This window comes from Saccostrea echinata, unplaced genomic scaffold (assembly GCF_033153115.1).
Source record: "Saccostrea echinata isolate AGI-Se365-2 ecotype Australia unplaced genomic scaffold, CSIRO_AGI_Sech_v1 ptg000016l, whole genome shotgun sequence".
Classification (NCBI taxonomy): domain Eukaryota; kingdom Metazoa; phylum Mollusca; class Bivalvia; order Ostreida; family Ostreidae; genus Saccostrea; species Saccostrea echinata.
Window position 1 is genome coordinate 19,111,978 of NW_026889765.1, and position 72,089 is coordinate 19,184,066.

Genomic DNA, 72,089 nt, shown 5'->3' on the forward strand with positions numbered 1-72,089 from the left:
AACAAAACAAAAAACAAAAAACAAAAAAAACTTTCGGTACCATTTTTATTTCATACATTGCTACATTAGCTTTATTTGACTGTACTCCAACAAGGGGCGGGGGGGGGGGGGACAAGCCTTTCAATGAACATTTCCAACAGTAAAAAATAATGTGTGTAAAAGGTCAGCCCCTCTGATGCTACATGTCTGAAGGTCGTGTATATTTATTAAATTTTCTTTGTACTCAATGTTCCATTATGTCATTATTTGTTAAGCATGCATTATTCGTCAGAATATAAAATTACAAGATACACAGTATACGTGAAGGGTAACTTTCGACCCCGCACTCAGAGTAATTTCGACCGAAGCTCTAATGTACAGAAAAAAAACTATTGTCGAAATTATAACTTGCGTCATCTCTAAGAAAAAAAAATCATAGATTGATTCAAGCATACTGACAAAAAGTGGGGGTTTAAACTCGAAAATCCTTTTTGATTGGGGGGGGGGGGTTACAACTTTTTTCGGAACAAAATTTTCTTTATACATTTTCATATTAAAAAAATGGCACCGTATATGATTTACATGTACAAAGGTTAGTCAGTAGCATGGACAAAAAAAAGGCCATTCTTTTATGTTTATTTTTTTTTAACTCTCCCTCGCCCTCTTTTTCGTAAGACAGAATCTTTGACTTCATGCTTCAAAATGAGACATTTTTCATTTTCCTTTTACATGTATATTTCCCTTTTCGAAACCCCTTTACTCGTTTAAATGTCAATTGAAATGTATTGTAGCTTCACGGTAGCGACTACGACAAGAAGTAATTCTGAGGTATCCTGCGGGGATTTTATCTTTTGGAATTGCAATAACATTGAAGAATTTAATAATGCAAATGTGAATACAATGAACGATCCCCATTTTTGGTTACGTTCGTTCGTAAGATGTCGGTATTTCTCTAATGTGCCATGACGGCCTAAAACGAGTTTAACAGGCTATTAATTATTACCAGTAAATTTTCACAAGACTTTTTTGTCTTCCATAATATCATTATTTGAAGAACATGCAGAAAAGTTATAAACTTTTCATTTTATTCAACTATGATATTTTAATTATTGGATTGCAAATAACAGTTGCCAGAATTACTAATGATTTTTGGTTAAAATAAACAAAAAATGTAGGATTCTAAACTTTAACCAGTAAGATTTGCCAGCCATTTTATTTAGCAAAATGTAGGAGATTTTTGTTTCTTTACAGTTTATCTTGCATGACTTAAGTGAAAATAAAGCAGAGTTGGCGTTTGCCAGTGGATTTCCGTATTGATTTCATAATTTTGCATTTATTTGAAAGACAAAAATAGTGTGTGGTCGCCCGCGTGGTGCAGTGGTAGAGCGTCTGCTCTAGAGTCGCGATGTGAGGAGTGAATCCTTACGTCGCGGGTTCGAATCCCACTGTGGGACGTGGAGACCGATATTTCGGATGAGAACTTATAAACCGAGGTCCCGTGTCGCAGTAGATGCTGGGACGGAAAAGACCCCTTACTGCTCAATGGCCATGAGTGCCGAGTATAGCTCAAAATCTGCTGCTCTCCACCGACAAGTGGTAGCGTCTCCATATTATTAAAAAAAAATTGGAGAGGGACGTTAAACAACAAAACAAACAAACAAATAATAGTCTGTGTGATTAACATAATTCACATGTTGTGTCTGTGACTTTTCTTAACAGACATCAATCATCTGCTTCAATACCTGCGTTTCAATTTTTTTTTTTCACCAAAACAAAATGAAAATTGTTTAAGTATCAAGATGAACACGTTAATAATGAAATTTTACACACTTTAAATGTGTCCTCATATTATAAAAAAAATGTGGAATGAATTTTCTAACTGCCCTTTATCTTCAATAATATGGCAGACAAATCTTACTGGTCTACGTATTACCTTCTCAGTTCGTAATTTTTCTACAGTTTACATGACAAGGGAATTTAATAATCTGAAATATATGGTCAAATCTTCTTTTTTTTCAAATCAGATTTTATATACAAACAAATAACGCATATTAAATAGCCTTTTCGTAAGAGAAAATTGGCTATCTGGTCCCTCTAATTTGTGTGATATGGACGAGACTCCCATATTTACATTTTTCTAAGAAAAAAAAAAACAGTTTACAAAACCTTAAACTTACCTTATTTAATCATACCTTAGTTGTTATCCTCATTAAAAGATTTCTTTTGTCAAATTTGAAAAACTTGTAGTCCACTTTCTTTTTGCAAAGTGTGAAAAAAGTTTCATGTTTTCTTTTTCCTAATATGTGTATTTCAGGCAATGCGATTGGAGGAAATCATCCATGAATAATTGTACATGTACAAGTCATCTCTAAAAATATATATCATAGTATAATAATTGCATTTAAAATGTTGTTTGAAAAATAAGATTGAATAGATTTTAACATTATCTCACCCACGTGACTCTCGAAAGTCGCACACAGTGGAATTGATCCATGCGTCGCAAATACGAATCAGACTGGAATCTCGCTATTGGATTTGGACATTATATACATATAAATCCGGGTACGTGTAAACACACATGAAAAAGACCCCTTTCTGCTCAAGGACCATAATCTGTTTCCATTTACACTGAACTATATTTCACAGCATGGTACAGTACATATGGAATATATCTTTATGAAAGTAATGAAAATTTTGTTTTAGACTAATTAGCTTTATCATTATGAATAATACGCATTTGGACTGCAAATTACTGCAATACGACAAAGAGTTAATATAAGGTGCTTTTTTTGTCCAAGGAGAAAAGATGCCATGGTTCAATTTTGTTATGTTCATCGATTATAAGATCGTAAATTAAAAATACTTTATGATTGTGTAAACAGATTATAAACATGTACATGTACGTATATTTTAAAATAAAAAAAAGTAAAGAATTTTAAAAATGGTTTTAAAAAACCAATCATATAAAAATTGGCATTAAAAAAATAGTGACACTGATATTATAAAGCATGTTTGTTTAGATAACATAAAAAAAATCATAAATGTGTTACAGAAAAAAATTCCCATGGCACAATTAATAGGAAATATGTTGCTAAATAGGTTATTCTTGTCAAAACAAACAGATAGTTGTCATTATGATAACAATGAGAATGATTTCATTTTCATTGTATGAAAAATATGTTATTATAAACCTTTGAACGCTAGGAATAAATTGAGTATAATATCATCGTATAAATTATTTATTTTTAACAGTACAGTAGTAGGTTTGTCCAAATTTAAAGTAAAAAAAATTCATTGAAGTAATTTAAGTCATAATATCTGTATATCACATACCTGTTATACAGAATGCAAATTAAAGAATGTATAAACACATCATTACAATGGCTTTAATGGTGAATACAAATGTTCTATTTCAAGACAATGTGTCCAGAATTTGGGGCATTTTTGTGGTGAACACAAATGACCCATTTAAAAACATTGTGTCATGAAATTGGGACATTTTTGTTATTGTTTACGCTTGTATGCGTTTTCAGTCACTGAATTGCTATAAATGATTTTTTTAAATACAGTTTGGGGGGAGGGTCCTGTGCATCCGTGAAATATCCGTTTAGTTACGTACAACTGATACCATAGATTAAATCTTGTTTACCAATAAAAGTATACAACCTTATAATTAGAAGGAAACATAGAAGGAAAAAGTACCAAAGAGGGAGACAAATATTGAGAAAGTTTATTTGAATAACATCAGCAGAACCATTCATGTTGAAGGCATCTCACAAAATAGGATTGGTCTGTAAGAAAATGAAACCCGACCCCTTTTAAAAAACCCACTTATTTTAAAATATTTGAATTTTTGTAAAATATTTCGATGATACCAAGGTCTTATCATCTGTTATTGAATTTCAAATGATTTGCAATGAAAAAAAAAGGAATTTTCTAAATGTTAAAATCCATTTAGAACAATTAAAAGCTCATTTATTACTTCTAACATTTGAAATAAGGAATTCATTAATTCGCTGAAAAAAAATTGGAGCAGGTAAATCTTTATTGTACATAAAAGCTAAGTATAATTGCCATTACGTATTCCTTCAAAAATAAACATGTAGTTTTAGATGGAATGAACACTCATGTCTAGTTTGTAACGTTCACATTATATTTCTCTAGGATAGTTCTACAAAATTATATACACCTGTTATGTACAACTCATATATTTAACAAAACGTGTACATATCGTCTCATATTATTTATAATAAAGTAGTTTTAATTTATTTTATTTTTTCATTCAGGTAAATCCTTAGTTAGAGAACTTAACAGGAAATGTAGAAATAGTTGTTATTTCTGTTACATGTGCAACGGATTTTAAGTATGATTTGATGATTTTTCATGTGTAAGATTTGTCTTCACTTTGATTGTGAAATATGTACTAATGCATGCGGATTGCCTTGCAAATTTTAAGTCCATAATCTAGTGTTAATTAAATTCAGTGAGAACTAACGACAGTTTTGTCTGTATGTATACATAACAATTATAAGCACGTCTGTGAAAATGCATTTTTAAATGAATCATTACTGCGTAAAAGGTGAAGATAACAAACATTTATCAATGCCATAAATCAAAAATAGAATACGAATATTTCAGAAGGGAAAGGCATACACTCTTGGAAACACGAGAGATGGAATCAGGTGCCTAGAAAGAAGAAGCGCTCTGTATAGATTAGATAAGAGGAATACTTTGTAGTAAAGTTCGTAGTTAGGACCAATTTCGGATTTTGATATTATGATTACCCTAACAGAAATGCTAGAATAAACTATAGTTAACTATAGTTTCAAAGTAAAACCTTTGGAACTTTGATTTACTATATTGAAAACTTTGGAACTTTGATTTACTATAGTGAAAACTTTGGAACTTTGATTTACTATGGTAAAAACTTTCGAACTTTGATTTACTATAGTGAAAACTTTGGAACTTTGATTTACTATAGTGAAAACTTTGGAACTTTGATTTGCTATAGTGAAAACTTTGGAACTTTGACTTACTATGGTAAAAAACTTTTAAACTTGGATTTGCTATGGTAAAAACTTTGAAACTTTGATATACTATAGTAAAAATACTGAAACTTGGATTGACTATAATAAAAAAAAAAATGATACTTGGATTTACATGTACTATAGTAAAACCCGTGGAATTATGTTTGAGATTCCTATTCATGACATTATATGATATTTCATGGTCAGAATTCATAAAAGCTTCAGAAAACTTTTTAAAAACCCCCGTCGCCCGCGTTGCGCAGTGGTTAGAGTGTTCGCTCTAGAACCGCGGAGAAGGAGATGATCCTTACGTCGCGGGTTCGAATCCCACTGTGAGATATGGAGACCGGTTTTGGTGCAAGAGTTGAATAAACTATTATGAAATTATCACTGGCATTTATTGTTTTTGGAATAATGTATATTCGTTTATTAAAGCTCTTAATATATACTATATTTAATTCAAGAATAAACATTTTTCTTTATTAGGGTCTTCCGTCTTCAGCGGAAGACCCTTCTATTATTCTTCGGTTTCTTTTTTACCTTTATTATTAGGGTCTTCCGTCTTCAGTGGAAGACCCTTCTATTATTCTTATGTTTCTTTTTCAAGCTTCTTCTTATTAGGGTCTTCCGTCTTCAGCGGGAGACCCTTCTATTATTCTTCGGTTTCTTTTTCACTTTTATTATTATTATTTTTATTCTTTTTTATTCTTACAAATTTTGTGCAGACGATTTCTCGGAGATGGCTTGTTCAATTTCATTCAAATTTTCATGGTAGATGCGTTGACATCTGAAGTTAATTCCGGCAATTCCGTTAAGGGATATTAACTTCCGGTCGGAAGTTATCGCCCTTTTATCAAAATTTAGAGGACCTCCTTGTCTGCGATGGAACTCAAAAACGGCTTAAGCTAGAGCGCTGAAATTTTCAATGATGATAGAGGACATGTTGCCATTTTGCACCTGGGTTTGGATATTTTCCGGAAGTGCCTAGTATGGAAGCTCGGTAGGGGTCGAAATTTAGGACACGAAACATTAGTGAATTTTTGAGACATTTTGTATCATATCTTTTAAAGTATAATTATTTTGTTAAAACATACTGAACAATATTTGTGCGGAATGACAAGATCTTTAATATGATATCAAGAAAAAAGGGCTGACTTGTCATGTTAGGGGCCGAGAGGGGCCAAAAGTATTAAATCAATAACTCTTTAACAATCAATATTTTGGTATACATTACTGAAGCAAAAATGTTTATCTTAACAATTTACAACTATTTATTATAATATTTATGTCATATGTTACATAATTAGGGGCCATAAGGGGCCAGAATGCCAAATCTTTGACGCTTTATATCTCAAAACTATGAAATATTTTGATAAGCAATATTGAACAAAAGATGTTCAAATTAATGTTCTAAACAATATGCAACCTTTCATTTTTTGCTAAACGTCCCCATTAAGGAGTTGAAGGATCGGCCCCTAAATACTTCTTTTGCAAATATCTCAGAAACGAAAAAGAATTTCTGCCTAATTGTTGAACAAAAAGTGTTCAAAATCATGAGAGCTTTAAAATGATGTGAAGAAAAAGGGGCTGGACCCTCAAAATAGGGGCTGAGAGGAGCCGAAAGTCTTTCATCAATTACTCTTTAACGATAAATATTTTGTAATGCATTACTGAAGCAAAAATGTTTATCTCAACACTTTACAACTATATATTATGATATTTACATCAAATGTTACATAATTAGGGGCCATAAGGGGCCAGAATGCCAAATCTTTGACGCTTTATATCTTAAAACTATGAAATATTTTGATAAGCAATATTGAACAAAAGATGTTCAAAATAAAGTTCTAAACAATATGCAACCTATCATTTTTTGCTAAACGTCCCCATTAAGGAGTTGAAGGGCTGGCCCCTAAATACTTCCTTTGCAAATATCTCAGAAACGAAGAAAAATTTCTGAGTAGTTGTTGAACAAAAAGTATTCAAAATCATGAGAGCGTTAAAGTGATATGAAGAAAAAGGGGCTGGCCCCTCAAAATAGGGGCTGAGAGGGGCCGAAAGTCTCTGAACAATAACTCTTTAACGATCAATATTTTCTATTGCATTACTGAAGCAAAAATGTTTATCTCAACAATTTACAACTATGTATTATGATATTCACATCATATGTTATATAATTAGGGGCCATAAGGGGCCAGAATGCTAAATCTTTGACGCCTTAAATCTCAAAAGTGGGAAATATTTTGATAAGCAATATTGAACAAAAGATGTTCAAAATAATGTTCTAAACAATATGCAACCTTTCATATTATGCTAAACGTCCCCATTAAGGAGTTGAAGGGCCGGCCCCTAAATACTTCCTTTGCAAATATCTCAGAAAGAAAGAGAAATTTCTGAGTAGTTGTTGAACAAAAAGTGTTAAAATCATGAGAGCGTTAAAGTGATATGAAGAAAAAGGGGCTGGCCCCTCAAAATGGGGGCTGAGAGGGGCCGAAAGTCTCTGAACAATAACTCTTTAACGATCAATATTTTCTATTGCATTACTGAAGCAAAAATGTTTATCTCAACAATTCACAACTTTATATTATGATATTAACATCATATTTATATAATTAGGGGCCATAAGGGGCCAGAATGCTAAATCTTTGAGGCTTTATATCTCAAAAGTGGGAAATATTTTGATAAGCAATATTGAACAAAAGTTATTCAAAATAATCTTCTAAACAATAAGCAACCTTTTGATTTTTGCTAAACGTCCCATTAGGGAGTTGAAGGGCCGGCCCCTAAATATGTCCTTCGGATATATCTCAGAAACGAAAAAGAATTTTTGAATAATTCTTGAACAAAAAGTGTTCAAAATCATGAGATCTTTAAGGTGATATCAAAGAAAAGGGTCTGACCCATTAAATAAGGGGCTGAGAGGGGCCGAAAGTATACACTCAATAACTCTTTAATGATCAATATTTTGTAATATATTACTGAAGCGAAATAGTTCATCTTCACACACTTTATCTAAATAACATGATGTTGATATCATATCTTACACAGTTAGGGGTCTTTAGGGGGCCAGATTGCATAATGTTTGGCGCAATATATCTCGAAAAGGAAGAATATTTTGATAAACAGTATTGAACAAAAGACGATCAAAATAATATTCTGAACAATATGCACTCTTTCAATTTTTGCTAGACGTCCCCATTTAGGACTTGAAGGACCGGCCTTTAATATTTCTTTTGCATATATCCCGAAAACAAAAATGAATTTCTGACTAGTTGTTGAACAAAAAGTGTTCAAAATCATGAAAGCTTTAAAATGATATCAAGAAAAAGGGACTGACCTCTCACATTACGGGCCAAGAAGGGGCGAAAGTCTTTAATTTATATTCCTTTAATGATCAATATTTTGTAAAACATTATTAAAGCAAAATTGTTCGTCTTAACAATTTATTTATATCATTATATTTGAACGAAAATCTCAGTCAAATTCTTATCTCATCAAAAATCGGACGGAAGACCCACTCGTTGCTCGCAACGAGATCTCATCTAGTTATTATTATTATTTTTATTCTTTTTTCTTCTTACAAAATTTGTGCAGACGATTTCTCGGAGATGGCTCGTTCGATTTTATTCAAATTTTCACGGTAGATGCGTTGACATCTGAAGTTAATTCCGGCAACTCTGTAAAGGGATATCTACTTCCGGTTGAAAGTTATCGCCATTTTATCAAAATTTAGAGGACCTCCTTGTCTGCCATGGAACTCAAAAACGGCTTAAGATAGAGCGTTGAAATTTTCAGTGATGATAGAGGACATGCTGTCATTTTGCACCTGGGTTTAGATATTTTCCGGAAGTGCCTAGTATGGAAGCTCGGTAGGGGTCGAAATTTAGGACACGAATTATAAGTGAATTTTTGAGACATTTTGTATCATATCTTTTAAAGTATAATTATTTTGTAATAACATACTGAACAATATTTGTGCAGAATGACAAGATCTTTAATATGATATCAAGAAAAAAGGGCTGACCTATCATATTAGGGGCCGAGAGGGGCCAAAAGTATTAAATCAATGACTCTTTAACGATCAATATTTTAGTATACATTACTGAAGCAAAAATGTTTATCTTAACAATTAACAACTATATATTATAATATTTATGTCATATGTTACATAATTAGGGGCCACAAGGGACCAGAATGCTAAATCTTTGACGGTTTATATCTCGAAAGTGAGAAATATTTTGATAAGCAACATTGAATAAAAGATGTTCAAAATAATGTTCTAAACAATATTTAACCTTTCAATTTTTGCTAAACTTCCCCATTAAGGAGTTGAAGGGCCGGCCCCTAAATATATCTTTTGCATATAGCTCGGAAACGAAAAAGAATTTTTGAAAAGTTGTTGAACAAAAAGTGTTCAAAATCATGAGTGCTTTAAAGTGATATGAAGAAAAAGGGGCTGGACCCTCAAAATAGGGGCTGAGAGGGGCCGAAAGTCTTTGAACAATAACTCTTTAACGATCAATATTTTGCAATGCATTACTGAAGCAAAAATGTTTATCTCAACAAATTACAACTATATATTATGATATTCACATCACATGTTACATAATTAGGGGCCATAAGGGGCCAGAATGCTAAATATTTGACGCTTTATATCTCAAAAGTGGGAAATATTTTGATAAGCAATATTGAACAAAAGATGTTCAAAATGATGTCCTAAACAATATGCAACCTTTCATTTTTTGTTAAACGTCCCCATTAAGGAGTTGAAGGGCCGGCCCCTAGATACTTCCTTTGCAAATATCTCAGAAACGAAAAAGAATTTCTGAGTAGTTGTTGAACAAAAAGTGTTCAAAATCATGAGAGGTTTAAAGTGATATGAAGAAAAAGGGGCTGGTCCCTCAAAATAGGGGCTGAGAGGGGCCGAAAGTCTTTGAACAATAACTCTTTAACGATCAATATTTTGTAATGCATTACTGAAGCAAAAATGTTCATCTCAACAATTCACAACTATATATTATGATATTCACATCATATTTACATAATTAGGGGCCATAAGGGGCCAGAATGCTAAATCTTTGACGCTTTATATTTAAAAAGTGGGAAATATTTTGATAAGCAATATTGAACAAAAGTTATTCAAAATAATGTTCTAAACAATATGCAACCTTTTGATTTTTTCTAAACGTCCCCATTAAGGAGTTGAAGGGCCGGCCCCTAAATGTATCCTTCGGATATATCTCGGAAACGAAAAAGAATTTTTGAATAATTCTTGAACAAAAAGTGTTCAAAATCATGAGAGCTTTAAGGTGATATCAAGGAAAAGGGTCTGACCCATTAAATAAGGGGCTGAGAGTATACAATCAATAACTCTTTAATGATCAATATTTTGTAATATATTACTGAAGCAAAATAGTACTTCTTCACACACTTTATCTAAATAACATGATGTTGATATCATATATTACGCAGTAAGGGGTCTTAAGGGGGCCAGATTGCGTAATCTATGGCGCAATATATCTCGAAAAGGAAGAATATTTTGATAAACAGTATTGAAGAAAAGACGATCAAAATAATATTCTGAACAATATGCACTCTTTCAATTTTTGGAAGACGTCCCAACTTAGGACTTGAAGGGCCGGCCTTTAATATTTCTTTTGCATATATCCCGAAAACAAAAAAAGAATTTCTGACTAGTTGTTGAACAAAAAGTGTTCAAAATCATGAGAGCTTTAAAATGATATCAAGAAAAAGGGGCTGACCTCTCACATTAGGGGCCAAGAAGGGGCGAAAGTCTTTAATCTATATTCCTTTAATGATCAATATTATGTAAAACATTATTAAAGCAAAATTGTTCGTCTTAACAATTTATTTATATCATTATATTTGAACGAAAATCTCAGTCAAATTCTTATCTCATCTCATCAAAAATCGGACGGAAGACCCACACATGTGAGTTAAGGCTAGGTATAGGCATTTCTATGCAAATGAGCTAATAAAAATGCATAAGAGATATATTTATAATCCAGAGAAAGTGTTGATTTATTTTCTTATGCATACTTAGTACCCATGATATTTTATAGCCAGTACACATTTTGACGTCATATTATGACGTCACTGATCTTACTTACTGGAGGTAATGAAACAATTCAACAAAACAGCTTCGGCGCAAAGGATTACCCTAATTATTTTTACATAAAAATTGTATAATGCTAAGAAGAATATTCTATAGATTAATAAAACTGCTGCACAAATCCTAGGCATTTTCTCATTTGATTGGAATTTTAGGAAACTTATACCGGACTGTACATCTTTACCCTTATTCAACTTAAAACTTTACAAATAGAAATTATACAACTGAGCTGTTGATATTTGTGCAGCAATAGCAGCAAACTTGGGAATATTTTGCTTCTAAATATGCCTTGCTTCAGTTAAATAAAATAGAGCATGCCCTTGCGCCGAAGCATTTTTGTTGATATCCATTATAACCATGTGTAGTAAAGAACAATGACGTCATAATATGACGTCATAATGTGTACTGGCTATCTCATGTCGTGGGTACCAAGTATGTATTTGACAATAGGTTTTAACTTTCTCTGTATAATAGATATAGCCCTGAGGCATTTTAATTAGATTATTTGCATAGTAATGCCTATACCTAGCCTTAACTCACCTGCGCACTCGTTGCTCGCAACGAGATCTCATCTAGTTATTATTATTATTCTTTTTTTTTCTTTACAAAATTTGTGCAGAAGATTTCTCAGAGATGGCTCGTTCGATTTTATTCAAATTTTCATGGTAGATGCGTTGACATCTGAAGTTAATTCCGGCAATATCGTTTTTTAAAAGTCACTTCCGGTCGGAAGTTATCGCCCTTTTATTAAAATTCAGAGGACCTCCTTGTCTGCGATGGAACTCAAAAACGGCGTAAGCTAGAGCGCTGAAATTTTCAGTGATGATAGAGGACATGTTGCCATATTGCACCTGTGTTTAGATATTTTCCGGAAGTGCCTAGTATGGAAGCTCGGTAGGGGTAGAAATTTAGGACACGAATCATGAGTGAATTTTTGAGATATTTTGTATCATATCTCTTAAAGTATAATTATTTCGTTAAAACATATTGAACAATATTTGTGCAGAATAAAAAGATCTGTAACATGATATCAAGAAAAAAGGGCTGACTCATCACATTAGGGGCCGATAGGGGCCTAAAATTTTTAATCGATAACTCTTAAACAACCAATATTTTTGTATACATTACTGAAGAAAAATTATTTATCTTAACAAACTACAACTATATATTATGATTTTTACGTCATATGTTACATAAATAAGGGCCACAAGGGGCCAGAATGCTTAATCTTTGATGCTTTATATCTCGAAAAGGGGAAACATTTTGAAAAGCAATATTGAACAAAAGTTGTTTAGAATGATGATCTGAACAATGTGCATCCTTTGAATTTTTCCTAAACAGCCCCTATAAGGACTTAAAGGGACGGCCCCTAAATATTTCAAGTCTACATATCTCGAAAACGAAACGAAACTTCTGAATAGTTGTTGAACAAAAAGTCTTCAGAATCACAAGACCTTTCATGTGATATCAAGAAAAAGGGGCTGATCCCTCAAATTAGGGGCTCAGAGGGGCCAAAAAACTTTCATCTATAACTCCTTAACGTTAAATATTTTGATATTAATTATTGAAGCAAAAATGTTCATCTTCACAATCTGCAACTATATATCTTAAAATTTTCTTCAAATATTACGTAATTAGGGGCCATAAGGGGCCAGAATGCTTAATCTTTGACGCTTTATATCTCGAAAAGGGAAAACATTTTGAAAAGCAATATTGAACAAAAGTTGTTTAGAATGATGACCTGAACAATGTGCATCCTTTGAATTTTTCCTAAACAGCCCCTATAAGGACTTAAAGGGACGGCCCCTAAATATTTCAAGTCTGCATATCTCGAAAACTGAATAGTTGTTGAACGAAAAGTCTTCAGAATTACAAGACCTTTCATGTGATATCAAGACCCCTCGAATTAGGGGCTCAAAGGGGCTAAAAGTCTTTCATCTATAACCCTTTACAGTAATATTCATCTTCACGATCTGCTACTATAAATATTTTAAAATCGTCTTCAAATATTGCGTTTTTTGGTGCCATAATCATCAAAATTTTGTTAAACATAACCGAAGAAAATTGTACGTTTTCACTATTTATATATTTATGAACGAAAATCTCAGTCAAATTCGTATCTCATGTTATCAAAAATCGGACGGAAGACCCACTCGTTGCTCGCAACGAGATCGCATCTAGTTCTATTTCTAATTAGGGATGGTTATATTTATCAACACAACCTATGTTTTAAGCTCTCCTATACACAAATTGGCATATTCAATACAAAGTTTCAAAAGAACTGGAGCCAGCACCGAGATGACATTATTTGTTATTTTTTTTTAAAAAGAGAGAGAAAAAATAATAATCACGAGTTCCCTCCAACTGCTTGTTATTGCCTTTTACAGTTTAGAATTTTCTCAACAATTATTAGATAATGTATTAGATAATAAAAGAATGTCAATTTTATATTTTATCAAGTTTACGTTATCCTCAACGAAACTGTCATTCATATAAAACTAAATAGTTTATCAATAGGTCATCGATCTCAAAATACCTATAATCTAGAGAAACCTGTGAAAAGGGACACAAAATATGGTAGGATTAGGTGCTTAGGAGTATACATCCACTCTCGACCGGTCACACCCTTCTTGAGCCCTATGTTTGTATCATTTATATGGACGGAATAATACGTGGCATAAAAACAAAAAAGTATGAAATATTTAAGCCAAAATTTTGATGAATTTTGATACAATGGTATGTGTAAATGTTTTACAAGGAAATCAATTTAATCGTTTAAGTGGGGCTCTTTAAGGTCTTATTTTTCGAAGCAATATTGTGTTTAATAGAAAAAAGAAAACTGACAAATTCCAATGTGATATATGCAATGTAAATTTTGAAAGCTAGTCCATACATAAAAGTGCATATTTATGTGTCTTGCATTTGCCGCAGGTGTACGGTAATCAGAATATAAACCCTTGTCCTAAAGGTATTTGAGGAAACCATTGTGTGCTAGTATTTTGAACACCATATGTGTAATTAGGTCATCGTCAAAAAATAAAAGATTAATGGTGACAAATTAATATATGCATTTCATATTTTTGTGACATTGAGTGATGCGGAAACATGGAATTACATGCATAAATTTCTGTCTTCGACAAATGAAAATAAAGAAATTTCCTTGTATATCCATTGTCATTTTAAATATAATTGCCCTATTAAAGTATGTGAATGTTTCTTTTTTCTTTTTCTTTTTTTTTTTTTGGTCTCTTGTTTCAAAAGCCATTAATCTTCAATTAATCCCTGCAATAAAACTTAATTGGTAGATTACATCCTTTTATAAACTCACAAAAAGGTTTTGGGGGCTCGGTGGAATGGTATTTATTTAGCATCGATTTTAAAACAAAAAATTAGCTCTATGGAGCTGATTGCCGGCTACATTTAAAGCAAAAACAAATACACAATTTCATAGAGTGTACAACTTTACTTACCAGGGTCGATTTGTTGAGAAGCTCTTTCAAAAGTTAAAAACATTTTTAAAGAGTTTTGCTTAAAAGCTATTGCAACTCCAGGTAACTTTATATAACTTCTAATAATAAATAGATTATATTCCTTTTTTTTCTATCAAATCTTCTCTTCTAAAAATAGATTGCTTAGAATTAATCAAAATATGACTACATTGATTTCTTTAGAAACAGTTTGCACGGATAGTGCACCTTGAATCCAAATAATCGTTTAGGAGGTTAAATTATTGTCAGAGCCTTGTGGTTTTGTTTTAATCTGTAAAGTTGTAAAGATCACAGTTGTGTAAAAAGTGAAATAAAGCATTAATGGAAAATTAAAAAGAACATGAGCACACATTGAACATTGTGAAAAGCCTTTTTATAATTTTTACACACAACTACAAATATTTCCAGGCTTCACTCATTGCAATTATTTTTCTATTTTTGTTAACGTAGAAAACGGATTAATGTAACATATCAAATGTCGTTGATTTTGTAAAATCAGGATCATAAGTACGAAAATTGACAAGTTTATCATAATTCAAGCTGTGCACCTTTTTTTACAATCCGCAGCATGTTTAAAATCCTTCCTAGTTTTACCGAAACACTATGATGACATCAATATCCTGTTATAAAATCTGCTATCATATTATCTTTTGATCCGAAATTGCTGACTCAGACCATCATATTTGTTGTAAAACGAGATTTTACAATAGATGTTGTCTGTATAAACCGTATCAAACTTTATTTTAACTATGGGTTTCTCCATATACACCACCAAAACCAAACAAATATTAAACCCTTAACAAAATTAGTGATTTCACATTATTTCATTAAATGTCAGTTTAATATAACTACAATGTTAACAAGTTGTTTTTAATCTGTTTTATTTTTCACCTAATACACATTCACAATTGATAACAGTTTGTTCTCTGATCTTTAATAAAAAAAAAAGCAAACTAATTAACATGTACTTTAGATTAATTCTACAGCGCGTAGACATGCATAACAAATTAATGTAAACCAAAACAGCCAAGTTCTCGTCAAATTGGACTAATTTCCCCCTTAATTATCAAAAGTATAGACACAATCGCTTTGTTTTATTTAAATTAATGTATATATAAAATTTTGCAACTGTTTATAAAAAAAAACAAAATAGGAGCAAAACAATATTGAGTTCAGATGAATGATATATTCTCCTAATCGGACTTCAGAAGAAAACTGGAATAAAACACGTTTAATATATACAAAAAGTATTAACGTAAAGTAAAACAGGGGTAAATTGATACATCATATTTTTATCAAAAAAGTATACTACATAAAAGATACTCTCTCTCTCTCTCTCTCTCTCTCTCTCTCTCTGTGTGTGTGTGTGTGTGTGTGGGTGTGTGTGTGTGTGTGTGTGTTACTTCGAAAGTAAAACATTATAGCCCCTGAGGCATTTATGGATATCTGAAGGACAAACAAGTCTTGTACACAATAGAACTCTCTATCGCATTTGTCAAAATAAAGGAATAATCTTGTGTAGAGAATTTTAGTACTGTAATAGGTCAAAAAAGAATGATAAATAAAAATGAGTGTAATTGAAAATTACTTGAAAAGTGTTCATCTGCTACGTTTCAAAAGGCGACAATCAAATAATAAAATAATCATCTGCATCTTTAAGCATTTGTGACAGTAAAAAAAAAATTGATTGACGTTCTGCTTAAATGTGATGGCTATTTTAATTACTTTTTTTTTAAATCATGTCTTTGAAAACGATATTAACTTGATTAATGTATCACTAGAAAAAGTTCAGTTTAGTTACTCGCAAAACAAAATGTTATGATAAATCATCAAGTCTTATATGATTGCCAAAAACAAATGTGCTATAGATCAAAGCATTCAGTATCAAGAAATATCCATGGGTTACCCATTCTTTTTAATGTTATGAATTTTTTTTATAAATATCCCTGAACTCTCATATTGCTATACGTCATTACCCTTGTAAATAAAGAATTGAAAATAAAGATATCAGTAAAAATTCTTCTTTCACTTGGCTTCTTTCTCTTTGTGGCTTATCATCTCTTCCAAAGCCTGAAAATAAAGTTTATTTTGTTAGAATTGGCAAACTTGTTTTGTACTGATGCCCGTTAAGGCCAGTTCAGAGAAAGAAATATTTTTTATTGCGTTTAAACGCAAAAGTATTTCGTATAAGCGCAAAAAGTATTGCGTTTAATCGCAAAAATAATTGCGTTTAATCGCAAAAATATTATTGCGTTTAAACGCAAAAAGTATTGCGTTTAATCGCAATAATCATTGCAATTAAACACAAAAGATTGCGTTTAATCGCAATGTATATTGCGTTTAAACGCAAAACACTTTGCGTTAAATCGCAAAAGATTGCGATTAATTGCAATCTTTTGCGTTTAAACGCAATAACTTTGCGATTAAACGCAATAGTTTTTGCGTTTAAACGCAATAATATTTTTGCTATTAAACGCAATTATTTTTGCGATTAAACGCAATACTTTTGCCTTTAAACGCAATAATCTTTTAATTCAAAGACAATAATCTTTGTGTTTAAAGGCAGTCATTTGTATTACACCTTGCAGTGTACAGTGGACCCACGCATACTTATATCTTTTATTTCTTTCTCTTTTTACTCATGAGGACATTGCGTATTGTTTAGCTTTATAGAATCAGAATTCTCCGAGCAAACCCTCTCTGAAAGGATAAATCACTAATAAGAATTGATAGAGGAGAAAAAAAAAATGTCGGGTTGTAAAAACAGAGGCAACCTAAGAACGAGACATGTCTTAAGCTTATTATTCTCTACATTCTTAATGAAGTTTTGGAGAGTTGCTCTGTTTAAAAAAACTGTCCCCTACGTTGCGGTCAAAAGTTTAACCCATGTATAAAGGGATTTTTTGAAAGGACTGAGGAAATGTTGGAATTACGTACAACATGATGAAGTATTTAGACTTTAATGTACATTCATAACCCTTCCTATGGTTGCACACAGTAAACACAAGAACATATGTGATGGGTTTATATGAGATAAAAATCAAAATCAAATGAAAACAGATTGATTGATGTGCACTACATGTATCAAACTGAAAAGTGCTATTAATACCACTGAAACATTCTCTATAAGTTGTGATATACGTCAGCAATTGATCGGAGACTTCATTAAGAGTTTTGGGTTCTTATACATTTAAGACATTCAGGTTGTTAGGATGCCATTGTTTTGCTAAAATCTTCAAAAACTGAAAAAATTTGCAAAAAGACACAGAACAAATCGGATCTTCCTAAAGTTGAAGTGTCGGATCCTAGTACATGTACATGTAATTATAAGCTTTGACTAATTCATGTTTGATTTTGAAACTACAGTATCATTGTGTTTAAATGCAAAACAAATCCTTATATGGAAGGATTACTGCGTTTAAACGCAAAGATTATTGCGTTTAATCGCAAAAATTATTGCGTTTAATCGAAATACTATTGCGTTTAATCGCAAAAGTATCGCGTTTAATCGCAAAAATTATTGCGTTTAAACGCATAAATATTATTGTGTTTAAACGCAAAAACTATTGCGTTTAATCGCAAAAGTGTTGCGTTTAAACGCAAAAGATTGCGTTTAATCGCAATCTTTTGCGTTTAAACGCAAAGTGTTTTGCGTTTAAACGCAATATACATTGCGATTAAACGCAATGATTATTGCAATTAAACGCAATGTTTTGCATTTAAACGCAATAATTATTGCGTTTAAACGCAATGAAAATATTTCTCTCTCTGAACTGGCCTCAACGGGCTTCCGTAGTTTTGTCAATCTAGAAAAAGATATTTTCCTCTACCATATAACATAAATATATAATTTTTCTATGTCTTTCCATTAAAATCATACAACTTTTCGTCTCATAAATTCTCTAATGACAAAGATATGTTGAAAAAAATAAAAACGTAAAGAAATTTTAATTTTTAAAACTCGGAATGATGTTTTATTGCTAAAAGTTGCTTGGTAAAATTTGATGAAATGCAAATTCTATTTATTGTATATTGTCATTTTTCTTCTATAATAAACATAACAATAACATAAGATTTCATCAATTTCCTACTACTATATACATGTACGCATACGTATATTTGTCATAATTTCAAATCATCTGAGGAATGACCCTGCTCATAAAACCAAATAAAGGAAAATATGCTATAAAAAATTAACAAAGTAAGGAGATTTGTTCTTTTTACATCTAGCATAGTGGCGCAGTGGTTAGAGCGTCTGTTCTAGAGCCGCGGAGTAAGGAGCTGATCCCTACGTTGCGGGTTCGAACTCCACTGTGGGACGTGGAGACAGGTACTTCGGATGAGACGGCCGTATAAACCGAGGTCCCCTTGTCGCAGTTGGTGCTGGCACGGAAAAAGATCCCTCACTGTTCAATGGCCCTGAGTGCCGAGTATGGGTCAAAATTTGCAGCTCTCCACAGGCAAGTGGTGGCATCTCCTCTCTATATGAGTGAAGGATTCTCGAGAGGGACGTTAAACAACAAACAAGCACACACACATACACACACACAAATAGAGAGAGAGAGAATCAACACTTGCCTTTATTCGTTGATTCATATTTTCATATATTAAATCCATATTTGAATAATATTTCTCCAAAGTTGAAATCCTGACATTTCTGCTTTTCAACTCTTTGATATACTCTATCCACAACTCGAGTATTATGGAAGTTTCTCTTTTCTCCCTGCAGATCATAATAGTATACTCAAAAAATACTTTCTTGATATAATGAAATTAAAATTAGTCTAGGCAGTGTGTATAGAAAATTCTACGATAACTTTTCATTTTTTTTTTTTACTATTTCATATTTCACTCAATTAATCATATGATTGTTTTTTGCTTCCGCAGTTATTTTAGATCTATCGATGATGCAAGTTACATGTGTGCGTATTACTAACTAAATGCAGAAGATCGATGTTCTGCTACATGTAATCAAACCGGTAAGTTTTTTTTTTTTTTTTATTTTTTTTTTTTTTTTTTTTTTTTTTTTTTTTTGTCATCGACATTTATACAGAGTAATGAATTGATAAAAAAAAAAAATGTAACGCATTATTAGTTAGGCAATATTCAAAATTAGCGATTTCTAATTAGGAATGATCAATAATTTCTTAAGAGATATTTTTTATAAATATCAAATAAAATAAATAATATCAACCAAAACATTTTTTCTTAAAAATAATGTAAATCATATTGAATCTTAGTCACTGAAGATACTTAACTTGTGAGAATTCATATCACCCTCTCCTTTGGCGTATCCTTATTAATTAACATATTCAATGGCCCTGATTCGGGTTGTGACTATCATAAAGATACTTTTCAGATATTTGTTAAAACTCCACTAATACAGTAGTAAATCAAAGCTTATTTGAAGACGTTTTTACTCACATACTTCCAACGCCCAATGAATGTCTGGTATTCTTTCCATTCGATTGAATGGAATTACTTTTCCTAAGATCATCTAAAGAGAAAGCAAACAAAAAGTGTTTCATATTCGCACAGGTAACAAAACAAGAAATGCATTTTTATCAACATGCAGTGATTTAATCTTATTTCACTATTATTCCATTAGAAATGTAAACCAAATATTCCACCAACAACAGCACAAAATATTTACTAGTAGGAATCGTACCTTTTTGTAATTCATTTCTCTTTTTCCTTGCACCATAAACAACCTTTGAATGATTAAAATATTTTTTCTTCATTGGAAAAGAGCAGACTTACTTTGGTTAATAAAAAATCGTAATAAAGGTTAAATGCAAATGTTTCGTATGTCCTACTGTGTACCTTTTTATACACATCAAATGTTGCATAAATGCAATTAAAAAAGCTACGCGACAGGTGGGCGTCTTTGCACGCCGTATTGAAATGCTAATTGTCTAGTATATGTTTGTCATGCAGATCCACATGATTTAACATCCAGTAGGATCATAAGAGATGTGTTTTTTAAGTGTGACAGCTATTTTTTTTATTTAAAAAAATCAATTGAGATGTACAAGTATGCATTGATACTGAAATTAGGGTTATTGAATTATTGAACTTAATAATAGTACAGCACATACCCCCATATACAAAAATGGTATATATTTTGTAGTCTAGTTTCTTCGTTAGATAGAAAATACAGCAATTATTTCATAGTCATCGAGACGAGATATCTGTGAAGATTGTTCATATTTACTACAGTAAAAAACGCTTAGAGCGAACACGCTTATAATGATTTGACGTTAAAAGTGAAGTGATTTTATTCCCAGTGACTTATAATAATTATATTGTTAATTTATCAGATATGATAAATTACGTCTATAACGAAGTAAATTCGTCTGTCCCTTCCACATAAATATACTGTTATAAGCATGCTTTACCAAATAAATTATGTACGCATCAGTTGATTCAATTCCATTCAATCTTAAACCATAAACATAAAATATCGAATGAACTTGTCATTTGCATTATTATATAGTCAATTATCCAATAAAAGATCAACACTTAACGCTACATAAAATGGCACATTTTTAGTTCAAGAACCTTAAACCTCAATTGTAGATTTATTTGAAAAGTCCATTTTACAAGATGCAAGAGCACTATACATGTTTGAGCTTTCCTTTTGTAGTTTGTAAGACTTAAATTTTCATCATAATGTTATGTGTCATCTTAAGGTTTTTAAAACGTCTGTTATTTTGCTTGGATTAATTATCGCTAATTAATTACGACTCAGAAGTAAATCGGATACTGTCTTAGTCTATCTCAAATAGCGTAACTATACATGATAAAAAGAAATCGAAGAAAGAAAGATAATAAAGAAGGGAAATTTTAAAATGTGAGTTTGGATCTATTCTAAATTTGGAAATGCTTTAGGACTATCTATAAAAGGAACAATAAACAAAAATTGCAAGTAATAAATATGTGTGTGGGTCGTTCCAGAATTGATAATTAACTGTAGATTTGGAGAGAATTGTTCTTGGTTGTAACAGTCAGGAACTAGATCTAGTTAACGTTCACTTAGTTTGTTAATACCATTAGGGAAGAATGACTTCAGTCTGTGCATCCAGAACTTTTTTTTCAAAATATGTACTGCAAAAACAATGGCAAAAACTTGGGCAATTCATTGCCGTGTTATATTCGATAAATAACCACTGATGTAGTTACTTCTTCAAAGTAACAAAATAAATACTTTGAATACATTTATATCAGGATACGCACATACAAGAAATTTACAAGTATGAATATCTCAAACATCAAACTCGTTCTTTACTCTCTTTTTTTCTTGGCAGTTATCGGATTAAGGAACAAAGGACAGGAAGTATTGTAAAATATGAGAGATGGCATCAATTTTTTTATTGCTTTAAAATTTGGCATCAATAGAATAAGGACAGTTTAAATATAGACTGATTTTATCAGCTAAGTCTGTGCCTTATTTCAAAGGTCGTTTATTTCAGATAAAAATGCTTTTAAGTTTAAAGATTGCATTTTGTCATTCATAAAAGAGCTTAGGAATTCGTTAAGTCTCCCTATTCATAGGATATTACTGTATACGGGGAAAACAGTAAATGGTTTTTGTTCAAGAAATTGTTAAGAGCAAAAACTATAAAGAATTTTTTTTAATCAAGAAAGAGTTAAAATATGTATCAAGAGGAAACCATAAATCTCTACATTCCGTAATGTGAAACTGTTATCATTTATTGGATTAAGTGGTAGGAAAAGGACGCTTGCAAAACATTTATCCTTGAAACATAATTATACTAAAATGAATCTCTTTTTTCGTTTCCCTTATATAATTTTTAGGTTGTCTTATTCATTTATTTACTCAAAAACCTTTACGTCATAGGGGCCGTTGAATAAACCCACTAGTTGCTATTGCTCGGTGGTACATTTGCTCAGAAGGATACTGTTATTCTCGTGGCTGCCTAAATCGAAACAAAGTGTTATTTTGCAATGTATCACCGTTACTTAAAACTTCTATTTTCCGGATTCTTACAGGGGATGATTTACGGAAGCTTTGCTATCAGAAAAATATACACGTACAGTTTGTTTTGAAATAGTTCTGGCATCTCAATTTCGGCAGATAATTCTCACGCTGGGAATTCCTGGTCAACGGACATTGCCAAAGAACATGTAACGTTAAGTTTGACAAACCTCATTGGTATCCTAACTGAATAAATAGAGGATATTCAATGTTTTGTAGATGAATATAGAATTTATTTCAAGAGTGGGACAGGATTTTTTTTTTATATAAAAATATGAAAATGTCAAACAAATTCTGTCTCACGAGTGAAATCAATTCCACATTCATCTACAAAACATTGAATTATCTGTTTATTACATTTTCTTAAAATTTTCCTTTGCCTCTCTCTTCGAAACACAGTGTCATAGGCTGTGACATCATAGTTGACCGGTTGTGACGTCATAGCTATAAGCGATTGCGAGATTGAAAAACTTTTTAACGACATATTTGGAAAAACTTTGCAGTATAACTAATCGTCTCTGTCAGGATGGCTCATTAACTCTATCTTATAACAGACCAGGGATTTAAAAAAAAAAAAAAAAAAAAAAAAAAAAAAAAAAAAAAAAAACTGTGAGAATACCATTTTGATACCCTTTCACACTGTGTCAGAATATCACTTTTATTCAGTAAATAAATAACAGTATTTCACTGTTGAAAATGTAATAATAAGTAACACTGTTTCTCTTCATCAGGATCTTTTATGTTGGAAAAACTCATTATGACTCATCGGATGCCTCCTTGAATTAAATTGACATAAATTTTAGTGAAAGGAAACATTAAATAAATTAATAAATAACCCTATATCACAAACAAGATCTCTGTTTTGCAGCTACATTTAATTACGTATAAATGCGAGATGTCTCCCTATTTCCTGAGCAGGCAGTGGTCTGACCTCATAACATACACTATTTCAGGAACCTGTAGATGTGTCAGAAACCTAATTTAACATTATGTTAATTTCATTTTAGCCTTTTATTAATTCCGAGACTATAATGAATGTGGGCAGTTATATATCTCTATACAGGTAATCCATCTTAATATTTAGAAAATTGTTCAGCTGATATAAACGCAAAAATCCAGTGTGTTTTTTTTTTAAATTCTCTAAAACATAGTTATACAGATGAAATGAATTTATCCTTAAATACCTATGCAAAACATTTGAATTCCGAGAACTGATGTTTTGGATTTAGCCCGGAAAGTCTTATTTATAAGGAATGGGTGATAACACCTATATAAAACTTGTGACCCTTATAATATTTGAATATAAATTATATGTAAAAATATATAACTTTATATTTATTAACATAAGGATGATAAATATAACTTAAAGCTATCGTGCAAAGTCATAAACCTATTACACGCAACAAGCAAAGCGGTGTCCGCCATATTTCTCTACTCTGCGATAGTTACAATTCCAAACATATGTGATTAATCGCTGTCACGGGCTATTGCACGTTTTCAGAAGGCTGAGTGTGCACACTAAGCCCTAAAATAAGTCAAAGTTGTACTGTCTTCCTCTAAATTTTAAAAACTAAATACAGTATGATAAAAAAAAAAAAAATAATGAAAATAAATTATATTTCACGAAGAAAGTACATAAAATAAATTAGGAAAAAGTAAGATATTACTCAAATTGCATAAAAGTATAAGATTTCCGCTAAAACCTATGCAAGAGCTTTTTACATTGCTTACCAGATACCGACAGTACAAGCTTGATCAGTTGAATGGATCATACGATAAGTAAAACAAAAGTTATAAAAGTATAGCAATATTTATCCAAAGATTTGTGTTTGGCGTACTCCAATACCGTACACACCAAGACCCTGTTACAAACAAAAACTGATCTGTCAAACAGGACTGTCCAGTTTTCTATAAATAGGATCTACTCACACTTCGGCATGTCATCCAGGGACCTGATATTATTTTATTCTATGTATCTGAGTGTTATACAATGTATCTACAAAAATTCATTGTAAACCGATGGTCGTTTACGGCACAACCCAAATGAATGTACACACTATGGATGCAAATATACGCTACAGTAACAAAAATGAAACACAAAAAGAAAAAAAAAATCAAAAGTTCAAGAAAAAATGAACCTGCTTATAAATAAATGTTCTGTTTATTCTATAATTTAGAACAGCAAATCAATTATTTGCCTAAACATTTTATACAGTAACAAAAATTCTTTATCAGGAAGAGGAGGTGGGGATTTACCGTAGAAACACAAGTACACACTTTCTTACATGTATATCCATGAATATTTGGCAGGCAAGTAGCATCAAGCCCCCCCCCCCCCACACACACACACAAATACACAGACACTTTTTCCAGACATAACTTTTTACTATAGAAAATATTCATTTTTTTGTTGAATTATACAAGTAAAGGTAATGTCCACCCCCCCTTTTTTTTTTTTTGCTTGTCAAGTTTTTTTTCTCTTTTTTTTTTCTCTGGGCTGCCACCCATCACAATTAAAATCTAAAAAAAAATACCCCAATATGCACATGTAACAAACACAAATATATGTATTTTTTTTAATTATATTTATATGCATAAATTTAGCCACAATCCAGGTTCAAATTTTAATGGAAAATGATTGTCTAAAAGCTCAGCGACATTCAGAGAATTTCGGTTTGTATTGTTCTTTTATACGGAGGAGGGGGGGGGGGCGAAAGTCGTCTAACTTGCTTTTTTTTTTGTTTACTAAAGATTTATATAGTCTTAGACATTTTTGTTTTCCTTTTGCAAGAAAATATTGTAAGCGAGGATTTCACTGCAAACAAATAACACAATTGCATGCAGAAAAAAAAAAACAAACTTAGGCCATAGTAAACTTCTACATTATCCCATAAATGTATTGTTGTATTATTGCCCAAAGTTATATTTCGTTTGTATTGTTTCTATATTGCAATCCAAAAACCAATAACTTTTATTATTGAATCCCTTTTCTTCCAAGGAAAAGTTTAATACATTTCTGTATTAATGCATGAACGTGCACGCTCGCGTACATGTTTACGAGAGAGAGAGAGAGAGAGAGAGAGAGAGAGAGAGAGAGAGATTGATTTGAATATAAAATGAATGTTTTTTTTTTTAGGAAAAAATGATTCAAAATGGTTCCATTCAAAATAAATTGAGTTACTGGTGATAAATTTTTTGTGAGTAATATTTTTCCAGATAATAACTGATCCCTGGACAGTCAACGAGGTATGAAAAGATCGTTACTATTGATAGAAAACCGGACGGGCCAGTTTCACAGATACATGTAACTGTTGTTTTCATGTCGTGCTGTTGTGTGTGCTGTCTTGATGTAGGCGCTGAAAAAAAAATTGGAAAAAATGCTTCTACTTTTTATAACTTTTGTATACTTATCGTTTGATCCATTCAACCTCTCAGGCTTGTACTGTCTGCGTCTGGTAAGCAATGTAAAACTGTCTGCTTTTTATTTTTCACGAGTAAAATTTCACTTGCTTGTAAAATTTTATTCTATGTCTGAATTTATTTTTTTTTAACTTATTTTTAAAGCATTTAAAAAATGTATTGTTTTTAGTTTTAAAATTCAGACAGTACAAGTTTGACTTATATTTAGGGTTTACTGTGCACACTCAGCCTTCTGGAAACATGTGCAATAGCCCGTGACCGCGATTGATCACATATATTTGGAATTGTAACTATCGCAGAGTAGAGAAATATGGCGGACACCGCTTTGCTTGTTGCGTGTAATAGGTTTATGACTTTGCACGATAGCTTTAACACTTTGTACACTTTATTATTTTTTTAGGATGAAATTGAAACTGAAAATGTTTTTAATTCAATATATAAAAAATTGATTAAGATCCTTATTTTTTCGATGTGAGAGACCTCTATTTCTATACCAATTGTTTATTTAAACACATTTGGACAGAATAATGAGAATAACTTACTACAAACATCGAATTATACAAATATGCACCAAGTACATAAATTCTTCAAAAAATTATGTACAATGTATCCAAAAAAACTTTAAGCATTATACCTTTAAACGCTCATAAGTGCCACGTACTAATTTAAAAAGAAAAGAATAGATGTGAAAATATTTAAAGTATATCTCTGTAAACTTGGTTGTTAATGACAAAAAGTGTGATTTACGGGACACCGGACTCATTCATAAACCGTGTTCTGTAACGAGCCCTAGGCGAAGGAATAGAGTATAACACACGCTTATAACGAAGTGCCAGAGACTGGCGATTTTACTTCGTTATAAACGTAATTCGTTATATCCTTTGGCTTCACTCTTTGTTAAGACACACGGGGAGTGAAAATCACTTCGCTATAAGCGTCAATTCATAATAAACGTGTTCGCTTTAAACGTGTTTTACTGTATTCACTACCTAGTGTTATCTTCAGAGCATTTGTATGCTACAAGGTCTTGATAAATTTCAAATCATTTTTTTCTGACAACTATCATCAAAAAAATCATTTTCATAATCTTTTCCTTTTGTTTCTTACAGCAGAGACAACCGTTGACAATTTGAAATAAATTCTTCTTATCAGCAAAAACAATTACAGACCTTTTTCTGTTAAAATACTTCATTCAATTAATTATAAATATTAATGACTCTCATGAAATACTCTGTAGCTTTGTCAATACATTTAATCTTGCATAAATACAGTCGCATAATGTCAAAAGCTGAGCAAAACGAGCTCGTCCTTTCATCGTAAATTAAATGCTTTGGTACATGATCAAGGTTCAACATTATGTAGGAGCATACAAAAATAAGACACTTTACTTTTTATATGTGATTTGTGGGGATTTCTTGTCATATTAAAAATAGCATCCTTTTCAGTGGATATAACTTGTTTTATTCATTGATATGTATCAAAGTTTTTCCATTGAACATTAATCAATACTTTATTATTTGGAGGTACAGGTTCTATTTTACCATATATCGCTCCTGAGTCCATTTTCCTCGTTTTTCCACCTAAGCTCTAGAAATATTCAACTGTGAACAAACAATCAAGCTTTGTTTATCTGTCTGAACCTTGTATTCAATCACTGGGTTTGTCTCAGGTATCTGGGCGAATAAATTACTTCTTACATTCCTAAAGTTATATGTACTGGTACAAGTATAAACGTAAAAAACAAATATATCTATGTCTATACAGTGATTTTTTTTTTCTTTTTCCTTTTCACATCCCTAAAGATTGTAAAGCCTGTTTTCTCAAGGAAATAAGCATATACAGTAATATGATAGTAAAGTCATATTCTTAAGATGGACTTTACTCAATGTTTTTTCTCCCATATTTTATTCTTGAAGTCAGATAATAGAACAAAATGACGACATAGAGCAATATACGTGGTCTAACAGCAATGGTCACTTGTCGGAAACCAATGGTCAGTGTGCAAAAACGCTTGAAGCATGAAATATATGGAGATAACGAACAGTATTCAAGCTTGAAAGTCCATTAAGCAATACAAAATAGGAGCAGAGCAAACATCAGAGGTTGGATCAGGTGTCATGGAGGAGTGAGCATCCCCTGCCGACCGGTCACACCCGCCGTGTGCTCCCTGTCAAGGTCGGGAAATAACGGAAAAATCCGTCGACAATTCAGTGTGTAAATAATGGCCTAACAATTAGTATGAAAAACGTCAGTCAGCATTTGACTCAATCATAAATTGTATTTGCTGACAAGGTCATTGTATCGACCATAGAACTTACGAAATGATGACTTTAAACGAGACAGCTGATATTCTTGTTTCATCAACTTATTTGTCAATAATTTTCCTCGTTTTAGAAATTGTACATATGTAGAGCATGCTCTTGCGTATCCAATCAACTGAGAGATATATACCCCGTATGCAGGTGATGAAGGTATATTGCTGCATAAGTAAGGGAAGTTAAAGATTGAAAAGTTAGTCATCAAGTTTATCATAAAGCTTGGTTGTTAGATTACCATTAACGTCTTTTTCAAGTAAAATTTAATGTAAAATGTATTTTTTCAGCTTTGTTAAATGTTTATTCTATAGGTAAATAAGTAGCTTCCAATGGCTTCAACCTCTTAATTAGTTAACCTTTCTTATACACAAGTTTTATTTTATTTATTATTAAGGTCTTCCGTCTTCATGGAAGACCTTATAGTGACTCTACAGTTTCTTATTAAGGTCTTCTGTCTGCACGGATGACCTTAGAGTGATTCTATTTTTTCTTATTATTATTACCCTTTTTTCCTAAAAATTGTGCAGGCGATTCCTCAAACAGTATTCACTAAATTACAATGAAACTTTGAGAGGTAATGGACAATGATATGAACTCTGTTCATCACAAAGAAAATTTGGAAAATTCAAATTTAAAATGGATTTTTGTTTCGCATCTCCTCCAGAATGACTAAAGATATGAACTAGAGACATGTCAAAGATGATAGAGCATGAGTTGTAGATGTTCAAAGTCATTTTTGGTGTCATCATTACTTCCGGTCACCGCCGTAAGCAAATTTCAAAAGTTAATTTTTTCAACCTTTTTGTTTTCCGATTTTTTTTTTTATGTTATCAGTAGGGATAATAGAGACTTTCAATTGAGGATTAAATAAATAATTTGGTTTAAAATTAATTTATCTCGTTATTATTCTTTTTATTCCCACACATTTGTGCAGGTGATATCTCGAAAAGTGGATTTCAGTGATTATTTCAGAGATAAAGGACAATGATATGAAGTTTGTTCATCAGAAAGAGAATCTGGAAAATTTACTTCCGGTTTCAAGTTATGGATGATTTCCTGATTTTAAAATGGATTTTTGTCTTCCAAACTCCCCCAGAGCGGCTAAAGACATGAATGTAAGATATTTCAGAGATTTTAGAGGATGACTTATACATGTTCAGTTAATTTTTCATGAGTCGTCAATGCTTTAGGTCACCATCTGAAGCGAATTTCAAGAATCGATTTTTAAAACTTTTTTTCTTTTTAATATTTTTAATGATTTAGGTAGGGATAATGGAAAGTCTTACCTGAATGCTTAATATATACTTTATTTCAGAATAAATAAAAATCCTTATTCTAGAAATTAGTCACTTTTCCTTTCACAGTGTGCGTCACCAATAGCATAGTGATTAAGATCGTGCCTTTCAGGCGGGCGGTTTCATTCTCTAGAATGTCTGAATTTTTTTAATCACTTTTCTTTAGCTTAAATTTACGATGTTATCTCTAAGTGTTGTCTGGTATTTATTGCTGTTCGAATTTTGCATATTTTCACACATTTTATTTTTTTATACGTAGGAGTTAAACGTATTGCGCAAAGGTAACACATGATGTGTTATGAGCGAGGAATGAATTCTCCAATGACGTCTGATGACAGAGATATATGACAACGAGTTTCTAGTTCTTATAATTATTCTTATTTTTTAGACAAATTTTGTGCACGCGATATCTCGAGAATTATTCAGTGGTATTTCATCAAACTTTCAGGGTAATGCGCTATAAAATGCCATTGTTACATTTGAAAGAATTTGGGCATTTTTGGATTTTAAAATGACATTTTTTTCCGCGCAGGATCTGAAGAACAGCTAAAGATATGAACTGGAGACTTGTTGGAGAGCATAGAACATGACTTCTAAATGTTCGGGTTTGCCTTTTTGTGCCGTCGTGAGTGCTTCTGGTCGCGACCGGAAGCGATTTAAAAAAGTCAAATTTTTCAAGTTTTATGTTTTTTTTTTTTTTTTAAATATTTTTCTTTGATATTAGTAGGGTAATATTCCTTGCCCTTATACGATATGATACACTGTGATAAATATCTTAAGCTCGAAAATCAGGCTATTATGACATACTTTTTTTTAATTTTCGTTGAAGCTATCACGTACACTTATTCAAAAGAAGATAAATTCCAGAGAAAAGTTGCGAAATTTAATCGTGACGTTTGGCGCGAAATATGTATCGTGACCCGCCTTTCACAAATGGACTGATGCAGTTGTGTAGAAGTACAGAAAAAGATTACACGGACATGTCTGTATTTGGAATTGCATAGAATAAAAAGTTGAATGCATAAGCAATAAAGAAAGTAAACACAATAGTTTCTAATAGATTTCATCAGTAACAGATTAGATTATTTATTCTGCCAACAGTTATTGTTAAAACTCAAGTAACAAATTTCGATGTGAATCTATTTGCAAAAAATTTAGCATTATGAGAAAAAAAATAACCTGCCTGACACTAGTTACTTCAGGCAATGAGTGCAGGGCAAACATCGATGATGGCTGGTAAATTACGCTAGTGTTACAGTAGTGGTTTCAATATCAAATTTTCACGCAGGCGATCTGGGTTTAATCCCGACTTTATCTTAATTTTTTGCTTAAATTTACGTTTTCATCTTGATAAATGATGTAGAGCAGTTTTTTCTCTCTCTCTTTGTGAATTCTGTGCTCTTTTCATCTTTTTTTTTATAAATAAAAAATCTTTTCAAAAATTTTTAGGTGTCTTTACTATGAGCAGATATAAATGTAATTTTACTTGCAAAGAATATCAAATATAAGGATGGTCATTCGGAAGGAAGACCTCTCTTTGCTCGCAACGAGTATCTAGTTATTATTAGTATTTTATCTATCTATTTATTTTTTTTGATAAAAAAAAAAAAACAAACACGATTTTTATCTTTTTTTTTCAAAACTTGTTCACAAAGGTTATTTTGCAGACGTTTAAAGTCTGCAAAATTTGCAGACGGTTAACGTAAAACATGTCAGAAAAAATTATTCTCGTAAAGTTTAAATAAGATCTACGGTATACCTTTCTTTCAGTATATTTTCAGCATATCTGTACACCTATAATTAACATTTTTCTTTTTTGTTTTCTAAATTGTAGAATATGTGTATACTTGTTTTTGTTCATTGCAACCTTATTTCGTTCAAAAATTGATTGTACACATAACTACTTCACTATTTATATTTAAAAGTTGCTCGGGTTTCTCATTGGCAATCTTTGGAGAACAGGCTCTGGGATCATGATACACCATGAGCTTAAGTAAAAAAAAAAATGGTATATTGCATTAATATTTAGAAAGCAGGGAGTACTTTATTGTTATGCATCAATAACCTGCTGTGGAATGAAAATTGGGTGTTTTAATTCACAAGTAATAAACATTTAAAAGTGTGTATAATTATCAATGGGACTGTCATGTAATCGTATTGTTTCATTTTTTGTTAGGTATAGTAGGGGTTATTTGGGTCATGCTAAATAATATGATAATGACAGTGTGTCTGCAGTATGATTCATTTTATTTCGTACTTTAAACACATTCATGGACAACGCATTCTGAAAGGTATGTTAAAAACAATTAACCATTGTCTGATAGATTTTTAAAAACTAATTTGGTTAACTTTTTAACAAATTCTAATGATGGGTCACCTTAAAATTAAATATTAATAAGGAGCTGTACAAACCAATTATCATTCATTAATTATTTTTCTTCTCTTTATTCAAGAACAATATTATGAACAAAAAATGTTTCCAAAAATAATTAATAAATAATGTTTTGGTTAATGGTGCATACAAATATCAACGCATAGTGTAAACTGTAAAATCTGATATATCGTTAGGAGTATTCCATATCTTTTTTTCTTGAAGTATTCCTGCAACACATTATACGTCTCTCTCTCTCTCTCTCTCATGTTTTTTGAACAATTTTAAATCAAATTTGCAACTTACTGTAGCGAGATATTTTGATCAAAACATCTCTATTTCAAAAATAAACGAATAAGCAACTAGAATTATTTGATGCATTTAAGGTAGTAGAAACCGGGAGATCTTTTCACATCTTAGTAATATCAATTATCATGTTTTGACTTTTTTTCGTTTTATGAAACATGTACAAGTATTCAGTTTTGAAATATTACTAAGTTAACAATAGCTTCAGAATTAGAAAATTGAATTTCAAATGTATAATATAATTCTACTTTAATATTTCTGTACATTACACAACATACACTCAAAATCATCAAGAACAGGCAATATGGCGTCATAGATCAAAGATAAATATCATATCTAAAGAATATTTCTAGGATAAAAAATTTAAATTCCTGCATAAGTAAGACTTTGAAAACAACTAATGGGAATATATTTTGAGGGCGTCATTGAACTAAAAACCCCTATCTATTTATATTCCTTTCCATTTTTATACAATCCATCATCTGAATTCCCGGCTCTTCACACATAAAACGCAATATTTGTGTTTTATCTTCAATAAAAAATACCTTAAACTGTTCTTTGAAAGTACAGCTTGAAGTTTTCAAAAATAAAATCAAATAATTTTTCAGTTAAATTGAGTGTAGTAAGGATAAAGGACTTAAAAACAAAATTGTTTGAACCTGAAAGATAATATAAAGGAAACTGCGATAAGGTTATTTTTCCTTTGCTCCAGAATGCAGAAAAAAACTGTCAATTACAGACAAAGTTATGATTTCAAATGACAGGGAAAACGGCTTCAGGCAACTTCACCGTGATACAAAGATTATACATGTATGTGAGCATTAGACATTTCACATAAATATTTTTAAGGAGTTTTGAAACAAGTGACCTTGTGATGTGACTGGTTTCAACAAAAGTAGGTCGAAACGGACAGTATGGCATGATAACAGCCAAAAATTTGCATAAAAATTTGCTAATTAGAATATTTTAGTCAATGAACTTGATTTGAAGGAATTACAAACATTTCAGTCTGTCCAATTTGATTACATTCAAATATGTTTATGATTAAACACATTTTTTATCAAGCGGATATTTTATTGTTTTTGTAAACAGTAACATAGAAATGCGCGTGAAATGCAATGAGCAAGAGCCACGAATCATCAAAAATGGCTCCCTGTCTCAAAAATTAACGGGGTTTTGTGAATTGATAATGTAGACTTTTAGCTTTTTTGCCGTTTTTATTTTTTCGATATAGATAATATTTTTTGAAAAAGAGAGTTTGAATTTTGAATTATGACGGTGTTTTAAAAGAAAATGTTAGTAGAACGTCATTTTTTGTAACGTAAAATCGTAGGGCGAAAAAAAAATCACATTGAGCGATTTTACATAGTAAGGTATATGACTTTGAATTAAAACTAGTATTAATTCGGATAGAGTTTTATCTTACTAACAAACTTCATACCGGTAATCAATTTAAGACAATTAAAAGCAGTTGGAAACTGATATTACATTGCAGTCTTGATGGCAACTGCGTGTTTAACCGATTGAATTTTATGTAAAGTAAAAATAATCTCTGTGACTGTCTCGGAAAGTTTTCACTCTATCTAGTCCCTATACGTTAATATAATTTTATTTCTATCCCTTGAACACATTTTTTGTGCGATGCATCGCTCCTGGTTACGTATTGAGAATTGAACATCATAATAAAACCATACGACTTGCACCAAACGACGATAGTCTGTCCAACTTCGTTTTCTAGACTTTTTCCTACACGCCTGCAAATATTAAACTGATCTTTGGAATGCGCATCCAGACACGTTGTATGTTTTACAAAGTGGGAAAGGGGGCTGTTAGAAAAAAATAACAAGATACATGTACCTGAAATGATCTTAAAACGAATGTTCCTAAACTGAAGAGCTAATGCTATAACTGGATAAAAGTAATTGCAAAAAAATTTATTGAAATGGAAATAGACTTTCAATGCGAAATTCTTAGATCCTTAACTTGCGAGTATTTTAACATATAAAAGATTTAAAAGATTTGGAAAAAAGGGAGGAAGTAAAAAGTTGGAAGGACTTGTTTCTAATCGATTCATTCACTTGTAACAATAATTTGAACGTCGTTTTCGAAACAGAAACATAGAAAATATTAAAGGTTAATTGATAAGGGGTGCCCCAACTTATCAGAATGATTTATTCAGTAAACAGAACTTATCAAAACACTGTCGCCTTAAATTTGAGTTTCTTTGGAGTAATATGAAAAATATGTGTTAAAAAATCACTAATGTAGGACTAATACAGAAAATAAATCAGCCCTGTTCATTATTTTATATTTACTGGTATTTGCTAACCCCCCCCCCCCCCGCCCCCTCTTCTTCTCTTGCAAAATATTCGAATATTTTTTTCCCCAAATATCTTCACTGCAAGGAATTTGTAATGATAGAAATCCGCGAAAATTATATGATTATTTTCCATGTAAATGTACAAAAAGATTAAACATGAGGAAATATTCGTTTTAGCAAATGTAACTATGGTGTAAAATTCACACTTTTGATTTCATTGCGCATTATGGTTTTCATGGTTTAAAAAAAAGAGTAGAGCTACATTTGTATTGCTGATATGTGGGTCACAGTCATAAGTTAAATACATGTACAGGTATCATTTATCCTTGTCTTATTGTCCTACAATCAACATAAGTTTGATTTTATTCAACAAAAACTAACTTAAAAAGGTCCTACCCACAGAAATAATAAGAGCTGTCCCTATATTTTCTATTCAGTTCTTTAGGCTGTGATCCCCACCCTTTTTTCAACCTCAACTGGAAGTCTTGGATCTACCCCTGATAAGTCCTTTCTTCATATCATGATACTAATAACTAGTACTAATTGTAACGGGAACCTTTACAGATGTTCCCAAAATTCTCCCCTACTCCACTTTGGGCATCATACCCTACAAGTTTCATTAAATTAGGCAATTGTTTTGTTAAATAAATTTACACTTTATTTTCAAAAGTATTTCATCGAAAAACAATGCCATTATAGTGTTTTAAGTATTAGCCAATAAGATTTCAGCGCACGTACTTGTCCATGTTTTCTAGATATTTCTCATGTCTTCCCCGTAAAGAGATTCCCAATAAATATCTATGTGTGAGGTCTCAAAGATTTTAGTTAAAAACTATGAAAGATACAGTAATATAAGTATTACATGTGGCCAATCAGAATCCAGCACATGTGCATGCATGTTCTTGCATTCAATTTTGATTGTAGCATAATGTTGGAACCCATTAGGCCTATCAGTGCTCTAAATTTCATCCTGCATTGTTGTTAACTAAGAAAGTTACGGCCATTTAAAGTTTCCGTCAATCAAATTGCAGCACACGTGCATGCGCCTGTTTTCCCAAAATTCCATATATATCATATTGTAGAACCGCCTACTGTATGACTATGTTTAAAATTTCAATGATTTATATTGAATATTGAGAGGGATATAGCCTATAAAGTGTTAGCCAATCAGATTTCAGCACACTTGCATGCATGTCCTTGCATTCAATTTTGATAGTATGTAGGAACCCATTATACCTATTTATATTCTAAATTTTATCCTGTTTTGTTGAAAACAAAAGAAGTTATAGCCATTAAAAGTTTCAGCCAATCAAATTGCAGCACACGTGCTTGCGCGTGTTTTCAAGATTTTTTTATATAAAATGTGTTGTAGAACCTTGTAATATATACCTATATCTTTAATTTCAAAGTATTTTGTTTTAGCCAATCAGAGCAAAGCGCACGTACATGCGCGTGAATTAATGCTAATTTGACCGTGTCATTTTCTTTGTACTATTGATGTTATGAGTTTCAAAGTTTTTCATCAAAAAATATAAAAGTTACAGCTATATTAAGCATATCAGTCTTTTCACTCATTGCACGCGCCCGCACGTTCATGCATGTACGCGCAATCGCTGCTGCGTTGACACAGACGGTGCAAAGAATCGAAACTAAGTGACCGGCCGAAGAATCGGAAAAGAGTCATGTTCTTCAACTGGATTAGGGGAGACAGACAAAAAACCGTAGAAAAAAATTACCATTATCTGATAAGCATTATTTGATATATGTACAAACTCTGCTCTTATATTTAGTGTTAAACGATGTCATAATAATTACAATTTTTTTTACTTGTATATCGAGAATCTTTATGATGAATTAAAGAATTTGATTCTGGAAATTAGTGTTTTTCCCTCAATAATCTGAACAGGTTTTTACATCGGAGATTGCTCAGGGTGTTAGTGAACGATAACACTAGTCCGAATTATTTTCAATTAATCATGTTAAAACTTCGTAATTTATCAACCAACAGCACATTTTATCCACCCAGAAAATGTTATAAAGACAAATTTAGTTTGTGTAAGAGATGTCACCCCAGCCCACGGAAAGCCCTCGTATTTAAATTGCAATTGATTAATAAGCTTTTTAATGATGTATCTTTGATAAAGACTTTTTTGCTTTTTTTTTTTTTTTTTTTGGGGGGGGGGTACCTTTATGATATTTATTGATTTTAAATGTTTATTTTTCTGTTCAGTGCATGGTCAGATTTTAAACTTCTTCGTATTTATCAATTCAAAATTGTCCACAAACTATGTAATTTTTGTTTATAAGCGTTTATGTCTATTTGCACCAGGCAATTGTGCAATAAAGCTATTTCGTATCTACTGATCAAATATTTCAATAACGCGGTCTGAGTTGTTCAAAGATAACGATGTTAAATTTGCTTCAGCTCATTGACTTTGTTAATTTTAATTAAAGTAATGAAACACTGATCACAAGCGGTCACGCAACATGGATACCAAGAAGGTCGATTAGTTATGGTATTGTAATAAAAACCGGCCCTGGGGTATATATAATGGTCCTGCGCACTATAAAAACCTTAGTTGCTGTTTCGTCAAAGAAATTCGGTTATCACGGTAGCTCAGTCGGTAGAGCGCTCGCTCCGTGATCGGAAGGTCGTTTTATCGAATCACGGCAGCGAATGACCTAAATCGAAAAAAATTGGTAGCAACTGTTCCTTCGGCAAGCGCTCGGCACTTTGAAGTGAAAGTTGCGGGTCCTGTGTGAGACCTTGAAAACCGAGGCCTGGTGTCACTGTAGGCGTAGGCACGATAAAGAACTTTCTCAAGCCCGATCAATAAGCCTTACTGAATAGTTAACGGTGGTCTCCAGGTATGATGTCCAGCTCTAGAATATTCAGTTTGTCGTCATTTTCGTTGGTCTACTAAACCCTCATTCATCGCATAACCAGTGCAGCCATCTTTAAACCTGAATATGTATAAACCAATGTTCGACATGTGTGTTTTGTCTTCCTATCGTTTACATATCTTTTCCCGTATGAACAGGAGTCATTCCCCGCTCAAAACAGTACTGAGTAATAATTTGGTGCGCCTCATCATCTCTTGATGTCACCGTATTTGAAAATATCTAATTAATAGTGTTTATCCGTATAACGTTTTTTTGTAGAGGAGTTTTAAACCTGGTAAACTTGCTGATTGGAAGAAGATAGAGAAGAAGGTCTGGTTATAAAGTCCATAGCGGATTGTTCAACTATATGTTTGTAATGCGGATAATTTATCTAGATGGTGTTTCCACAGAAAAATCATTGTTTTATTTCAAACAGAATGACCTTTCTTGGATCATAGAAATATTTCTTGAATAAATATCAAGTACACTGTAACTCGGATACATTTGATTCAGCATAAGAAATATTGTCTATTTTTAAGTTTTCTTACCTGTCTATCCCAGATTCCCCAGTAAACCATATAAATAAACAAATAAAAGCATATAAATAAAGCAAACTTCAAATCAATGACCTAATCATCGTCTCTTTCTAATGAGGTCAGGCGTCAGATATAAACCCAAGATATGATTCAATTTAATTTGGTATTGCCTTTTTCATCAGAACATATTGCAAAACTATATCCAAATCTTCACAAATTCAATGTCCCGATATACTGTGTAAATAATCACAGGTATGGATGACTCCTCAAATTACCAAAATATATACGTTAAATAACATTTAACTCAGGAAAGGTACATAAAAGCAATATACAAGTATGAATATCTCACCCATAAAACTCGTTCTTGACTTTTATGCTTGGCAGGTATCAGATTGAGGAACAAACGACAGGGAGTTTTGTAAAATATAAAAGGGGACATAAAAATTTTATAGCTTTCAAAGTTGACATCAATAGAATAAGGACAATATAAAAATAGAGTGATTTCATCAGATTAGTACCTTATTTCAAAGGTTGTTTATTTCAGATAATAAATGTTTCTTAGTTTAATAATCGCTTTTTTGCATTCATAAAGAGTCTAGATATTCGTTCTTTAGTCCTTTTTACACAGTAGAAAAATAGCTGCATACAGGGGTATTTTAAGACAGAAAATGATTGTTATTTTAGTTTTTCTTTTAAACAGAAGGACTTATAGTATGTATCAAGAGATATCGAACACCATAAATCCCTAAATTCTGTAATGTGCAGACTATTCTCATTTATTGGATTTAGTGGTGGAAACATGCTTCTTAAAGGTCATTTGTCATTGTAGCATTTATATTTATTATTTTTCGTAGATATCATTTAGAAGACCTGAAGACGTTGTAAGGATGAATAAAGTGTTTTAGAAATATATAAATGACCGTATTAAATAGTTTAAAGGCAATGTGCGAACCATCTATTCTTCCGTTTTCACTAAACCGGAGGTGATAAAAAAAATTAGATCGACTACATGAGATATATATTAATGTTTGTAACAATGTTGTCTTTAAGGCTCATTATTTTAACTGTATTTTAGAAGAACTTGGTTTTAATTCTATGTCTGGAAATCCAAATTATACTTACAGTTCACTTTCTAAGGATGCAATTCTTCAAAATCACGTTTCAATGTTCATAACTTTTTTACATTTTACTTAAGCAAGATGAGTTTGTTCTATCCTACCTTTACAGGATTCCTAAACTTCATAGAAAAATTTACAAGCATACTTACATTGCCGGCCCCAGCAAAGGCTCCTCTAAGCTCCTATCTTTACACCTTGCAAAAAGGAGAATCTTCAGGCATACTGTGCAACTGCATATTTTGGAAGCGAGGTAAATCATATGTGGATTCTCAAAAACTCTTTGATTTTTTTTTCTAAAGTTAATAACATCAGAACGTAAGAATTTACTACACTTTGTGCAACCATTTCTCACGAGAGATTAAAAACTAGGCGTTTTGATATATGATATCATAGACAATTGCTTCTTCAATAAAAATGGAACTTTGAAATTTTCGTATCTTTATTGGTCATCAACAAAATTTCTTTCTTAAAAAATTACTCTGATTCTATACACAAGTACGATGAAGATAATATTAAAAGGATGCTGCTGGAGTTCCTCATTGACAACATTTATGCAGTCATCAGAGACCAGGTCTGGAATTCCGATGGGAAATACTTGTGCTCCTTTATAAGCTAGCCTGGTTTTATATTCCTATGAAGCAGCATTTATTCAAAACTTGTACAGGAGAAGAAGAAAACATTTGCTGTGGCCTTCAACTTGACATTCAGCTATATTAACGACGTTTTATCAATTAACAATAGTTACGTCCATTCATATATCGACTCGATATGCCCCAGTGAACTTCATATAAAAGACACCAGGGAGTCTGAAACTTAAATGTATGAAAGTTCACTTTTCCATCGTCAACTTTCCTCATATATCAAGTAACATTCCGCTATCACCTGCAAATGGTCTTTACGCCTCCCAACTTATTCGATACGTAAGAGCATACTCTAAGTACGATTAATTTTTACACCAAGGCAAGTTACTGAAAGATATGTTGACGTAACAAGGATTTCAACAACCTCATTTAAAGTCAATATTTTATCATTTCTGTGGTCGTACGCGTTTTAATGACTTTGTTAACAAATATAACCTACCATTTGGTTGTATTTTGGCTGCAGTGTTTCATACCATTTCATGGCCTTTGTTTTTATATTAAATATGACTACGGAATGTTCCGTCAACTTTATCAATACATAGGGCTCACGGCGGGTGTGACCGGTCAACTGGGGATGATTACTCTTCTAAGACACCTGAACCCATCTCTGGAAATTTCGAGTGTTTCAATTTTTTTTTTCAAAAATCGTTTACAAATTTTTATTGTTTGTAGATCTTTTTAGATCGATCACTTTTCGTTATCTTTACCTTTTTCATTTTATAAAACACATATAAAGTGAATGATAAGAACAACTACAAGTACTATGCGCTAAAAGCATTACGTAAATCTGGAAATTTTTACGTCGATTTATTTTTGCGAATTTGGGTCAAAAGGCTGTTGATTAATTTTTACGTTTCAAATTTTTGCGAATTGTCATTGACGCTAAAATTAAAAAGTGCTTAAAATTTTCATAACAGTTTATAAGTTACGCATGTACATGTACATACAATAAATCACGCATATACATACAATATTAAACGATGCCAACGTTCAATAATCAGATTATACATTGTAAATAACGCATGTACATACAATAAATTACGCATGCACATACAATAAAGTACGCATGTACATACAATATTAAACGATGCCAACGTTCAATAATCAGATAAAAATATAAGAAGAGATAATACATCTTAACTGTTTAAAGTTTTCTTACACGTTAATAAATCAATTTTCGTTAACAATCTGTCGTAAACGGGTTTCTTAAAATGACCACTGCTTACGAACACCAGCTGTCAGAAAAATGTTTGTTTACATTTTTTGTTGCTGATTTATTTTTAAGAAAAATATTTTCGCGAATGCACTGCACGCGCAAATTTGCTAAAAATTTATCTACAGTAAAAATTTCCAGATTTACGGTATATTCTTGAAAGAATGATGTTTCTTATGTTTAAAACATGAACCGCCAATATAAAAAAAATGTCAGACAGACCTTGGATCAAATTCTCCTAATTGATGTTAGTGCAGCTGTATGAGTTTGACTATTCATTTCAAGGTAGAGAAAGAAAGACAAATATACAAACTGCATCAACCCATAATCTTACCTCCACCCTGATAGAACATATGAAGTATTTTTCACTGAGTTTTAGTGAAAATGTCCTTTTACATGACCTTACATCTTACGATTGATTCAGTTCGACGATATGTCTGTTGACAAAAGCAATGAAATAATAGATAACATGCTGATGGTTAAAAAAAAAATGCTGCAATAATACCGTGTGTCAATTTTGTAGGTTTTATATTATGATCTTTAGCTTACAAATAAATGGCATATAACATGTTAAGCACACGTTTTATTTTAATTATAGTCTAATGGTAATTTGTTAAAATACAAAGACTTTTCAATGAAGGTCATTACTTAATATTGATGTCTTCAGTCTCTTGTACTACAGGTCAAAATGGCTCAAAATGAAGGCAAAGATTTTTATTGAATTTTGCAGGATATTATTGTATAAATAAGAAGATGTAACACTTTAATGTGAATAAGACACGAAAATAAGACTATTTACTTTTAATAACACGCACTATGGAATACATCTCATTGATTCAGAACCTTCACTTACCTTGATGAATGTTGAACAAATTTTTGCTGTATGTTCATGGTACCTGCATACATTGAGGCTTACCAAACAAAAACAATAATTGTTATCATTCTTTGATTTTAGATATATCTCAAGATTTTATTTCCATATTTTGTTTTATTTAGCTTATAGAGAATTTGTTTACGAATGTCCTTTTTTGAAGAGATAAGGTGATTTACTAGGTAATGGAGATTTCTTTTATATAAATTTCACCTGCCTGGACTAGAAAATACACAGATTTTTAACAATTCAATTTTTAGACATTATTTTATTCCACGTTATGCATCAAATATTTCAATTTATTTGTTAATAATATTTTTACTTTGAATCAGGCATAATTTCATGGATTTTGAAAAGATCCATTTACCTTTTATTTACTCGATTATGAAACCAGTTTAGTGCAATTAAGTTACAAGGTCGAATATAAAACTTGTACTTTATTCATACATGATCATCGAACTAGTTTATTAAAATAATTATAGCAGACTATGCATATTCCGTAGTATGTAAATATGGTATGCATATCAAAATCGATTCGTTGAAATTTGAAATAAAAATCCTTCCTGACGTAATGGAGCAAATGTCAGTTGCATTAAGTAATTTTCTAAAGCAATACTTTTTTTTGAAAGCGATAACGAAAATGCTTATACTGAATTGTGAAATGTACATCGAAAAAAGTCTTTTAAAAGCTTGATCGAATTTGAGACTGGGCACATTTAGTTGGTTAAGGAACAAGATTATTGTATGACATCATATACATGTGCACTTTTATATTCAATTTTTTTTTAAATTTTCCATAGGCATTCAGTTTCAATAATTGGTACATTTTCTTATCCGCACAGTATGAACGGGTGTGTCTGTGTATGTGTGTCTGTTGGGGGACTTTTTAATCATTATTTATCCAATAGAGTAAGTCATCCTCTTTATCATAAAGCTTAGTTGTTAGCTTGTATATTATAATAATCTAAAATATTATTTAGGTTGTGCATAACAACTTGGTCTTTAGAGGATTCCCTCCTTTATGTTTTTTTTTGTATAATTCATCAGTTCTTGTTGTCTGACATTTAACGTTTGCAAAGTGTGTATAATTATTATCTGAAATAAATGATAAAATCATATAATAAAAGAAACCCGGTGTATAGACAGATAATAAACCCCGTAGAATAATGACCGGGGGTCATTTCCCGATGTCGAGAAATGATCCTCGGTCATTATTCGACGTCGAACAAATGACCGTTTTGCCTGTAGGAAAAGTGGCATCACCCTTAAAATCTGCATACCCTACGCGAAGAAAAACGTAGGCCCCCGTACAATAATGACCTATTGTAGATTTTTTTGGGGGTTATACACGTACATGAATTTTTCTTTTGGGATAAAAAGATAAAGAATTATGTATTAAAAAGGTTCTTAACCAATATGCCCACCTGAGGTGTACGTAAAATGGGGATATATACAGGGATGATATGCTGGTCTCACTAAACCTAAAAAAAATCTGTCTTTCATGATAAATTGACTTCATTAATCGACTTCAATCTACACCATGTAGAAATTAATGCTTCAAATTTTATTATTGCTTTATGAAGTTCTTTAAAAAAATTCCTTTATACATATATGTTTATTATATCTTTATACCGGTTAACCAAGTTGTATTTGAAAGCATGGGTTTAAGTCAATAATTTTAACACAAACATATATTTTAGGGATATATAGCAAAATTATCTTACAATTTCAATCAAAAGATTTTCATTAAAATGGAAAAACATGCATTAATGAACTATCAATTGTATGTACGTGGAGATACAAGCAATTTTAAGTTAAAGTGACAAGATGGAAAAGTTGCTGACTATTTTCATCTTCCGTATGTTTGCATGCTATAGAACACTCTCTGCTAAATGTTTCAGAATGCCAAGTACGGGTCTAAATTTGAAGCCCTTTACCTGCATTCTGTGACGTCTCATATAAGTGACATGATATTTAATTAAACTTATATCTTCATCATTCCATCAAGGATATGCCCACTTTGTAGCCAGCAAACAGCAGCACTAAATAGATATGAATAAATTTAAAATCATTTTTTTTCTGACAACTATCACGTAGAAGTCGTACATTGTCATAAACCTTTTCTCTCTTTTCTTACATCAGAGATTATTTATCATCATAGACATGACATTGACATTTTACTCTATTTTTTTCTGAGTAAAAACAAGTACAGCCTTTTTCAGCCTTTTTCCGTTAAGTTATTGCATTCAATGAAATAAAAATATTAATGACTTTTTTGAACTGCCGTGAAGCTTTCTATGCACATTAAATCTTACATAAATGCGGTTATATAATGTCAATAGCACAGCGACACGTGCTCGTCCTTTCATTCCAAATGAAATGTTTTGGTACGTGATCAAGGTTCAACAACCTTGCATGTAGGAACATTACAAATGCTGTAATTTTTACAAATAAGATATTTATTTTTAGCAGGTGATTATGGGGATTTATTATCATATATTAACCCCTTTTTTAGTGGATATCTTGAATTTTGAAATCATATCCCACTTTTTGTATGCTGGAGAATTTTGCACTCATATAAACACATAAAACACATAATATAAAAGGACTATAGCTAATTTATTAATTCAATAAAACAACAAATCTTTTCGTTAAAAGACGCTTTTTTATTAATTCCATTTCACATCGCATATTTGTTATGTACAGTTGTATATACTTTCAGGAATGTAAATCATATATGGAACCAATTTTAATGCACAAGATGTGCATTTCGACAAATTATGTCTCTTCAGTGATGCTCATGCCAAAACGTTGGAAATCCGAAATATTTAAATTTAAAAAAAACTTTGAAGAGCTGATAAAAGGGGTGCCAAAGACTGGAGCCAAATATCGAAGGATCAGAGCCATGCATGAGGGAGATAATCCTTTATTTGGAAATAAATTTCTAAATTTTACCACAACAATAAAATATATATCCGTATTTTCAAGCTAGTACGGAAGTACTTAGCTACTGGGCTGTAGAGACCCTCGGGACTAACATTTCACCAACAAAGGTCTCGACCCAGGGGTCATGATGTAAATTATATACGGTACCTAGGGTTGGATACCGTTATGGATGAAACGGTACGATACCATACCGGTATTTTTAGAACGATAATGTATTTTTAACGATACGGTACTCATTTCGTAACAAATGTGCTTTCACCAATCTTCAGCCATTCGATGTTATAATTTAAAATGAGCATATAAACTATGTAATATTTCAACCTTTTAATAAATCATCAACAAAACAAATAAGTTGAATCTCATAAACCTTTTCTCTCTTTTCTTACATCAGAGATTATTTATCATCATAGACATGACATTGACATTTTACTCTATTTTTTCTGAGTAAAAACAAGTACAGCCTTTTTCAGCCTTTTTCTGTTAAGTTATTGCATTCAATGAAATAAAAATATTAATGACTTTTTTGAACTGCCGTGAAGCTTTCTATGCACATTAAATCTTACATAAATGCGGTTATATAATGTCAATAGCACAGCGACACGTGCTCGTCCTTTCATTCCAAATGAAATGTTTTGGTACGTGATCAAGGTTCAACAACCTTGCATGTAGGAACATTACAAATGCTGTAATTTTTTCGAATAAGATATTTATTTTTAGCAGGTGATTATGGGGATTTATTATCATATATTAACCCCTTTTTTAGTGGATATCTTGAATTTTGAAATCATATCCCACTTTTTGTATGCTGGAGCCTTTTGCACTCATATAAACACATAAAACACATAACATAAAAGGACTATAGCTAATTTATTAATTCAATAAAACAACAAATCTTTTTGTTAAAAGACGCTTTTTTATTAATTCCATTTCACATCGCATATTTGTTATGTACAGTTGTATATACTTTCAGGAATGTAAATCATATATGGAACCAATTTTAATGCACAAGATGTGCATTTCGACAAATTATGTCTCTTCAGTGATGCTCATGCCAAAACGTTGGAAATCCGAAATATTTAAATTTAAAAAAAACTTTGAAGAGCTGATAAAAGGGGTGCCAAAGACTGGAGCCAAATATCGAAGGATCAGAGCCATGCATGAGGGAGATAATCCTTTATTTGGAAATAAATTTCTAAATTTTACCACAACAATAAAATATATATCCGTATTTTCAAGCTAGTACGGAAGTACTTAGCTACTGGGCTGTAGAGACCCTCGGGACTAACATTTCACCAACAAAGGTCTCGACCCAGGGGTCATGATGTAAATTATATACGGTACCTAGGGTTGGATACCGTTATGGATGAAACGGTACGATACCATACCGGTATTTTTAGAACGATAATGTATTTTTAACGATACGGTACTCATTTCGTAACAAATGTGCTTTCACCAATCTTCAGCCATTCGATGTTATAATTTAAAATGAGCATATAAACTATGTAATATTTCAACCTTTTAATAAATCATCAACAAAACATATAAATTGAATCTCAAACAAATTAATTTAACTAGATACAGCTGACCGCTTCACCCGGTTGCCACTTGCCAGGACCCATTTTGTTTGGTCGCACTAAACGACGAAACATTAAAAATGGATGGAGATGCACATAACATTTTTTGCGACATTTTGCATTTTTATTCACAATTATTATCAGTTTTTATAAATAAAATTAAAACACGATTAATGTGAATGTTTTTTTTTTTTATTTCTAAATATACGTATTGATTTACCTCGAATATCGGCAGTCAAAAGCAAGTATCGTACTAAGCATCCATTTTGTTAATTAGCTTACCCTTTCAATGCGCGGAGAATTTCATTTAAGCGAGTCTGGAATCTCTTTTTTGAAAATCATTTTGAATGTATTAAAATGTTTCAAAGATTGAGAAATACCGTTATTAATACCGGTATTAAATGAAACGGTATTTTATTGGTACTTTTGAAGTAACTATTCGGTACGATATTGGTACCGAGTACCGGTATCCAACCCTAACGGTACCAATTTTGTTTTGTCTCCTAATAAGCTCTTTTCTGGTATTTTGTCAAGCAAGCTCTGTGACTTACCAATGTCAGATATAAAAGGTATTGTATGATAAAGACGCAATGTTTTATCCTCTTTGGAATACTGAGCAATCTCGATGTACATCTACAATAGTCGGAATATCAAGTCTTATTCATATACGTGTGCCTTATTGTAATCGTTTTAAGACAAATTATGTAATTAAAAAGAAAAGGTTTACCCCCACCCCACCCCCGCTCACTTGTCATAAGTAATCATAATATTGATAAATGACATAAATATGGTGTAAGTTTATATTCTAGCTTTATCCAGTTAAAATGGTAAATAAAATGGTAAAATGGTTAATATGGTAAAATGTAAATGTAAATATTACATGTACCGGTACACCATTTTAACAAATATAACACAGAATATCACACGTTTAAAGGATGTTCATTATAAATAATTAATCTTTTTGATCTGTTTCAATTTGTTTTCATAGCATTGATGTCTAAAAAAATGTTTCATTTGAAAAATATATTCGGGAGTTCAGTTCAGAGAAAGACATATTTTTCATTGCGTTTAAACGCAATAATTCTTGCCTTTAAACGCCAAAACATTGCATTTAATTGCAATAATAATTGTGTTAAAACGCAAAAGATGGCGTTTAATCACAATGTATATTGCGTTAAAACGCAAAACACTTTGCGTTTAATAGAAAAAGATTGTGATTAAACGCAACCTTTTGCGTTTAAACGCAATATTTTTGCGTTTAAACGCAATCTTTTGCGTTTAAAGGAATATTTTTGCGTTTTAACGCAATACTTTGCATTTAAATTTTAAGCAATAATTTATTTTTTTAATTACAGTAAACACGAGACCTTTGGTGGTTTAATCATATGAGATCAAAATCAAATGATAACAGATTGATCGTTGTGTACTACCAAATTGACAAGTGTTATAAATACCTCTGAAACGTCTTAAATAGTTGTGATACGTAAGCAATTGATCAGAGACTCATTAAAATTGTTGGCTTTTAATACATTTAAGTCATTCTGGTTGTTAGGATACCATTGTTTTACTAAAATTCTCAACAACTGGAACATTTTGAATAAAGACACAGAACCAAATGTTTCTTCTTTAAAGTGTCGGATCCTAGCAATTATAAGCTTTGACTAATTGATGTCTGATTCTGAAACTACAGAATCATTATGGTTAAATGCAAAACGAATCCTTAAAAGCAAGGATTATTGCGTTTAAACGTAATGATTATTGCTTTTAAACGCAAAATTATTGCTTTTAAACACAAAATTATTGCCCTTAAACGCAAAATTATTGGGCTTAAAAGCAAAATATTGTGTTTAATCGCAAAAGTATTGCGTGTAATCGTAAAATTATTGCGTTAAAACGCAAAAAGTATTGCGTTTAATCGCATTCCCTTCCGATTAAACGCAAAATGTTTTGCGTTTTAACGCAATCATAATTGCGTTTAAACGCAATGTTTATGTTTAAAGGCAATAAAAAATATTTCTTCCTCTGAACTGGCCTCAACGGGCTTTTAGGCCTCAACAGGCTTCCGTATATATATATATCATTTGCTATCAATTTACCGCCTGATTTTTTTTTATATGTTCAAAAGGAAATTTAGACGAGAACATGTACAAGGGGCGTCTGGCTAATTTATCATCAAAATGCAAATGTAACAGTACTTCATGAAAGTGGCTAATAGTTTATCTTTTTAAACCAGCTCAAGTGACGGGTAATGATGGGTTAATCATGTATTGAAATTTGCTGATTATGATATACATAAATCAATTAAATGCAAATATTGTTACATTGTAATAAATCACTTACTCTTCTTTTCCATTCCCTCACAGGCTAGGCTACTTTTGAAAGAAATAATATGCATGTCAAGATGGTAACGAATCACTTATTTATCAATTTAGTGCCACAATTAATGTTCTTTTACATGTACTACCCTTTGATATTAAGTGGACTAGTAGCACTTAAATTATTGTGATATATTCCCCAGACAACATTCTGTATCATAAGCAATTCTCCTCTGTGGGATCTTGTCTTGGAAAGTCCTGTTGTAGACGAAGGATTTTCTCCAAGAAGTTCTGCTTTAATAGAGGACTGCACTGTAAAATGCCACTTTAGCAAAAAAGATTTTTTTTTCAAATAGTTCTTCTTGTTTAATCTATGAAATATATCATCACATGCCATTCAACCTATCATGTAAGTTGAAAAATGAGTTTACTTTTGCGACATCCGTTCTAAACATTCATAGGTATAAAAGTTTTTTTAAGTGAACATTAATCAGTAATGTCATTATTTGGAGGTACGGATATGTTGATCTATTCCGCTCCTGGTTCCATTTTGCTCCCTTTTTTCACGTACATGTAACTCAAGAAATACTGAGTTGGACAATAAGCAATTAAGCTTCGTTTATTATATGTGACTTCTGAAATGAATCAAAGAGTTTTGTTTTGTTTTTTTTTTTTTGTTTTTTTTTTTTCAGGGATCTTAGCAAATAAATTACTTATTATTTGGTAAGTAATAGAAAAGGATACAAATGTAGACTTGAAATAACATATCTATTGTCTAAATATAGTATCTATTTTTTTCTGATTCTCATTACCAAAAGGTTGTAAAGTCCGTTATCTCAGGGGATAACGCACATACAATAATGTGACATTTAAATCATGATATTCATATATTATGATATATGATATTCATAACAATTTTTAATATTTACCTTACTCAATGTTCTTTCTGTCATATTTCAATCTTTAAACAAAATCTGCAAATAAGAACTTTAAAGTACTCATCTTGCAAAATGTATTTACGAAATATGAACGGAGAGCAATATGACGACATTTAAAGCAATATGAGCTGCATTTTTGAGAATTTCATTTTGCAGTTAAAATGTGTTATTATGATAAATGTGTATGTAATTTAAACCATTTTGATCAATTAGACAGAAATAAAGTATCAAATTGCTTCAGAATAAAGGATTTTGTACAATCAAATCTATAGTGTTATATAAGAAATCAATCTTGTACAAGACGACACTAATGCTATTTTGCTTCAATCAAAGCCTAAATAGTTCTTCCATCGCAAATATTAATATGAACAACAAAAATTATAAACGTTCTTATTTCTGTCATTGAAATAGTTAATTACAATTTTTCAACAAAAATATCTGACATTAAAGTTGCAGTTCATATTGCTTTAACAGTAAATTTTGGTTTTTAAAGAAATGGTCTGCGTGCTGAAAATTTTTGAGCGAGTAATTTACCATGGTGCATTGAAATTTAGCAATGTTTTGTTTGATGATCATTCTATAAATAGCATCCAATGGTTCCAGCTTCTGAATATTTTTTTTTTTCTCTTCCTTATACTGATTTATCTTTTATGCTATTTTTAAGAAGAGACTATTCACAAAGTTTGTGGCAAAAGGACCAGATATTCAGACCTACAAAGTGTGGGAAAACTTATTCTCATCAATTTGTTTGCGGAAACATTTACGATACCTCTCTTTCCGTCTATTTTCAGTATAGTTGTACATGTATAATTAATATCTTTTGTTCTATAAATCGTAAAATATATGCATACCTTGTCAATGGTCATCTGCAAATTATTATCTTAAAAACATTCTGATTCAACACACAATTACTCCGATGTTGGAATTGTAAAGATACCTGAGTTTCTCATAGAAAATACTTTCCAATCTTTGGAAAACAGACCCTGGGATCATGTATCATCTCAGGCTTGTCTTAAAATGCTTATTGCGATTATGAAATTATTAGAAAGCAAGGAGTCCAACATGAGAGTGCTTTTTAAGTTTGCATAACTTAACTGCTGTTGAATCCAAATTAAGTTCACAAGTAAAAAATATTTTATAGATAATTCAACTTTTGACTTAAATGTAACTCTGTTTCATGATCCATGGGCCTTGTCTTCCAAAAAACTGTTGGAATTCCCATAGGTCCTAATTGTGCCCTGATATAAGCAAAGCTGCTGTTGTACTCTTATGAAGGTTTGTTCATTAAAAAACTACATAAAAAGACCTTCTTGTCATGGGTTGCATTTAATTCAAATTTAGATATATCGACAACGTTCTATCAATTAACAATATTCATTTTAATTGCTATGTTGATTCCATATATCCAACTGAACTTGAAATAAAAGGCAAAACAGACTATAAAGATCTAATTCAAATTTGAATGTTTTACTGAAGAAAGACCTTGCGCAGCACTGTTTAGGCGTCAAAGAATTATATAAATAGACGTACACAAATGGACACCTTTCTAAAATTGAATTTAGTACTGTAAAGGTTTAATATTATCATACCAGCTTAACAATTGAACAGAATTGAAATAACGTAGCATTGTCCACTGTGAAATAAATTTAGTACGGTCAGCCGATTTGACGAGACAACCTACTAAAATAAGTTGATGTCACAAGAATTTCAACAATCCCATTTAAAGCCAGGTTTTGGCAAATTCTACAGTGGTTATTATGACCTTGTTTGTAAATACAAGCCATTGTTGGGTAGTGTTTTGTCTGACATATTTCAAACCATTTGTTAGGTTATTGTTTTTATACTAAATTCACTAAGGAGAATTTCGTCTACCTGATGAATATTTAGGGCTCACGGCAGGTATGACTGGTCGATAGGGGATGTTTACTCCTCCTAGGCACCTGATGCCACCTCTTACGCTTACAGGGGTCCGTGGTGTTTTGGACAATTCGTTTTGTCCACTGTATTTAAGCACAATGTAAATGAATTATGTATATTTCCTACTACACAATTTATGTTTTATTTTTAAAGGATTGTAAGGCAGACTTGTAATTTCCTGTAACAACTTGAATAAAGCAACCCTATTTCAAAAGTAAAGGAAATAAATAAACAACTTAAATCATTTAAGGGAGAAAAAAATCGGAAATTCTGCTCACATCATAGCATTATCATGCTTTGATTACTTATTATTTTTATATTACATTTATCGGTAATATAACACATTATAATGGATAAAGAAAAGAATAATATAAGGAACATGATTATTCAAAAGTAAGTATTTCATTTTAAAATTGGAAACGTAAATAAATACATCGGAAAAATAAAACATTTCACATTAATACTGTTTTTTTCTACTCTGACATTCTTGTACATTATACATGGACAGTCACCTAGTGCATCGATTAATCTTGTTCCATTAGACAATATAGGTCATAGATCAAAGATAAAATTCAAATCAAAAGAATATTTTTACGATTAAAAAAAAATCAAACATTTCTGCATAAGCTATACTTCAAAAACAACTTATGGAAATATTTTGACGAATTCATTGATAACTAAAACTTCTATCTGTTAAATTGTTCCTTAAATTCAGCTTGAAGTTCTAAAAAATAAAATCTAATAGCTTTTCAGTTAAATTGAGTGTTTATAAATGTTTTTTTTCTTACTCTTGTACTTTGAAGATAAAAGAAAGGGAATTGCAAATAGTTTTTTTTTCTTTGCTGCCAAATTTAGGGAGAAAAAACTGTCAATTGAATTGAAAAAAAAATATTTTGACATCCCACAAACTTAGAATTAGTATTAAACATTTGGAAACCCTTGGGTTTTCATAGATTTTAAGAAAAAATTGCTATTGGTTTAAATGAAAATTTAAAGGACATCTTATTTACATTAATAAACAGTGGCGGTATGATCAGCCTCCATTCTTTCTCTGTCCGTTTTAAAGTTCTAGCATCAAATGTTTTAGTATATTTAATGATACATTTTCTATTTTTAGTTAAAATCTTAATTATGGTAACTGAGATAAATCCTTTGTACCTATATTCATTTTATCTACATTTTAATGGAAATGCATGGCATACACATGTAAAATACTCAAACTATGAAAAATTTTATTAGTGTGTCACCAAAGGCATTTAAATACACTAATGAGAAAATATTACTTTTTTACAAATACTGATTAATTCGTACATGGTGTAAATTCATTTCATTTCAGATTTTTCATGAATCCCTTTATTAATTTGTGATTTTATAGAAGATGAAAACTTTGGGAAGAATAAATGGGAGAAAGTAGCGTTATTTATATGTACAAAGTACGTATAAGAATAGAATCTTCTTACAATGAGAAAAACATTTATTTTTTATTCCCATTTCTACAACCGCCCTCATTACGAAATTCAAATACATACATATGTATATTATCTACAATATTACATATCTTGATATAGGTAATTTGATTGATTGTATGTTGTTTTACGTCCTATTCGAGAGTTGTTTACTTATATAGAGATGTCGACATATACCGGTGAAGGGCTTCAAATTTAGAACTATACAGTGAGGATTCGTCATCGTGCCAACGTCGAAGGTCTCATCCAAAAGACCAGTTTTATTTCTAATTTTGGACGCTTGGCGAAGAAACAGTCACTACTAATGTTTTATGTCTTAGGTTTGACGCGAACGAGAATCGAACCCGGGCCTCCGGCTCACGAAGCGAACGTCCTACCTCTAGGCTTCCTTAGACGGTTTTTAATCATAAGGAATTGATGGAAGCAAAGAACAACAGGATGACCCATTATGAGTACTATGTTAGAATTCCAGAATGAATACAGGCAAGATATATAGATGTTACCGCTTCAAACCGCTTTAAGATTTCCAGTGTGTTAAGCAACCGGCGTCCTGAAAGAAAGTGAGGGCTCACGCTGCTACTAAAGTAACACACAAACAGTTTTTAACAATTTCACGAAACAATTTCATCGTTTGCGCCTTGCGAAGTTCACTTAAATCTGCTGTTGAACGTAGGTGGATATAGCAAGAGAGATAACTCTTGCAAACATGACAGAAACATTATCAATAAAGTATTTTAGGAAACTTTAAAACTCTTTATTTAATCTGATATTTATACTTAGAATGTGATGTCAATATCAAAAATCAAATAATGATGAAAACATAATATTTGGTTGGGTAGCTTCATGCAGGAAAGGGGGAGGGGGGTCTTTCTGGACAAAAAAGTTTTACTTTGAAAATGTTCAATGAAAAGCAGCCCCGACCATTTTTTTGTTGTTGTAAAGTCCAAACCTGTCATGTTAGCGTATCATTTTTATTTCTTTTGGATGAAGTTGGAACCTTAAACCTACAGTTTGTGCTAGTTTTGTCGTCTTATCTACATGACACGTGTATCCAAATGCTCGATTTTTCGATAAAGTATAAAGGAAAAAATACTTATTTTGTAATTATCATTACTACTGCTCCATTTTCCAAAATATTGATGAACTTATCTAAGTTACATTTCATGAAATGATAGTGATTTATGCTAATAAAATTATTTAGATTTGTACCTCTAAGATACTCAATGAACAGATAAATTCCGACCATTCATTAGAAAGATTATTAAGTTTTACGTTTTAAAATATATTTGCTTCTAAAATAATTTGCAAAAGCATTCGAGTCGCCCTCATGGAGCAGTGGTAAGAGCGTTTGTTCTAGAGTCGTGGCGTAAGGAGTTGATCCTTTCGCCACAGGTTTGAATTCACTGCGGAACTAGGAGACCGGTCTTTCGGATGAGACCGTATAAACTGAAGTCCCGTGTCGCAGTAGCCCTTACAAAAAGTACTATACTTAATTTTAGTTATATATTATCATTTAAAAAAAAATGGCCTGAGGTTCTAATTACATTTAATTGAAATTCCTATTATTTAAATAAGTGATGGTAAATATTAATTCAAATATTAAGATCAAATTAGAAAAAGTTCATTGTATTTATAAAAGATTAAATATGAAATTCACTTAAAAAACAAAATAAAAAAAAGGAAAAGGAAAAACTTCTTACAATTGCAAAGAAAGTTTTCAGATGATCTAATCTTCTTTCTTAAAAGAGTTTAAATAGTTTTCATCGAGAATATGTTCGTCGAATTTCGAGAACACATAACGTCTCCGATGACGTCATGTGTTCACAAGTGATACATTATACAAATGGGTTCACAATAAATGTTTTATTCATTCATTCAGATTCTGCAAGTGTTCTTATACGCAAGCATTCCCATTTAGGATGACGTTTACTCAGATGACCAAAAGTTCCACTGATAAAAATAAAAACCGCCTCTAGTACGTACGAGACTTATGATTGAAGAGTTATTATACACTTTCAGTCCAAATTTCCCCTGTCATTTCTCAATTTTTCAACCATTTTAAATCTAATATTACAAAAATCTCAATTAAAAGAACTTTATCTCAATAAAAAGAACTTTAACTATTTAAAACCTCAGTATACTTTTGTTATCTTTATTATACTGGTATTAAAATTACACAAGGTCAATGATCGCATTCTTGAAATAGGTTGACTGGAATATTTTTTGTTCATATTTTTGAATTCTTTATAGCATGCCATAATATTATTTGAAATAATAAACGAGTTTATTTTCGCAAAAAAATATGTAAATTTTGGTAATAACACATAGAATCTAACATTTAATGAATAAAATTAAAAAATAATGAAAAAAATAAAAAAAATAAAAATTAATATTTAGTCCGACTTTTCTCTGCATCAACATAAACTTCCCTTTGTTCTTGCATATTTTCTTCAAATAAAAAAATATGAAAATTTTTGATTAATAATGAACTATAACATGGTTATTTTGTGCATTTAGAACAATTTTCTATTTTAAAAAATATACTTTATAGCTTCAAGTCACTGATCTGTATTACTTTTAAACATTCAGCATCACTGAAATATTGAGCCTTTGTTTTTTTTTTTAGGAGGGGGGTAATTAAAAATACTTGTTTTTCAAGATGTAACAAATACCTAAAATTGTACTTCCTAGACGTAATTTCTGTTTTAAACAACCCCTCTTAAATATTTACTTTTATATTTTTTTTTTTCATAATCTATAAATCTAAATCCATCCGCTGTCTACATTTCGTATACGTATTTCTTATAGGTTTTCTCGATTGTCAGTTTTTTTCTTCTCTTTCAAGAAGCATCTTTGTTGCCTTTCCTCGAAAATGATATTATAAATTTATTCTTCTCTTCACTTAGAGTAACATTATTTTCCAGTATACTAGTATATTGAATTGTGATGGTATATATTCTTTCATAAAATGTCTACATCGTATATATTCATATAGCAAAAGATTTAAAAGAATTAGGTCGATACTTCTTGCCACTGTGCTTGGGATGTTTGTGGAATAAATGATTTCAAATGCCGTATTAACAAATACGCCGTGTGTAAAAGAAGTCTTGCAAGTTTTCTAATTGTTTCGTTAAAATTACGCATACATAGATGTTGTTTTCCATAATATAAAGTAATTCAAATTGAAATAATTCCTCATCACAATCTACGATAAACTAGGTTCAATTTTAAGTGCCAACATGAAAAATTTTGAATTTTCTATAATTTTTGTTTTACTTTCAACGTCATCAAAAGTGATCAACATATTATTGAATCATTGTGGACATTCTCAATCCATTTAATATTACCTTTACCTTTTCGTTTCGTACGTATTCCTGACTTTTCTTTAAGAATAGCTAAGCTTTGGAATTCTGTTGCACAAATTCCTTTAATTTAAAATCTTTTCAGAACTGTACCTTCAAAATCAGAAATATATTTGAATAAAAGATTAAAAGAAGCTACATGCGCAATTAAAGAACGTGCTGAAAAAAGACATGCTGTCAGAGTAGTTCAGACAATAATGCATACATTGAAACTGGATATACTTATACTAGATTTAAAAAAAACAATGAATATTTGAAGTAAAAACAAAGACAGATACGTACAGACAAAACATTGTAACGAAGGAGAATCCTTCACAATGGTGATAGAAGTAAAGAGTAGTGATTAGGTGTGCAAGTCAATAAAGTAATAAAATGACATTAAATGTCATGTGAATGTGTGGATAAAATAAACTGACATTTTTCAGATTTATGTGATAAGACGAGAGCTTATCACTAGTAGTGGTACCTCGATTGACTCATCCTGAATCACTCCATACTAAGAAAAAAAATATACTCAATAGAAATGTAGTTTTAATGGTTCAATGAATATACAGATTAATGTATACATTCATCTATCAAAATTTAGAAAATGTAAATACGTGTAACTTATATTCTTTAGAAAACAACTAATTACCACACTGCTAATTTTCATACTAAGCGGTAAAGTGTTTGAAGCACAGCACTTTTTGGATGAGTTCAACATATCAGCTACACCCATCATCCAATGAATATTTAAGTTATGGCTTAAAGTGTCAGTTCGGTGTTATTAAAATCCTTTAAATAAAAAAAAATAATTAAATACCTTGAAGTTCATTGACGATTTTATGAAATATTTTCAAAGCTCTTCCACATGATATTATGGTATTGTTGTTCAACTAACAACAGTTATTCTAATATCACTTGGTTATTTCTCCAAGGTGATCCTGTGTTTGGCCACATACTTAAATTTATATACTGGAATTCAAGACACGTTTATATGATGTAACTTCAGTAACGTTCCTATTTTTATCTCAGTTTACACGCAGAAAAAACCCAGAATCCATATATAACTGATGATAATTATCCTATAAATAGAATATTAATAGGAAAACCACGAGAAATAGACATGTTATTTAACTGTCCATTTCTGAGAAAATTAATGTCCCCTTTTCAAATAATATATTTAGAAAATCATAAACTATGTAATATTTCCTTGAATGTAACCTTTGTTTCATTTGTAGGGCACGTTAATTAATGCAAGTAATGTAGGTCTTTATGTTTTCTATTTATGCATGTATTAGTTTTCTAAATTTTTATAAAGCAAGGTTATTTCAATAATTTGACATGATTAGAGGACGTCAGCTATCGGACAATAATGCATTCATTTTTAATGATAAGAATAATGATAAATTAATGTAAATAATTACCAAAGGGAAGCCCTGCCATTTCAATTTATGACTATATTGCAACCAAAACCTAACGATGATCATTTTCAACCATATATTTGCGCATTTTGTTTACGATATTATGACCGCAGGAATTTAGATAGTAATTTTTGCCACTATATCTAAAAGAAAAACGACGGTTATAATTTTTTTTTTAAATAAAAGCTAAAAAAAATTATTTTTTTTCAAAAAAATGACTGTTTCAATGAAAGTCGGCAATATCAAATCAATATCAAATTCATTCGATGTACGCAGCACAGTTAAGGCTGCAGTAAGGAGGAGGGGCCTAATTAATACGGGAAATGCTTACTATGACATCACACAAAAATATAAGTTCTTCAAATTACCACAAAATGAAATGATTTGCTATTTTAAACTGTTGAATAGCTTTAAACTAAATCAATACTAACTAGTGCATGCATCATTGTCGTTGGTTAAATCCCACACAGCAATATATAAACAATTCACTGATTGCAATGCACTTGTCAATGTGACGTCATATCGTAAAATTTGACGCAGTTTGTATGCAGTGAGAGGCGGATCAAGTTATATTTATACAATGAAAAATGTATTTTGTAATTAAATAAAATATAAATTGCAGATATATATGAGTCCATTAGCTTGGATGCGATGTGTATTTTATGATTTTATTCATATACTTCCCGTATTTTCCCTAGACAAGCGACACTGTCGTATATTTGTATGCAGACTCAGTGAAGGGTAATAAAATGGTCGTAATAAATGAATATATTGCAAGGGCATACCCTCAAGGAATTATGACAAGCTTTTACATATAAACTCAAGAAGTATGAAGATATTTGAAAAGTGCTGCGAACCTGTTGAAATCTTGCAAATAATTAATCATATCTACTTGACCATGTATTATATGTACTTGACCAGCAAAATATTCAACATACGGTCTAACAAATGTAATTTCAGCAGTTAGATAGTAGAATCTATATAGGTTCGCAGCACTTTTCACAAACTACAAAGAGTGTTGAAAATTATTATATGTTAAACTTAGATTTTTAACTTGGTTATAACCTTGCAACATTAGAATTTATAGATGACCTCAATACTTCAGGTATATTTGCTACAATCACGTGACTGTCACTTCATGTGACAAGTCTAAATAAGAAATCTAATCGTACTCAACATGTAGTTTTCAACCACATTGCATTGTTCCGATAATAGTAAAGTCCTAAAAAGAAATGCCCATTCTTGTAAAGAATGTATTTTCTATCTAAAAAATTCGCCGATATTTCCATTTGGCACCTTAACTGTACTGCGTACCTTTACAGAAATATTTTGCCAAGCCAAAAGTTTTCTTAAGTGTATGTATGCGGTAATCATCAAAAGACAGAGAGTTAATTAGACGGTCAGCACGAACCCAACAAAAGTACCTAGGGATCCACAAGATTAACATGGATCCCCGGAACCTAATGTCAATCAATTTCTAGCACCCAATCCTTGACTTTATTCGCTTGATTGACGGGGGTTCCCAGACCATGTAAATTTGAAAGGAGGTGCTTATTTTCTCGGCCTTTAAACAATTTAAATGTTCATGCCCTTTTTGTTCAGCAATTTAATTAATCTTAAATTTCTTATCATATGTGTTCAAACACATTCTGGTTATGATAATGAATAATGAATTTGTGTATGAAGATTTATGAAGACCAGATATGGAAAAACATATTTAGCTGTTGAAAAGACGTTTTTACATTATTTGAACCTAATATTCTGTCTCTTTGACAGTAAGTGTGTACCATCAATATGACAAAATGACACAAAATACATGTGCTTGCACATATTATGTATAGTGAATAAAGATCGGAACTTTCCTCAGACGTGAATTTCTATTATCAACAGATCCTGGTAAGGAAAATAATAATTTTGGGTTTCTTTTTAAAAAGTTATTATTATTCTTTATTTATTGAAATTTTGCAAATTGCAGTGAAAGAGAGGAAACTAAATCATGTAAAAGCAAATAATGAAAACATTAGTCTACTGACGATTTATTTACAATATTTCTGTAGTTAACATAGGTTATCATGTACTCGTTCTAGTGTTTATCAATACTTCATATCATCTCATGTTCCTTTATTGTCGTCCTCAGTGACTGTATTTGCTACTTGCCTCATAATCTCCACCCATATACTCCCTAATGACCCTCTATAAAATTATAAGACTTTGATTTATCATTTAAATACTAACAAATACAGTCAATCCTCGTTATCTCGAACTCGATGGGACTTCGAGATCTCCGAGAGGTCGAGATATCGAGAATAAAATACTTGAGAATAACGGGCTTAGGACTTCCCAATCACTTTGACATATGCACGGTATTCGAGTTATCCGTGTTTGAAATACCGACGTTCAACTGTTTTAAGGAAATGTCTTTTGCTGGACATTTTTTGATGGTCCTTACATTATCACATACTCAGGATTAATTTTTAAGATTTTCTAATACCGGAGTTTATTTAATACTGACCAGAACTGATCAATACAATAAGGCATGTGGTCATCAGAATAATGTAAAGTCCCTTCATTTTGCCAAATTCACCACTCAAACTGCAAAAAAAGTAAAATATATAGATAAAAAATTGCAGTAAGAATTCAAAAACAAAGAATTGAATTGTTTGTGAAATTGTTTGTGGAAGGAATGCACTTTGTGTAAGGGGGGAAATTTGTTTGCTATTTAAAAATTCGTACATGAAATTTTACCTAAAATACTCAACGAGATGTTTAAAAGGTGTAAAAAGGTGTAATTTATGAAATAAGCCATGTAACGGACAAAAGATTCATAGTACGTGGAATTTTATTTTTCTTTTTTTCCTTTTGTAGATATTGAGAGAGGGATTATAGGATATATATATATATATATATATATATATATATATATATATATATATATATATATATATATATATATATATATATATATATATATATATATATATATATAATCCTTGGTACAGAGTTTTAAACAAGATCTACCATTCACTTTTTTAAAAATTTAAATCAACACCAGAAACTTCTCCTGTGTGGGCCAATGAGTAGTGAGGAAACTATAACTTACATGTAACTAAAGTTAAACAGAATTCAGCAAACGTATTTTAATAAAACATATTTTTAAATTAGTTTAAATTAGTTTTAAAGTTACCATTAACTGGTGTATTTCCTGGCTTTTAAAATAATGATGATAAAACACTTATTTGAGTGTTTTTACTGGGATGCCAGCTCTGCTCGTTCTGTTTTTCTAAAAAAAAACCCTGAATTTTGTAGTTACAAGACTGTCTGATAAAAGTTGGAAGGAAGAAAATAAAACTATTGTTCTTAATTGTATTTTGTCTTCATTGGGATTTCAAGGATAAATAAATGCACATTCCTATCCTTTTATATGCAATATTTAAAGTGCATTGCCATGATTGATGGTTAATGAAGAAAGTCATGACTTCACTCCTGCTTTTCTTGTAATAATGACAAAATTATTATACCTGTCTTTTTTCCTGGAAAAGCCGAAAAATCCAGGTAGGTCTTGAGATTGGTATTCAGGTTATTTTGAATACGCTATTTTATTGAATAGCATGTTTAAAGGAGTATTCTACTTAATTATAGTAATGTTGTCCCTTTTTACACCCTTAGTTTACCGGTTAAATACTAGCATACGGTATTTTGTTTGTTTTCATTGTGCAAAACGAAGTATTTCGAATTAAAACATTGTGTATTTATAATGAATTATTAAACACATCAAAAAATACAAGCCAATTTTTAACACCTATCGCACTAAAAAAAATGCCGGAACATTTTCCCTCGATCAGACTACGGTTTCTCTATTACATGGAAGTGGGCGGAGACATTTAGATTAGACACTATAAAAAGAAGATCTTGGTATGATATTTTTCTTTCAAAGACGAATTAAGTGTTCAAGATTCACAATCAAGTACAAATACAATTTTCTATTTACAAAACTTTGGCAATGAAAGCTGTAAGAAAATGAACCAAACAAGGCCATGCTGACCGATTAAACTGAGTACGGTTCAACTGAGAACTAGCACGTTTACTGGGGGCATTTACCCGTAACGATACAAATTCACGAGGCTTGTTATGATTCTAAACAGGTCATAAAGAGGTTAATCGCATGTAAATGAAGTCAGCGAAGAGATCGAAAATCACAATACTTTTAATCTGAAAACATAGATCAAAAAGTTGTTTAACAAAGATATTTTCACTCAACCTTTACACATGTAATATACACATTATATTTCAAACTCGACTCTGAACAAACCTGTGCTCGGTGTGAACGAAAGCTTTGAAGTGTGTACCTGTCACTGATTTCTTTTGATATTCATGAAAATCAAAGGACCCTACCTTCAATGCGCAGCTTCGTATGCTGCCGATATCTATTGTTTGACATTTTTAGATGATGGTTCAAACAATAAAGACATTAGTTAACAATAAAATTTAACTTTTAAAAATTTTAACAAATGTTTGAAATTTGACGAGTAATCGGGGGCCACAGATAAGCCTTACTGACAGTTGTTCTTTCGTTATTTAATCGTCCAAACAAAAAAAAAAATATTGACGGACTGGAGAACTATAGTGCCACCCATAGAAAAATAAAAATTGCGCTTGATTCTATATTTATTTCTCCGGATATTTAAATCGCCATAACAAAAAATCACTAACCGGTGTTCCTATGCGGGTATGTTAAGGAACCATTCAAATCATTTCTCGGAAAATTTAGACTTTTTAATGAAAATTAAATTTGATAATTTATCAAAGCCGCCGATAAAACGTAAACTATTATTAACTATTGCATAAAGACAATAGAGTTTCTGAGGCCAAGAGGTGCACCACCACCACGTCATCACGTGACTGCTATGAATAGGAAAATAGTCCTTAATAATAAAAAAAAAAAAGGTTAACAGAGCAACATTACCCCGAGATTTAATAAATTCTTAATAATTTCTAAATAATATAGTTGACAAACATCTACGAGGGCTGAACAGAAAGTTCGCGAACTAATTGAATAACTTCCATAAAAGAAAATTAGATTTCAGTGTTTATCATTTTTTAAATAGTCCATTCCGATCTTGATGTACATCTACCACCGTTCTGCCCATGCGGGAATCACGTGATCCTGGTTGTCGCGTGACATGCTCCATAGCGTTCTGTCACAGAAGCAAAACGATTTTTCCGAGTATTTCATATGCTGCAAGTTATTTTTTAAAACAAGAATAGTCCATTTGTCACAAATGGCCAAATAACGGCAATAGGATGGGTGAATAATATCTTTTAACAGAATGAGCATGGTTACCATCACAACCCGACTTCTCCGTCTTTGGTGCGTCGTTTTCCCATAGTGGATAAAGTATGGGCGCCTTCTTTTTATCTGATATGTTTAGAGTCTAAAGTAAACCTTTTTAGGGATTTAATTGTTATAACATTCTTTAGATATTCAACTATATTTCTAGCTGTAACTTGGCAACCTTTCTTTGGAAATTACTCAACAAAGGACACATCTCTTCCCCAGCTTACTTTCACTGGGCACCAGAACAAACATAATTTTTAACCATCTCCCTTCCTTCACTAAATCAATCAATCTAAATAATGATTGAACTTCTGCCAAGTCTTTTGTCTTCATAAACCTTGTACAAATTATTAAATGCTACTGCAAAGGAATTTCAAAGATATACGTTAAACTTTACAGCCATTCATTGCTTGAGTATAACTGAGTCAACCATTTTTTGTCACAAGTTATCTACATATTGACGTCATTTTCACATTGTGACGTCACAAACATGGAGCAAAACATTACGTAACATCTGCTATTTATAGAACATGTTTATGACTATATATGAGCCAAATTTCATTCTGATCTGAATAGCAGTTTTGTAAATATAGAGATAGTTCGCGAACTTTTTGATCACCCCTCGTATTATGCCTAAAACGTGCTGCTAGAATCGTACTGTCCGGTCGGGAAAATAATTATTCCACACATTCGCACGAAACCTTACTCGATGTTTTAAATAACCCATATAACCCGAGATATTTCTTCAAACCATGTTTACCTCGCGATTCTAGCAGCACTAGTATTATAGAATGCAAGCTTTTGATCTGAAAAAAATTGTTTTGAAGTATCCGACTTAGTGTTGTTCTTTTGCATTATTGTTGTCACGAATGATAGAGGAAAGGCCGACCGGAATACTGTAAATGGCTGAATGTCTTCGATAGAAGATGTAATCGATGAAAATAAATTAGCATACCTGTTTAACACTTTAACTCCATATAAGTCATGTACAATATTTACGACATTTGCTTCTTAACCCCCTTTTACGTATCTTTTTACATTACGTCTTAGCCAAATTCTCGTTGCACAACATAATCAATTCTCAAGTTACTTGTTGAACACTTATGACGTCATCGGTCAGGGATTTTAATGCAAATGACAGATACAGCATAACAAAATAAAAGCATTTTATTTTTATTAATATATACATGTTTCTATTCATCTACATTTTATTGTTATTAATATTTACATGTTTCTATTCATTTAAAGGAGTTAAAATACATCTCTAAATAGCAATATTCAGAAAACTTGTGTTCTAAAATTGACCTCATCTCGCCTACTATGACGTCATATTGTTTCACTTATTTAGTCAAGTCAGAATATCTGAGTGTTTCCTTAACACACCTGCGAAACATATTCTTTTTATGTTACCACAAGAAAACTTTTCACATAACTGTTGGTAATGCCCCCCCCCCCCCCCACCCTATCCGGGCTTGAAATGGAGATCATTGACAATTTCGCTTATATATACTGCAATTTTGGGTGGCAATGCAATATGGTACACTGCGCTTCGTGCAGATGTCAACTTCGAGAATTGTTAGAATCGAATCTCAAAATTCAAATTTTGAATATCGTCCTGGGCTTTCATACCATGTAGACAAATCTCCGTCCATCTTTTAACTTCTTTGCTCTTTGGTAAACGCCTCTACATATTAAAACTAAACAGAAAATGGGAATCAAATCAAACCACCATCAACCCCCACCACAACCCCTAAAACAAAACAATAAACACTCACACAAGTCAACAAACAAAAGAATAATAAAAGAGAATCCTGGGCATTATAGACTAAATTTATGGTGATAAAATGTTAAAATTAGAACATATTCTTCTTTTAAGGGGGCACCTATGTCCGAAAAGTCTTTGCATGAAAATTTTGGAACTTTGCTTAGGCAATACATGGTATACCTTCATATAACTATGCTCATGCCGTTCGCGCAATAAAAGAAATAGTATAAAATGCTATCAAACTGTTGGGGGTTTTTTAACTTTATTTTCACAAAAAAAACTATGAATAAAATAAGCCAATATATAAAAAAGAATAAAAAAAAACATCAGGATTCAGTTAATCATTTGACATATACCCGGTATTTCAATATGTCTTGTCGTATATTTAGTGGAATTTATACTAGCACAAAAATTATTCTGACGCATTGCAGAAAGATTAAACCCTTTTCGTGGCAGTGTATATTTTATTTTTACAATTTTGTCATGTTTTAAAAGAATTGGGAAAATGTATTTGTGCGAAACCTTTGCAATGAAAATATCTTATAAAATTCAAATTTAGTTTGTTTGTTTCTGTTTTTTTTTTTTTTTTTTTTTTTTTTTTTTTTTTTTTTTTTTTTTTGGTGGTGTTTGTTGTTGTTGCTTTTTTTTTAATTTAGGTGCGTAGACTGTTTAGCCTAATAGAAAATCACTTTAAAGAAATATTGTATTACGTCGTACTTTTTTTCACGGGGTCATAACCTTGCGGAATCATAAATTCTGTTCAATCCAGGGGTAGAAAATTACGGGTATATGTAAGATACCGAACCTGCACCGTAATTCTTGACATGATATACGAAAGGATAGGATACACGCACGATACGATTGGATACAAACACACAAATGAATTCGAGACATTTACGTTTACATGATATAATGTTACATTTAGTCATTTTTAGCACAATTTACACGCAGAATAAATAATAATTTATATCAATATGATGATTATTAACAACTTTAAACACACTTAAATATCATTCTTGCAGTCTTAATTTATCTCTATTAAAATTTTCTTTTAAGAAATCTTTTCAAAGAATCCATAGATAGCCCCATTCCAATGATCTCATGAGGACCACAAATGTTATTTTTCAGTATACAAAACATACGGATTTCTGATGTCATTTTCCACGTTATTACGTAACAATTATCCAGTATCGTCACGATATGTGCCTAAGAGCTGGGTACGTTAAGACCGATTTACGGCCCTGTAAAATCGGCAAAAATTAAACGCACGATTACATTCTATCAATTGTATCAATTAACTGTTAAGGTTTCCCTGTGTGTGAAATAAGAATAAATTTTTCTCAACTCACGTGCCCTTTCATTTATATAACGTTCAAAACCGGTCTAATATTCCGGAATTCCCCTATTTTGGACGTTTTCCTCCTCTTCAAATCTATATTTCGATATGGCCGCATCCGAGTATGTATGCGAAACTTTGCAGAAAGAACAAATACACTACGATTTTTATTATTAAAGAGAAAAAATAACCTTACAAAAGTGCGGCCACATCCGTTTTTACAAAAAATTGAAGTAAAAAATACTGCATTTTTGGATAGACGTCACCTTTTCTCCACAATAAAATCTATATTTTTAAAGGAATAAATTGTTTGATTCTATATCTGAAGGCTTTATTATTTTTTAATTGTTTTTTAAATTCAATTCTGCATTTGAAAAAAATTAATTTAATACAATTATTTATGCGAAAGAAAACCATATGAACCTTTCTCAGTGAAATTTACTATGGGACATTACATGTAAATTAGTGACGCAATGTATTGAAAAAAAAAATGACGTCACAAAGAGCAATCATGTTGAAAATATGTACTTGAAACAATTTCTTCAGTCTTCGCAACTATGATAAATATTCGATCAATATTTACAGCGTGTAAAAGTAATTTAACGACATAAGTTGGGATGGTTCAGACAATCAATTTACATTTAATCCTACATGTACAATGTACCTCCAATTAAAATGCGCGTCTCTTGGACATTGACTTTATTTGACTTAAGAAAAGGTTATTTTTAACATTTTTATTGAAAATCATCAGCTTTCTTAAGTATGTTTTATTCGTTTTCAATTCATATATGTCTGGGATTCATGAATGTCAAAAGACAATAGCTAACGGTTTTTTTTTTTTTTTTGGGGGGGGGGGGGTAGATTGGAAGCTTGTCTTACATGTATAGCAGTCACCATTTGAACTTTTCTTTTCAAAACTTGTTATCCTTGTCACTGTATTGTTTCAGATTTTTATTTGACAAAATGAATTATGACAGAAAGGATTCTAGTGTTTTATCGCATAATCAGGAAGTGTTTTATATATGACTAGATACTTTTAAATCTGCCACTGCCGACCTACATTTACTTATTGAAGGTCACCAGCTGGGAATGGAAAAGTTCTTACATGTAGTTACATTTATTAATTATATAAACATTTATCATGCTGATCGGAATATTGACATCAGTGTTTTCATGTAAAATTGGAATTAATTTATAATTTACAAGGAATTTTAGATAATTATGTTGACCAAGTTTATAAGGCTTAAAAAACGTATACAGTGGTGTACGATTTCGGTATTTTCTACGAAAATTTAAGTGAAACATGATACAATCAACCTTTTTTATTGTCTATAAATAAAGATTATCTGTTCCCATGTAGTTCTGTAAGAAATACAAACACGATCTTGCATTACTTGTGGACAAACACCCCCTTTCCGCTCCGTAATCGATGGTTTAACTCGTTATTTTTTTCATTAATTGTTTTCCATATACATTTTAAGGCATTCCAAGTCCTGAAATGAAAAAAAAAGAAAAAAAAAGATTACTCTAGATAGATATTTATCTGTATAAAAAACGAATGTACATATTAACTACATGTACACTATTGTTAATCTTGAAGTAAGCGAGTATTTTTAAAAGGATTTTATCCAGATTATCCATAAAATAATAGTAATATATTTCATAGGAAATATATTTAGTATTCCAATAGATGTTCATCGGGGCTGGAGGAGCGTCCTGTCCAATATCACCTCTGTGAAAACGGCGGTGCACAGTATCCCTAGATTCAACGTCCGTCTGTGATGATAATCCGTTCCAGAAAAAAAGCAAATTAAAAGAATTTTATCGTTACTACAAGGACAAATGCACAAGGAAATGCCCCAGAGAGTTAATGTATCCAAAGGAAGTGATAAAATTATCATTGTCACCGAAATAACTATTATATCAAATACATGTATCTTACCTTTGGCTGTGTAACATGTAAACATAGGGAGGAGTTCTACAGAAAATCTTTTTCTATTTTAATGCAGTTTTTGTCTTAGAAGATGACGTGATGTATCGTCTTGCAATTCATGTCAGCAGTTTGTTAGGTATATTTTTTAAGATTTTTTTTTTATCAGACACTAACATGAAAAGGAAACATAATCAAGCTAGTGTTATAATCCGGGAATGGCAAGGATAACTCTATGAAGAAGCACTGTGACGTGTTTTGCGTATTGTTCCCACAAGTAACAAAATAACATAAGATTTCGTATAATTTGATAACTGAACTAGAAATAAAATCTCTATGTAGCTTATAAAAAGGGACGTGAAAGTGAATTTTGATTCTTCTATGTGAGTGTTCTGTTATTCTGCATTTCGATTATTTGTATTTTGTCTCTATGTAAAGGGGGGGGGGGGGCTACTGATAATCAAGTCATACATGTAATGTAATGTGTACCAATAAAAAAAAATTTATATCAAGAATTTGATTTAAAACTAAATACATCCCTTTCCAATTTCCTTTGGCTCCCCACTGGACTGTGACCGTTGATCGATCTTTTACTGATCGATATCAATGCAAGTGTCTGCCGTTTCATGCTGCATTGCTTTGAAGACGACATGCGCATGTTTTCATAGCTGACGCGGATAAACTTTATATTCAAATCATACACACAATATTATATCCTTATCTTTATAACTTTTAGTTTTAGGGAATTATGCCCGTTAGAGTGGACTACAGCCTTCTGAATCCCTTCCCGAGAATTCGTGTGCATTTCCTTTCGAATTCACCACGCAGATTTAGGCATATAATTTTCGATTTTGTTAATCAAATAATGAGTATGTGCATGCAAAGTACTGTGTTTGTCTCTAAAATTAAATTATTAGCATTGGCTATATAAATATTTTTTTCATCGAAAAATTGATCTAAACAAATCGCACACCCTTTTTTAAGCCTTCGGAGATTCACGGTTTTTATTTGAAGCAAAATTTTTCAAGGTCTGTTAACGCAAGTTATGATAAAGCTATTCCAAGTTTTTTTTCTATGTGCAGTGTACGCGGACGAATTGGTTTTGAGGTTATAAAATTAAAAACAAACACAAATTAAAATTGATAAATACAAAGCTTTGAAACGCAAAAACGAAGTTAACTCAAATTAAAATCAACAAATACGAATCTCTGAAATGCATTTTACTCTTTTGGGATTGACATCCCTCTTTTTTAAGTGGTGTATTAATTTTTTTATTTCAATAAACTAGTAGTTTAACTATAAGTTTTATGGCGAGGAGAGGTCTCAAATGATAAGAAATTCTAACACTGTTCTGAAAATGCTGCGTTTTTCTCCTTTTGGTTTGTGTGTTTTCTCGGATAGGAAGAAAGGTTAGAATGGACGCTAAACAAAGAAAAAACTTGGAATGGCCTCATCAATCAGGACTCTTATAACCGGTCTCCTCTTGTGGTTTTAACATAGAAAGTAATTGTGTGTAAGTATATTGGGGATTGTTCCTGGTTAGGGTATTTTACATGAACCGTGCAGTAAAGCGGATCCACTGGAATGAATAAATAATGATCTATAAAAGAAATCCTAACATCAGAGAAAATTTTTTTAACGCAGTTTAAGACACCTCGTATCCCCGTAATAGCGAGTAATTTATACGTTTACCAAAAAAAAAAAGAAAAAAAAAAGAAGAAAATACGAAATTAATAGCGCTGCCATTTGTTGGAATGGAAAAGGGGAGTGGTGTTGATGGCTTTTTCATTGCCAAAAATCCAATTTTGACAACTTTATATGGGACGTTCCAATTTTCTTTCTAATACTGATTCATGTATCTTTAAAAATTTTAATGTAACTTCATAGACAATGCGGAAAATGATTGAAGAAATCATTAGGACATTTTTACATAAAAAAAATGATAAATTTGATACGAGCACAATTTTAAAAGAAGTACTACCTCGTCTCGTCTGTATGGATGAATCAAGCTTTATTACTTGTCTGATGAAATCGTTTGTAATAAGATTATATTTTCCTATAAATTATTATACTCCTTCCAGCTATCAAAGATACATTACGATGAATTGAAATATAGTTCAAAATTGTTTTCTGGAACATAAGGCAGGTTAAAGTAAATAGTTTCCGGTTCAGTGAATTTACAGATATCTTTTAACGTAACGTTATAAATCAGTAACGCCGTGATGACGTTATCACGTCAAAATTTGTAATTTCTAAATAAAACTCCCCATTTTTCGAGACCTCTGACGGAAAAACGGTTTGTGATAATTAAAAAAAATAAAAGGATTTTGAAAGGACACATCGTAGGCATGTTTGTAAAAAAGTGAAATCAAATTTGGAGACAGGGCCGCTCTGTTATACTTAACGTACCCAGTTTATTTTTTTTTTTTCAATGATATCAAACTCATCAGTTCCCCTTCAATGGTTAATATTCAAGGTTCACAAACCCTCTGCTCACTCATATAAACTGTCGCTTTAACCTTTATGATTTTCCGAAAGAAATGCATTTTTAAAGTAAAATACAAACAACCATACCATAGCTCGCAAAGGAAAATTTAACAAAAAAGACATTTCAACTTGACAAATCTATAAAGGAATTATAGTCATTTATGTCACTAGAGTTAACTTTCTTATCAGAGTTATCGATGAAACTTAATCAAACTATTCTCAGAAATTTTCAAATGTCGCACTTAGGAGGAGTAAGCATTTTCGATCGACGTTCCATATCACCGTGAGCTCTCCGCAGGTGAACAAAGTAATTCGTAGTCAAAAATTAATATAAAGGTATGTCATCCAATACTGGTTCGCATTTGCAAACAAAGTCATAGTAACGAACACAATATTTGCGAATTCTTAACTTAAAACCAAGTTGTTAAAAGCCTATTTCTATTTAAAAAATCTAATACAATATTCAAATTTAGTTTTAATATAATATTCGAATCTATTGACACAACCTGCAAAAAAGAATACGTTTATTGTTTCGCCAATACTGAAAAAAGAATCACAGATATATTCTTTACATGAACAAGTACAAGTAAATATCAATAATTGTGTATATGTGTTTTGTTCCCTGGGACCCGTTTTGTTATAAGATGCGGAAATCCAATTTATACTTAGTAAAGTGATACTAAAAGAAAAATATCTTAAATATTACGCAAGTTGATAAAACCAGTGAAAAAAAATTAGATCTTTTTTTTTTTAATTTCTCTTGAAAAATTAATCTGTAGTTGAATTTTACACATATATTAATCGACTCAGTCATCTTCCGTTTGCTCTATAGAAACGGATCCATTTCACACACATAAGCAAAGGGATCAGTAGAAATTCTATCAAACCAAAGGAATCCTCTATCCGCCCTGGCTCGTATGTGCGGTTGAGTAAGGTCACATTTTGGTACACTACCGTTCCAGAAGTTGAAGGTTATCTTAGTATTGTCTTCAAATACCCAGATACAATTTGAATTGTACAATCTGCTCTGAAGCCAAACGTCCTGACTGCTATCGCCATAGAGTTCTGTGTGAAAAAAAATGATTGATTGATTGAATGTTCCCTATTAAAAAATACTATAGTAAACTATAGCTATGTATAGTTTACTATAATTAACTATAGTTAATCAAAGTATCAAAGTTTTTACTGAAATAATATCAAAGTTCTAAAGTTTTTTACTGTAGAAAGTCACAGTGTCAAAGTTTTCAGTATACTTAATCAAAGTTCCAAAGTTTTCACTTTTGTAAATCAAAGTTCTAAATTTTAATTAATGTAAATCGAAGTTCCAAAGTTTTCACTATAGTAAATTGAAGTTTCAACGTTATTACTATAGTTAATCAAAGTTTCAAAATTTTCGCAAT

The 72,089-nt window shown here is 31.4% G+C and overlaps 2 protein-coding genes across 2 annotated transcripts in view; both read right to left on the reverse strand.

Annotated features, from left to right (window-relative positions):
• Positions 1-16,525: 16,525 nt before the first annotated feature.
• Positions 16,526-20,389, reverse strand: LOC133188986 (uncharacterized). Its single transcript, XM_061324442.1, has 4 exons — positions 20,296-20,389; positions 20,052-20,124; positions 19,206-19,350; positions 16,526-16,697 (listed from the first exon to the last, which is right to left on the reverse strand). The coding sequence occupies exons 1-4, from the start codon at positions 20,366-20,368 to the stop codon at positions 16,653-16,655; spliced, it is 336 nt and encodes a 111-aa protein (XP_061180426.1). The 5' UTR covers positions 20,369-20,389; the 3' UTR covers positions 16,526-16,652.
• A 51,126-nt stretch (positions 20,390-71,515) lies between these two features.
• LOC133188201 (uncharacterized) overlaps positions 71,516-72,089 on the reverse strand; it is a 9,914-nt gene continuing 9,340 nt past the window's right edge. Inside the window, exon 3 of the mRNA XM_061323581.1 lies at positions 71,516-71,754. Coding sequence (XP_061179565.1) covers positions 71,516-71,754 — 239 coding nt within the window. The remainder of the gene's footprint in view (positions 71,755-72,089) is intronic.

Excerpts from the sequence above, each read along its gene's own strand:
- LOC133188986 (XM_061324442.1), bottom strand. The coding sequence starts at position 20,368 with ATGAAGAAAAAATATTTTAATCATTCAAAGGTTGTTTATGGTGCAAGG. Across the intron at positions 20,125-20,295 it reads GAGAAATGAATTACAAAAAG|ATGATCTTAGGAAAAGTAAT; the intron begins GTACGATTCCTA and ends CTTTCTCTTTAG. Across the intron at positions 16,698-19,205 it reads ATATGAATCAACGAATAAAG|GCTTTGGAAGAGATGATAAG; the intron begins GCAAGTGTTGAT and ends CTTTATTTTCAG.